This window comes from Phocoena phocoena, chromosome 1 (assembly GCF_963924675.1).
Source record: "Phocoena phocoena chromosome 1, mPhoPho1.1, whole genome shotgun sequence".
In the NCBI taxonomy this organism is placed as follows: domain Eukaryota; kingdom Metazoa; phylum Chordata; class Mammalia; order Artiodactyla; family Phocoenidae; genus Phocoena; species Phocoena phocoena.
The window spans coordinates 108,287,567-108,350,081 of record NC_089219.1 but is presented as its reverse complement, the minus strand read 5'-3'; the positions used below and the strand labels follow the sequence as shown (position 1 = coordinate 108,350,081).

Here is a 62,515-nt window from a genome sequence, read left to right as displayed (position 1 = left end):
CGCGTGACTGGCTTTGCTTTTGAATCTAGGCCGAGTCTTAATCCCTCACTGTGCTGCTTAGTTTTCTTATGAGTCAGTCAGTTCTAAATTAGGATTCTGAGACTGCTCCTTCCCACCCTCTGCTTGTAGACTGTTGTGTCCTGGTGGCTCTGTTAGGTACGTTTCATCGGTGTTCTAAAACGAAGTGAGTGATTTCGGCCATCCTCATTTAAGAAAGGACCCCAGGATGTAAGTAAGCCCGAGTCCTGCGAACACTGCATCACAGCCCTGAAGAATTCTCCCGAGGGTTTGGCAGCTGCTTGGGTGCCCAGTCACCAGTTACGCCCTGCGACGTGACCTCCTGTGGATACCAGTAGTTCAGGGTATTTAGGACGGAACCCGCGCTGCCTGGTCTCAGCCTTTCCGTGATTGGACGACATGAATATTCAAAATCTCGCGCCGCTCCAGAATTCATAGATTCTGGTTTCCACCGCTCACTTTGGTGCTTTGAAATCCCTGTTATTTTTTGGTTTGTGAATCATTTTTGCATTTAATTCTCATCTTGGAACGTTTCGGCCTCAAGAAACTGTAAGGCACTAGTCATTTTAGTCTGGGCTCAAACGTCACCTCTCAGAAACCTTCCCAAGTCATCCACTCAGGAGTTTGCGCCTCTCCTTCCTGCCTGTCCTGGGCCCTCACTCTATTTTATCTTCCTCCTAGCAGCGGTCAGAAATTGTCTTGTTCGTTTATATTCTTGTTTACGGTCTTTCTCCTCAAGCCCTTAACAGAAACTTTGCTGGTCTGGTTTTCCTCTAAATCGTCAGTGCCAACCAGTACTGGGCACACAGTGGACACTTCAGTACTTATTGAATTAATATTTGTTGAATTAATTTTTCTGTCCCACTCCTTTTTTAATCGCTTCCATGGATGGATGGGTGCGGTTCATCTTCATTAGATGTATGTGAAGACGTGATGAAAATGGAAATGTTTTTGGAGCTCCTTCCCCAAGTCTGTCCGTGGTCACCTCAGGGCAACAGCTGGGAGGAGGACTTTGTTAAGATTTTTTTCTTTTTTTTGCTTTAAGGGGGAGGTGGCAGTTTTGTCCCTCCATTATACTTCTCAGTTTGGCCTAATCTCTTGGATTTTCATTAAATTCATAACATTGGTCACTGGAAATCCTTTTCCTTTCTCTATTTATGACATCCTTCCATTCTGATCCTTTGTTCCTCACGGAGATGAGCTTTTAATTTCTGTTCACCATCTCATTTGCTTTTCAGGAGACCCTATACGATAGACAAGATTAATATCCCTTTAAAAATGAGATTGAGAGAAGCGAAGTGATTGGTCCACTGATCATGCAGCTAACCTTGTCCACCTTTGTATCCTCAGATGCGAGGACAATTGTATTTTAGTTTTACTTCATGTAATTACAGAATGTTGAATCTTTCTGTCCAAGCCTTGATTTTTCTGATAAAGACACTGATGGTCTGATGAGTTATTCAACTCTGCTTTTGGATAAGGGATCCTGGAGTTAACTGCAGGGGTTTCATGAATCCAAATGGGCTCCAGACTTTATCAGAGACTGAATAAATCTTATGTTTCTTACATGTGTGTTTTCAGATGTGTGTAGATGCTATTGTTATTAATAAAATTACCAGTTAATTTAAAAGCTTGGCTGGATTATTGTATCTGCAATATAGTTTTTAACTAAATGAAATGAACAGATACAACCACTACTGGGTCTGTGGAAAAGCTGAGTGCCTCTGACTTGGAAGATGAATATTTATAAACCATCAGCCAAACTTACTTCTACTCCAGAAGTGCACGGGGGCTGAAATAGCCTGTTATGAGGACACTGTTAATGCTCAGTAATTGGAAAATACATGACCACAAAACCAAACAAAAATCACCACAAACAAGAAGCACTATAAACAAGATAGAAGAAATAAAGTCCTTAAGAAAGTTTATAACACCTGCAGAGTACTCACTGTTTGCCAGATGATGTTCTAGGTCCTTTACACATATTGACTCATTTAATCCTCACAAGAACCTTATGAAATAGTTACCATTATTATGTCCCATTTTACAGATGAGGAAACTGAGGCACAGAAAGGCTTCTTCTCGGAAACTCTCCAGAGAATAAACTCTTGGTTCAATGTTTAACGGACCTGAGAAAGTAAGATCCCTCTCCGAAAACCTGGATTTTGGGGGAAATATTTATACTTTAAAATTAAAATATAAAGAAATACCGCCTGCTTTTTTTTAGCATGCACCTTGGATATAAGTCTATGGTGGTGGCTGAAAGTCTTGGGTGGGGTGCTCTCATTCTCCATTCCAGAAACCATAGTTCAGCTCAGTTTTATTTATCCCCGTAGTTGTAGGGCTCACCAGCTGAAATACTTTTACTAATGTGAGAGAGCTTTGGTTACTGACCGTGGGCTCCTCCCGTGTTTACTAGGAAGTTACAGAGTGAGAAAGGGGAAGGAGGTGTTAGAGTTTGGTATTTTAACTCTGAAGGGGAGGTGATTAATGATGGTGAGGTTTATCCTCCTAAAGAACCTCTTTGATCTTTCTCCTTCTCAAACATCTGTATACATTTGCTTAAGTTGGAGTTAATAACAATACTTGTTTTAATAATAATTGCTTCTACTTCTTGAGCACATAAATATTTACCTTGTCCTCTGCTAAGTGGTTTACAAGCATTGTCTCATTTAATCTTCACAGCCACCACTTAAGATGGGTTTCATCCTTATTTTATAGGTAAAGGAGATTGAATTTCAGAAAAGTTAAATAACTTGTCCAGGATTGTTTAGGAAGTAAATGGTGGAACTACAACCCAATGCACACTTTTAAAAAGCTTGATATTCAAGGCCCTCCATAATCTGCCTCTTCCTTCTTCCACAGCTCTATCTCCTACTGCTATACAGGATTTCTGCTCTAGTTAACATGGTCTAGTCACCTTCCCCTAAACCCGTTTGCTCTTTCTCAGGGCTAGACTGGACTGCCCCTTCTTTCTGGCTTGGCCAGAGCTTTCTTTCAAGCCAAGGCCATAATCTTCCACCTCAAATGACACCTCTCAACTAATTTCTCTACCACCCTCATCTCTTCTTTGAACAAACAAACGAAAACAAAAAAAACTTTACTGAGGTATAATTGGCATACAATAAACTGTACATATTTAAAGTATACCTTAAGTTTAGACATACATATATACCTATGAGGACATGAGTACAATAAAAATAATGGACATATCCATCCACCCCCCCAAAAAAGGGTTTCCTAGTGTCCCTTTATAATTCTTCCCCCCTGCTCCCTTCACCAATGTCCTCCTTTGGCCCCATCCTTGCCCTCAAGCAACCACTGGTTTGCTTTATGTCATTATAGGTAGTTTGTATCATACAATGTATCATTTGTATCTGGCTTCTTTCACTCAGCAAAATTGTTTTGAGATTCGTATATATTTCGGTGCATGTATCAGTAGTTCATTCCTTTTTATTGCTGAGTAGTATACCATTGTATAGCCGCAACTGGTAATTCAGTTACTTGTTGATCGATAGTTGTGTTGTTCCCAGTCCTTCCTCTAGTTTTTTTTTCTTTTTTTTTTGGCTGCGCCCACATGGCATGAGAGATTTTAGTTCCCCGACCAGGGAGAGATTGAACCCGCACCCCCTGCAGTGGAAGCGTGGTGTCTTAACCACTGGACTGCCAGGGAAGTCCCCTTCCTCCACTTTTTAATGCACTCCAACTTTGTGTCGTGTTGGTTCCACAGATGAGCACAATAAACTTTCTGCCTTCAATTGGGAAGGAGCTCAGATGGTGGATGAGCCATATACACAGATACTTATTCAAGTGGGAGAAAGTATTAGGGTTTCACTTTTGTTCTCCGAGGCTCAGAACGTCTCTAATCCATTATATGTCCTGTGGCCAGAGTAGTCGTCTAAAGCACAGACAGTGGCCTACCTCTCTGACTCAGTTTGGCCTTCAAAAGAAAAACATGAGAGTAAAAAATGTAAAACTATCAGCAGTTCTTATACCATATTTGGTCTCACAGCATGGTCTGGGGAACTCCGCTCCTTTAAAAGGGAGGCTAACATAGCTCACAATATGGCTAATCAGTGGTTGTGGCACAGGGAGGAAGCCTGAGGGGCAGCTCTGTTCAGGTTTCAGACACTGGCCCTTAACTGGAAGACCGTCCCTGTGGCTCGGGAGACTAGGTTTAATCATTCATTTAATATGGGTGATTGAAAATCTGTATCTGCTAATTTAATAAATAATTATTAAGTATCTATTAATATTATTAAGTTCTGTAAGAAAGGCTCTCTAGGACCACTCTGACTCCTGAGCATTGTTAGGTATGATATAATTAAGTCATTCTTTCATTCAGTGATTTATTGAGTATCTGTTAGATAGCAGGCAATCTGGTTTAAGGTTAAACGGAACAGAATGGCTTCTGCCTTCCTGGACTTTTAGTGGCTAGAAGAGAAGATAGATATTATACAAGTGACTATAATAAAATGTGACATGTGTTAAGTTGGGAGAAGTACAGATACAGAGAGTGTAATGGAGGGAGGCCTAACTTAACACTGATGGGGCTAAGGAAGGCGTCTCTGAAGAAGGACTTGAAGGAGAGTGAAAGACAGCAAGCTCAGGGAGGTAGGAGGAATTGCAAGAAATTTAGTATGGGTAGTATTTAGAGGGTGAGGAGGTAGGCAGGTAGAGCCAGACCTTGAGGGATTGGCCCAGACATATGGAAACAGACTTTAAAGAACCCGATTAGCTTCTGGGCCAGCGTGACTGTGGAAACATCTGTACCCGTTCAAGCAACCTCTACTGCGGATGACACCTTGACCCTCGAAAGAGTGTCCATTCATTTCAGTGGCTTCCCTTAATGTGGAAATGGCTTCATCAGGCCATCCAGGCTGATGCCAGCCACCATCATGCTCTGAGGGGACCATGAGGTTCTGAGGGGGACTGTGAGATTCATAATTGGCCAAATGCAAAGGTTTGCCAATACCCAGAGCTGGTTGGGCTAGAGAAATGAGGTATTCTCATACACTAGTAGTGAGAGAAGAATTTGGTGCAAACTTTTTAGTGGGTAATTTCACAATAACTATCAAAATTCTCTTTTCATATATGAATAGAAAACAAAACCCCCTAGAAAATCACTCTATTTGTGCAGGGATTGTAAATAGCAGCTTTTAAAAAAAACGTATTTTTAATTCTTGATAATTGAGAAATTAAAACATACACACAAACAGATGCCAATGTACCCCTTATCCAACTTCAACAATTATCAACTCAAACCAGTTATCAACTCAAGCCCATCTATCCTGTGTCATTTTGAAGCAGATCCCAGGCACCATATTATTTAATCCATAAAAATTTCCTTATGTGTCTCTAAAAGATAAGGACCATAGTACCAAATCATGTCTAAAATAATTAACAATAGTTCCTTAATTTATCAAATCTCCAGTTAGTGCTCAAATTTTTAATTTTAATCTCCCTATCTAATCTAATCTATATGTTTTAAAAGTACTTTATCTGAATCTGAAGCCAAATAAATCTACACATAGTGGTTGGTTGATGCCTTTTAACTCTAATGTATGTTTCCCATCCATCTCTTTATTTCTTGTAATTTCTTTGTTGAAGAAACTGGGTTGTTTTTCCTGTAGAGTTTTCCCAATTCAGATTTTGCCAATTACTTCTTGATGTAGTTTATCATGATCTTCTGTCTCTGTATTTCCTGTAAATTAGTAGTTGGATCAGAGGCTTGATTAGATTTAGGTTCACTTTTCCACTCCCTGGCAAGACTACTTCATAGCTAGTGCCATATATATATACACACACATATATATATATTTTCATATCAGGGGACATAATGGCTAATTGCTTCTCTTTTTGTGATAACAACACCTATTGATGCTTAATACTTAGATCCTTTAAATCACTAGGGGCTGCAAAATAATATTCTAGCACTTCTCCTTTATTAGCTGGAATTAAGAGAAAGCAGTATTATTTTTAATAATAAACACATAGAAACTACTTAGATATCTATTAGCAGGTGAAAAGAAAGTGGTAGGATCCCTTTTGGTATAAGTAAAAAAGGATATGTGTGTATGCATTGGTGTGTCTGCACTGGTAAGTAAGTAAAACATTTTTCTAGAATTTCATATATTAAAGCTAATAATAGTGGCTATTCATCAGGAGAGGAATTTGGTTAGTCCAGAAGGAGGCTTCTACTTTTTCCTTACATCTTTCAATATCATTTGAATTTTTGATCAATGTGCACTTAAAAACACTGTCAGCAGAAGTAAGTTATTTGGGCAGTGTGGGATTATTGGCCATAAAAAAAGCCCGAGTGATATGATAATATTTTTGGTGAAAATAATGTATTTCAGATACCTATCCTAATGCCTGGCACACAGCAGATCCTTAACTTGTTTTAGTTAATTGTGAAAAACAGTTTTTAAAATCTTCAATAATATAACCTAAACAGTAGTAACAACAACAACAAACTCCAAAAGTCCTTGGGATTTATGAGCTGACCTACAGTTCTGGGGCTGGGACTCCACTAGTCCCAGTCCTGTGAAAAAAACAATCACTTTAAATTGTGAACATCCACTTTAAAGAAGGTATTCTCTGAAGTGATTTTCCTGACTGGTCAACTTCACTGATAAGGCTTCGGCTACAGATTTGGTCCTCAGCCAGGCTAGGAGACTGGGTCACGGAGCAAAACAAAATCAGGTGGAGAAGACAATGCGTAGAACGTGCCTGGGAGAGTTGGTGTGGGTTACTGAGTAAGTCAGGAGCAGTATTTTGGGAGGATTATTCTGACCTTTAAATCTTTATTCTTTTTTTTTTTTTTTAACCATCTTTATTGGGGTACAATTGCCTCACAATGGTTTGTCAGCTTCTGCTCTACAACAAAGTGAATCAGCCATACACGCACATACGCTTCCACATGTCTTCCCTCCCGCGTCTCCCTCCCCCCCACTCTCCCCATCCCACCCCTCCAGGCCGTCCCAAAGCCCCGAGCTAATATCCCTGTGCCTTGCAGCTGCTTCCCCCTAGCTATCTACCTTACTACGTTTGTTAGTGTGTATATGTCCATGACTCTCTCTCGCCCTGTCAAAACTCACCCTTCCCCCTCCCCATATCCTCAAGTCCGTTCTCCAGTAGGTCTGCGTCTTTATTCCTGTCTTACCCCTAGGTTCTTCATGACATGTTTTTCCTTAAATTCCATATATATGTGTTAGCATACGGTATTTGTCTTTTTCTTTCTGACTTACTTCACTCTGTATGACAGACTCTAGGTCTATCCATCTCATTACAAATAGCTCAATTTCATTTCTTTTTAAGGCTGAGTAATATTCCATTGTGTATATGTGCCACATCTTCTTTATCCATTCGTCCAATGATGGGCGCTTAGGTTCTTTCCATCTCCGGGCTATTGTAAATAGAGCTGCAATGAACATTTTGGTACATGACTCTTTGAATTTTGGTTTTCTCAGGGTATATGCCCAGTAGTGGGATTGCTGGGTCATATGGTAATTCTATTTGTAGTTTTTTAAGGAACCTCCATACTGTTCTCCATAGTGGCTGAACCAATTCACATTCCCACCAGCAGTGCAAGAGTGTTCCCTTTTCTCCACACCCTCTCCAGCATTTATTGTTTCTAGATTTTTTGATGATGGCCATTCTGACTGGTGTGAGATGATATCTCATTGTAGTTTTGATTTGCATTTCTCTAATGATTAATGATGTTGAGCATTCTTTCATGTGTTTGTTGGCATTCTGTATATCTTCTTTGGAGAAATGTCTGTTTAGGTCTTCTGCCCATTTTTGGATGGGGTTGTTTGTTTTTTTGTTATTGAGCTGCATGAGCTGCTTGTAAATTTTGGAGATTAATCCTTTGTCAGTTGCTTCATTTGCAAATGTTTTCTCCCATTCTGAGGGTTGTCTTTTGGTCTTGATTATGGTTTCCTTTGCTGTGCAAAAGCTTTGAAGTTTCATTAGGTCCCATTTGTTTATTTTTGTTTTTATTTCCATTACTCTAGGAGGTGGGTCAGAAAGGATCTTGCTGTGATTTATGTCATAGAGTGTTCTTCCTATGTTTTCCTCTAAGAGTTTGATAGTTTCTGGCCTTACATTTAGGTCTTTAATCCATTTTGAGCTTATTTTTGTGTATGGTGTTAGGGAGTGATCTAATCTCATACTTTTACATGTACCTGTCCAGTTTTCCCAGCACCATTTATTGAAGAGGCTGTCCTTTCTCCACTGTACATTCCTGCCTCCTTTATCAAAGATAAGGTGTCCATATGTGCGTGGGTTTATCTCTGGGCTTTCTATCCTGTTCCACTGATCTTTCTGTTTATGTACCAGTACCATACTGTCTTGATTACTGTTGCTTTGTAGTATAGTCTGAAGTCAGGGAGCCTGATTCCTCCAGCTCCTTTTTTCATTCTCAAGATTGCTTTGACTATTCGGGGTCTTTTGTGTTTCCATACAAATTGCGAAATTTTTTGTTCTAGTTCTGTGAAAAATGCCAGTGGTAGTTTGATAGGGATTGCATTGAATCTGTAGATTGCTTTGGGTAGTAGAGTCATTTTCACAATGTTGATTCTTCCCATCCAAGAACATGGTATATCTCTCCATCTATTTGTATCATCTTTAATTTCTTTCATCAGTGTCTTATAATTTTCTGCATACAGGTCTTTCGTCTCCTTAGGTAGGTTTATTCCTAGATATTTTTTATTCTTTTTGTTGCAATGGTAAATGGGAGTGTTTTCTTGATTTCACTTTCAGACTTTTCATCATTAGTATATAGGAATGCCAGAGATTTCTGTGCATTAATTTTGTATCCTGCTACTTTACCAAATTCATTGATTAGCTCTAGTAGTTTTCTGGTAGCATCTTTAGGATTCTCTGTGTATAGTATCATGTCATCTGCAAACAGTGACAGCTTTACTTCTTCTTTTCCGATTTGGATTCCTTTTATTTCCTTTTCTTCTCTGATTGCTGTGGCTAAAACTTCCAAAACTATGTTGAATAAGAGTGGTGAGAGTGGGCAACCTTGTCTTGTTCCTGATCTTAGTGGAAATGCTTTCAGTTTTTCACCATTGAGGATGATGTTTGCTGTGGGCTTGTCATATATGGCCTTTATTATGTTGAGGAAAGTTCCCTCTATGCCTACTTTCTGGAGGGTTTTTATCATAAATGGGTGTTGAATTTTGTCGAAAGCTTTCTCTGCATCTATTGAGATGATCATATGGTTTTTCTCCTTCAATTTGTTAATATGGTTTATCACATTGATAGATTTGCGTATATTGAAGAATCCTTGCATTCCTGGAATAAACCCCACTTGATCATGGTGTATGATCCTTTTAATGTGCTGTTGGATTCTGTTTGCTAGTATTTTGTTGAGGATTTTTGCATCTATGTTCATCAGTGATATTGGCCTGTAGTTAAATCTTTATTCTGACTGAGACTTGCAGGATAAATTGATGCTCCTGAATTTTACTCAAATTTTTTTTCTAAAATTTGCAAATCACAAACAATCTGAGGATGTCTTACTATATTTGCTGTATGCATTTAATAGAACCACTTCCCCTGTTCTTATTATTCCTTGTTATGTTCATTATTTGCTCCCTTTCATACAATCATTCTAATTTCGCTTCTTTGTGTTCCTGCAAAAAGTGTATTGCTTTCTATGCATTAAAAATAATTATCCTCGCATACTATATATTCCACTTATGTGGCATTCTCGAAATAGCAAAGCTACTGAGATGAACAGATTAGTGGTTTCCAGGGGGTGGGTGTGAGGTAGGAGGTGGTTGGGAGTAAATTGTGGAGTTCTTTTGAGGTGATTGAACAGGTCTGTATCTTGATTGTGGTGGTGGTTAGAAGAATTTATACATGGAATAAAATAGCACAGGATTAGATGCACACACATATGAATGAAGTTTAAAGAAACTATGAAAAGTAATTCAGGTCTATAGACTAGTTAACGGTAATGTACCAATGTCATTATCCTGGTTTTGATACGGTACTACAACTCTAAACCATGGCACCGTTGGGGGAAGCTGAGTGAAGGGTACATGGGATTCTACCATTTTTGCAACTTCCTGTGGATCTGTTATTATTTCAAAACAAAAATTTTAAAAAGTTGCAGAACATACTTTACTACTAACTAAATAGATGCAAAGTTAAACTAGAATGGCATATGCTTTTTCTGTTCCTATTGTTTATATACTCTTCTTTGGTACCAGACAATGTTCTAAACACTTTACATGTATTAAATCATTTTATCCTCACAATAACCCTATAGGTAGGTAGTATTATTATTTCGATTCTACAGATGTAGACATGGAACCACAGAGAGGTTAAGTAATGTGCCCACAGTCACACAGTCATATCAGCAAGAATCATATCCTATCAGCCAAGTGACCAAGGCAAGATAAAAATTCAGTCTCCTTTTAGTCACTGTACTACACCACTAATGTCAAAGAAGCAAGATGTTGATGCAGCATTTATAGCAGTTAACAATGTTAGAAATAATCAACAATTTAGGAATGCTGAAATAAGTTATATCAACTCTAAGGGAAAAAAAAATAGTAGTTAGACTTAGTCTAACAAGCCCAGTTTATTGACTTGTTTTCAAGGAGGGAGAGCACACACCAAAAAAACTGTGAGGTGTCTCACCAACAAAAGAAAAACATACAATACAATAGTAAGTACAATACAGACAATAGCTTACAATAGTAAGCTGTGGGGAAGGATAAACTATAGAGTTTTGATGGGCTTAAAGCAAAGCAGGGCTGTGTGAAAGGATGGACATCAGAACTAGGCTTTCAAGTGCATTCAGGGTCCTGTTTCCTTGGAAACTACAAAGTATTGATGAAGGTGGAATGTTGTGTTTAGAAATCGCTTGTTTGAAGTTTTGTACCTGGGTTGAAAACCAAGGCTCTTCTCTGTGTCAGAGTGATTTAGGTCCTCTGGGCAGGAGGGGGTATTTCATTCTTACTGATACGATTTCACACAGCCAAAGTTCTGATAATCTACGATTTTTAAGAGAACAAAGTTTCTCAGTGAATAAGAAAGCAGTGGTCCCTCAAAGAAGGGGATTCTGACTCTTTATAGCTACAGCATGTCCTTGGGACTTGTGTTTCCTGTTAATTTTTGACTAATTCTTTGACGTTCATCTCAGCCTGATGAATGGCAGAACAGACTTTTTACTTTCTCAGTCCTAGCAAATGTCTACTTTCTCAGAATGCATGTAAGTGGTATTGTGTTTTATATTTTATTCTATTTTTTACTTTCCCCCTTTCTAACGTATATGTTAAAAATTGGCCTTTCCCTCTCAACTCCCACAAAAACCTGCATCTCTCTTTTGCTCTCCATGTTGTGATGTGAACATGCACTCTGTTGACTGAAAGTGCTGCATTGCACTCCAGGATGTGCAAACACCACATTTTACCCCCCACTCTCCCGCTGACAGACATCCACATTTGCTCCAATTCCCCATCATCGCAAACACGCTGTTATAAAGAAACATCATTGTTCATTTCCCTCATGGACCTATGTAAGAATATCTTTTGGATAAGAACCCTCATTACTAGGGTCCATTTATTCTTTATTGAATGAAGTAGTACCAGGCTCCCCTCCAGAATGGTAGGCTCAGACTTCCAACACCAAGGCATCAGGACTCCCATGAGACCACTTCCAGGTTAATGCTTGGGTCATCCAACTTTCTAAGTTTGGCCAGATTATCTGGTGTAGAGTGATATCTCATCTTTGCTTTCATTTTCATTTCTTTGATTATTAATGAGTTCAAGCATCTCTACATGAGTTTGATAGCTTCTGTGTTTGCTTTTCTGTATATTGCTTACTTATAGACTTTTCCCAACATTGTTCATGGAGTAAAACCTAGCCACTCCATAGTTTGGCATTTGAGGCCCCTAAAACTGGTCCCTGATGTCCCCAGTATGAAAAGCTCATTTCTCATTACTGCCCTTTGTCCAGGCTACCTGTGGTCCAACAACAATTCTTCTTTGTTTTCACTCTCCTTTCTGCCTGGGTTACACCACCTTCCTTAGCTCCCAATCTAAATGTATCTCAGATCCTAGGTATTCCTGAGAACTCACCTCAAATATCACCTCCTACAGGAAGGGTTCCCTTGTTTGTTCAGCTGGAATTGACCTTTCCCTCTCAGCTCCCACAGAGCTCAACCTGCACTCTCTTTATCATCCACTACAATAGGCCTTCCACTTTTGCTATTCATGTGGGTATCACCTCCCCATAAAGACAGGCATCAGGTTATGTGTGCAAGAACAGAAAGATTCAGAAGGCATGTTCTGAGAAATATTGACTTTAAAGAATAAGTACGATGATTTTTACTTTATCCTTTGTAGTTTCCTCTAGCCAGTGTTTTTCTAACTATAGGTTGTAACTCATTAGTGGGTTATGAAATTGGTTTACTTGATAGAGAGCACCTTTTTCTCCCTTTTTTTAAGAAGAAGAGAAGAGAAAATATCACAGTATATCACAAATAGTAAGTATCATTTTGCGAAACTTGTTGCAATTTATAGTCTTTTGTGAATGTGACTAGGAGGCCATGTAAAATGTGTTTCTTACTGGGGGTTGAGGTCAGGAGAGGTCTGTTCTACTGTACTGAAAGGGTCATAGAACATGCCATCCCAGAATATGCCACTTTGGCATATTGATCATTTTGAGCTGTAGGCACTTGAAAAACAGGAAATGCAGGGACAGACTTTCTTTGAATTCCCCTTATCTTCTTAAGGACAGATTCTCCAAAGGAACTCAATTGTCATAAATGCCCTCCCCGGAGAGTTTCACTGACCAGGGAACATTGACACTTCACAGGATAGGAGACCAGAAGTCGAGACCACACTCAGACAAACTTTGTCACAAACTATCATGCCTCCCATCTATTCTTCTAGGGCCTATTCATTTCTCCTCAAAGTCATTTATTCTCCCCTAAGAGGCTTGGATCCCCTGTCCCCTTTCCCTATTAAGAAAGATATTTAAGTCTGAATTCTAAGCCACCTCAGTGTGTTACTCATTTTTATCCTGAGTATCTACCATGTATACATGAGGTATACATTGTTAGTAATCTTGTTTGCTTTTTTCTTGTTAATTTCTCTTTTTATTATGGGGGCCTCACCTAAAAATTCAAAAGGTCAGAGGGAAAATTAGTTTTCCTCCCCTACAGTACATGTATTGATGTTATTTGTATCTATTGTGTATATCACTTTTCCTTGAAACACTGACTCTAATACAAAAAAAAAGAAAAAAGTAAAACACAAAAATTTTTCCCCCCCTGGCTTTAATGGAAGCAAACTCATGAATAATATTCAAAATCTACTTATTTGCTTAGTTCTTTTTTTTTTTTTTTTTTGAATTCTCCCAATTCATCACACCACCACTTCCTCCCCTTTGGTGTCCATAAGTTTGTTCTCTACATCTGTGTCTCTATTTCTGCCCTGCAAACCGGTTCATCTGTACCATTTTTCTAGGTTCCACATATATGTGTTAATATACGATATTTGTTTTTCTCTTTGTGACTTACTTCACTCTGCATGACAGTCTCTAGGTCCATCCACCTCACTACAAATAACTCAATTTCGTTCCTTTTTATGGCTAATATTCCATTGTATATATGTGCCACATCTTCTTTATCCATTCATCTGTTGATGGACACTTAGGTTGCTTCCATGTCCTGGCTATTGTAAATAGAGCCGCAATGAACATTGGGTGCATGTATCTTTTTTTTTTTTTTTTTTTTGCGGTACGCGGGCCTCTCACTGTTGTGGCCTCTCCTGTTGCGGAGCACAGGCTCCGGACGCGCAGGCTTAGCGGCCATGGCACACGGGCCCAGCCGCTCCACAGCATGTGGGATCTTTCCCGGACCGGGGCAGGAACCCGTGTCCCCTGCATCGGCAGGCGGACTCTCAACCACTGCGCCACCAGGGAAGCCCCATGTGTCTTTTTGAATTATGGTTTTCTCAGGGTATGTGCCCAGTAGCGGGATTGCTGGGTCATATGGTAATTCTATTTTTAGTTTTTTAAGGAACCTCCATACTGTTCTCCATAGTGGCTGTATCAATTTACATTTCCACCAACAGTGCAAGAGGGTTCCCTTTTCTCCACACCCTCTCCAGCATTTGTTGTTTGTAGATTTTCTGATGATACCCATTCTAACTGGTGTGAGGTGATACCTCATTGTGGTTTGGATTTGCATTTCTCTAATAATTAGCAGTGTTGAGCAGCTTTTCATGTGCTTCTTGGCCATCTGTATGTCTTCTTTGGAGAAATGTCTATTTAGGTCTTCTGCCCATTTTTGGATTGGGTTGTTTGTTCTTTTAATATTGAGCTGCATGAGCTGTTAATATATTTTGGAGATTAATCCTTTGTCCGTTGATTCATTTGCAAATATTTTCTCCCATTCTGAGGGTTGTCTTTTCGACTTGTTTGTAGTTTCCTTTGCTTTGCAAAAGCTCTTAAGTTTCATTAGGTCCCATTTGTCTATTTTTGTTTTTATTTTCATTACTCTAGGAGGTGGATCAAAAAAGATCTTGCTGTGATTTATGTCATAGTGTGTTCTTCCTATGTTTTCCTCTAAGAGTTTTATAGTGTCCAGTCTTACATTTAGGTCTCTAATCCATTTTGAGTTTATTTTTGTGCATGGTGTTAGGGAGTGTTCTAATGTCATTCTTTCACATGTAGCTGTCCAGTTTTCCCAGTACCACTTATTGAAGAGACTGTCTTTTCTCCATTGTATATCCTTGCCTCCTTTGTCATAGATTAGTTGACCATAGGTGTGTGGGTTTATCTCTGGGCTTTCTATCCTGTTCCATTGATCTATATTTCTGTTTTTGTGCCAGTACCATATTGCCTTGGTTACTGTAGCTTTGTAGTATATATAGTCTGAAGTCAGGAAGTCTGATTCCTCCACCTCTGTTTTTTTCCCTCAAGACTGCTTTGGCTATTCGGGGTCTATTGTGTCTCCATACAAATTTTAAGGTTTTAAAACACAAAACTTAGGCTCAAATTCCATCCTGGCCACTTTTTAGCTGGGTGACCCACATACCCAGGTGTCTCATCTTCACCAGAAATTTTCTTAACTGTAAGACAGGGAAACAAACCTCTTCTTCCTTTCCTGAGTTCTTGTGGAATCAAATGAGAGGACATAAGTGAATGGCTTTTGTGATTCATAAGGCACTCAGGAACCCAAGTATTCTTAATGTCTGGGCCACAGTCTAGCAGAATCTCAAGATGCTAATCATCTAGAGATTAAATAATGTACCCATTGTTTCCTATGTATTAGTCTTTCTTTCCACAACATGATTGTAATGTTCCCAAAGGAAAGATTTAGGACTTATATCAATTAGTGTTTATCATAATGTTAATTAAATTGACTAATAATTATTAATTTATTGCCATGTTGAAACTCTGCTCTACGTCTTTTGCATTACTTGTATTTATCTCATTTTATCCCTATGGTAATCCTATGAGGTGTCTACATTTATTGTCACTATTTTACAGATATTGAAACTGAGACATTGAACTCCTATTCTAGCTCCATATCTTTTCTCTTCCAGCTTTTCCCAGACAAATGAATCCGGGAACATTCTATTGCCCAGACAGTTCAGGCTGTCTCATGATTACCAGAGGCGTCTAACCAAGGGCCAAAGACATTTCCCTGCACTGCCCCTGAAGCCTGGACTTCCCCAAGTGGAGATACAGCCTCTCCTCTAGGCTCCACACTCATGGGCACAGAGAGCATTAGTAAAAATGCAAAGCTATTGCTCTTAGTTTTAATACTCAGGTGCAAGTGACTGACAGCTGGCCTTTTGGAGGTGGAGAGTTCATGGGCACCTAGACAGAGGGAAACCAGGGGAAGTCTGGGCCTGCTTCCAGAGGGCCCTAGGGGCTCAGGGCTCAGCATCCGTAGTGGTTTGAATAGTGTCCTCCCCCCAAATTCATGTCTACCCGGAAGCTCAGAATGTGATTTTATTTGGAAATATGGTCTTTGCAGATGTAACTAAGGGTCTTGAGATGAAATCATCCTGGATTGAGGGTGGGATAAGAGAAAGGAGAGGGAGAGTTGGACACAGAGATTCAGGGAAGATGGTCCTGTGAAGACAAAGGCAGAAATTGGAGTGGTGCTGCCAGAAGCCAAGGAACGCCAGGAGACACTGCAAGCTGAAAGAGGCAAGGAAGAATTCTCCCCTAGAAGCTCTGGAGAGAGCATGGCCCTGCTGATACTTTGATTTCAGACTGCTGATCTCCAGAACTGTGAGAGAATAAATTTCTGTTGTTTTAAGCTAGCAAGTTTGTGGTAATTTGCTATAGCAGCCCTAAGGAAAAGAACACAGCATGCTTGCAGCAGTTTGGGTGTGAGATGCCCTGAAGAGTAAGAAGAGTTTGCCACTGCTGCAGACCAAAACGGAGTCAATCTGGGTTCTTCCTGCCCTGGTATGGCCTCAGGGAGCCCTACAGACCTCCATGGCTGGGAGAGGTCAACCAGTGTCTAGAGGCCCTCAGTGCCACTTGTGAAGATGTAGATGCCCTGAGGAACTCTGGGTTGAGCAGGTCAAGGGGCTCATGAAGGGGCCAGTCTGATAGCTGTGGAGTACCAAGTCTCCCATTCTTGAGGCCATTTCTTCTCTTCTGCCATCTCCCTTCCCTCCCTCCCACCTTTCCTCCAAGTACACTGCATACTCTGCTTCTTATCACACTCAAATCTCCCTTCCCACAAATAAAAAGAAACTAGTGTCTTTCATGAATACAGGATGGTGTATTAGTTTCCCATTCCTGCGTTAACAAATTGCCACAGATTTAGTGGCTTAAAACAACACAAATTTTCCTCCCTCTTTCTGAGGGAGGTCAGAAGCCAAAAATGAATCTTAAGGGGCTAAAATCAAGTGCCAGAAAGACTGATTCCTTCTGGAGGCTCTGTGAGGAGAATCCACTCGTCTCTTCTGGCTTCTAGAGGTTGCTGGCATTTCTTGGCTCCTGGCCTCATCACCCCATCCCTGCTTCTGTCATTACATCACCTTCTCCCCACTGAGCCTCGTGCCTCCCTCTAGTAAGGTCTGTTGTGATTACATTTAGGGCCCACCCAGATAATCCAGGATAATCTCCCTGCCTCAGGGTCCTTAATTTAATCACATTGGCAAAGTCCCTTTTGCCATATAAGGTAACACATTCAGAGATTCCAGGGATTAGGATGCAGGCATGCTAATGGAGGGCTGTTATTCAGTCTACCACAAATATGAACCCCTCCCTAAAGCACCCCACTTCAAGCACTGATCCCATTAAGCAGGTCACTAGTGGTGAACTCTGCCCTCAGCAAAGGTCACCAGAAGCAGGCTAATGGCTGGCTTTAGCCATCTGTGGGCAAGGGTTACAGCCCAGGGAAGCTACCTTCTGCCCTCTTCTGGAGCCAACCTGCAGGAAATTCCTTCCAGACCTGCTGTTGGCCTGCAAATTCTGGAGAGTTCCCTGAGAGCTGGGAGGGGCCTGGATACTGGGTCCTTTTGAGTGAGGATTCAGAAGCCAGGGTTTCTGGGTAAGCAGGAGGAAGAGAGTCCACTGAAGCAATGAGGCCCTCAACCCTGTGTTCAATCAGGCACCTCCTGTCATTTCCCTTCCCAGCTTCCAGTACGTGCCCTTTACTTGGTGTTTTCTGCTTAATATGAACTTTGGAGTCCCAGCACTTTGGTCAGAATCCCTGGCCCTGGCACTCACTAGCTGTGAGAGCTTGGGCAAAATACTCAAAGCTTCCCAGTCTAAAATGAGGATGATAGAACATCTACTTGCCTTGCAGGGTTGTCATGGTGATTAAAAGAGATACAAAATATAAAGCATAGTCAGAAGTGACTGAGCTTAATGCATAAGTCGTTGTTATTTCTGAACTTCAGTGTACAATATGTCCCTATGATGACCACAGTTGCCCCTTGGGACACTTTCTCCTGGTGGCCCTCTTCTCTTTCCAGCTCTCCTTCTGCCTTTTGGTGTTCTCTTCATCTACCAGCCCCATCACTGGTCCTGCTTGCCCAGGATGCCTGCCTCAGTCCTCTTCTCTTCTCCTTGACCCCTGGGTAGATCTCATCTCATTCTTTGCCTTCTGTTACCCTTATCTATCTGCTAAGGGCTTCCCCCAAAGTAACTCCAGCTGAGCGCCTTTGCTGTTTAAATTAATATTCCTAACTCTTAGTGAATGTATCCTAGATGGATGACAGGAATCTCAGCTTCAATGTTGGAAGGGACTTTATGCAGCTTCTTGGTTCCAAAAGCAATTTCTTCTCCCTAAATTCTCCACCTTAGTGAAAACTACCATTATCTCCTAGCTTCTCGAGCCAAGGAGAGGTTCCTTCCTCTCTTGCATTCTCCAAATACGTAAATCTTATCAAATTTACTTTCTACAATTCCCTCAAGTCCATCACTGTATCTCTGTCCACTCCTAGCCACTGCCTTAACTGAGGCCACCAACAGCTCTGATTAAAGGACATAAAGTCCAATAAACAATCCAGTTCCATGGCCAACTTTTTCTGGAAACAGGCTGGACATGATGAAACTTTTAAAAAGAACATGAATTTCTTTTTGCTTGATTTTGTTTTTTGTAATCTGAAAGTGGAAAATTACTTAAGTACCTAAAATAATTAAATTTTGATATTGACATTAAAAAAATTGGGTACTACTTCACCCTGTTTTCAAACCAATGAAGACATTCCAGAAGTTTCCTATTAGGCCTAGGAAGCTTGACCTTCACAGAACAGTGGCAGGAATATCATCTTTGTCCTATTACCCAAAAGGTGTCAAAGCTAAAATGCCTGTGGCAGTTTGGGAAGCCCTGAAGGCACTGGAGAACTCCTCACACCTCCCAGAAGAGGATCACAGTGAGAACCAGATTCTGTTGTCTTGGCCTTGTGGGGCAAATCCCCCAAACAGCTGCTGATTGGTGAGGCAGCAGTGTTTTGCCAAGGCCTGACTCTCCACTGGGTGACAGGGATTGGGTCAGACAGGCCCACTTCCTCAGAAAGTGAGTGTGTATACGCCTGTTTCCACTGCCTGTTGTTTCTTGGCCCCATGTGAGGGCAGGGGGCTGTCAGCTGAGTAGAGAACACTTCCATGGTTGAGGCCCAGAGCCCGGCTGTGTAGCAGCCCTGGAAGAGGGATCAATGATGCAGACAAGGCCCTGCCCTTAAGGGGCTCACCTTTGACAGGAAACCAGGAAAGACCAACCAAGGAGGGCCTCCCCTGTTCCACCAGCAAGAGACCAGTGCTCCTCCCTCTCTGCTTTCTTTCGTCATTATCCTTCCACACCCTGCAAGTGTTAAGTTTGGTGAGTGAGCAATCCACTGCTGTGGTAGGAGGACAGATGTGGGTAGAAAAATGAGGGGGTGAAGGCAGGATATAGACATTCCTGCTAAGCTAGGAACCCCTCACCTGCCTTAGCCATGACAGATGCCTAGGCTGACCCCAAATTTCAGAGCCACAGGGAGATCTTAGATATCTGCTTTTAAATCTGATGTAGTATCCGTTCAGGGAGTATGATCCTGGGGAGGAAGAGCCCTAACACGGAAATCTATGTGCTCAGGGGTCTGCTGAGCCACTAATGGCTCAGACATGCTGGAAAGTCAATCACCATCTGAGAACTTCAGGCTGCCTCTTTGAAAACAAACTTCAGTGGATGAGATGCTGGGTGTAAATGTGCCATCCCTGCACAGCCCTGAGTCACTGCTGCTTCTGCTTATATCTCACAGAGTACATATCCTGAGGATCCCATCTTGCAGTGTTGGTCTGAGCAGGGAATGAAACCCTGGGTCTGTATTAGTTTTCTAGGGCAGCCATAACAAAATACCACAGACTGGGAGGCTTTGTTAAACAACTAATTTTATTTTCTCACCGTTCAAGAGGTTAGAAGTCCAAGATCAAGATGTCGGCAGGTTGGATTTCTTCTGAGACCTGTCTCTTTGGCTTGCAGATGGCTGCCTTCTCATTGTGTCCTCACATGGATATCCTTCTGTGTTGTCTGTGTCCTGATTGCCTCTTCTTATAAGGACACGACTCATTTAGGGTCTATCTTAATGACCCCATTTTAAACTTAATTGCCTATTTAGAGGTCCTATCCCCAAATACAGTTACATTCTGAGGTACAAGGAATTAGGGTTTCAACATGAATTGTTGGGGGGCACAATTCAGCCCATAACAGGGCCTATTCTGAAAATCTCTGTGAGCCTGGGGCTGCAAATTGGGGACCCACTGTCAGGAGAAGCTGCAGTCCACATTGCTCTTTTTTTCCCCACACTCCTTGCAAAGGGCAAAAAAGTTTACAAAAGTATGTCTACTTCAGTTTCTATTCCCCTCTGAATTCTCACCCATCTCTGGTAATGCTTTTATCTATCAACTGTGCTGAGACAACAAAAACACAAATGCTGGCCTCTTCCAGGTGCAAACAAGCGATGATCAAGGTTAAAAAGAGATATCATCTGAGACCCACATAAGTAGCTCCTGAGTCTTGTGTAGTGTGGGCTCTACAAGATACTGTCCCACTCCCTCAGTTGAACAGGTTCATTCCTAAAAGACAGTAAGAGACCTTGGACTTCTGCTCTCATCTGGTGCAGGAATTGCCCCTCTGAGACCACGTAAAATCTCTGCCCTTACAGATCCTGGGACCAGCAAATGGGTGCAAGGGAGAGGAGCAGGGTCTGTTCTGCCTTCCATTGGTTCACTGCCTCCCACAGCTTGAACCCTGAGCTCCTTGACCTGGATAACTTCTCATATAACTACACAGAGCTCACGCCTATGCCTCTCGGGATGTCTTCCAGGAAGAATCAGTCTCCTGCTGTGGAGCCGAGAACAATACCGACAAGACCGAGTTCCCGGGGAGTGGCCTAGGTTATGGCGGCCCTTGAGCGGCCGTCTGTCCCTTTCCCCACAGCTGCTCCTTTGGGCTCAGGCCGGTCAAACCCACCCGACTGCCTGAACTGAATGCCAAGCCGCAGACACCAGATCCTATTTCGTCCTCTGGATTATTCCTGCACACAGCTACCGGTACTTGTCTGAGTGGGGTTGGCATTTGAAAGAAAAGGAGCAAGGCTGAGGAAAGTGAGAATGTCAAGGGCTTAAAATAACAGGAGAAATCTTTGAGGCCCGCGCGGGAGTTTTGAGAGAGGGTGGAGTAAGGGGATAAATGGCCTCCGCTAAATTCGCTGAGGAGTGATGCCCGGGCATTACCGACAACCAACACACAGGCAAGTTACAACAATCCCTCACTTTTCCCGGCAGAAACGGGGCGGGACCGACCGAGATAGCGATTTCCCGCCGGAGCCGGAGAGCCACGCGGGGCGAGGCCCTTTCCGGCGGGGGTGAGGAGGTCAGACCTGCGCGCGGCTCTCTGCTGCCTGAAGGCCAGCCCCCGCGCGCTCAAGCCCGCGAATCCTTGAGCGTCCTCTAGTGACTCCGCCAGGCCTAACACCCCCCCACCCCCACTCCAACCCCCCCCCCACTCCAACCCCCCCCCCACCCGGGACAGATTACAGTTCTGGGCCAACGTCGAGTACGAAGACGCCCTAGAAGAGCCCGACCCTACGGGAGGACCCGTGGCTGCCTCCAAGGAGCGAAACTGGGCGTCCTGGCCGCGCCCAAGAACGCAGCGGCAAGCTCGCCAGGCCAGAGAATCCGACTGACCAAACTCAAAAGATCTTCACACCCCGGAAGGCGGCCAGCAAGCAGGGGACTAGGCCGGATACCTAGGCTTTCTTTAGCCTATCTGTTGGAGCCCAACGCTGTGCCCACTCTAACAGCCTCTTCTCCCGGGGTACGCGAGGGTCCGCCGGGAGAGCACGGACAAGTGGCACAGCTTCTTCCAAGTGCAGTTGTGGGTGGCTCTGAAAAGAGCCTTTGGATATGATGGAACCTCGAGCCGAACACACACTTCTTAAGCCCGCTCCCCGCGGATGCGGCGGGCCAGCTGGATGTCTTTGGGCATGATGGTCACGCGCTTGGCGTGGATAGCACAAAGGTTCGTGTCTTCAAACAGCCCCACCAGGTAGGCCTCGCTCGCCTCCTGCAGCGCCATCACGGCCGAGCTCTGGAAGCGCAGGTCGGTCTTGAAGTCCTGCGCGATCTCGCGCACTAGCCGCTGGAAGGGCAGCTTGCGGATCAGCAGCTCGGTCGACTTCTGGTAGCGCCGGATCTCCCGCAGGGCCACGGTGCCCGGCCGGTAGCGGTGCGGCTTCTTGACGCCGCCGGTGGCCGGCGCGCTCTTGCGGGCCGCCTTGGTGGCCAGCTGCTTCCGCGGGGCCTTGCCACCGGTCGACTTGCGGGCAGTCTGCTTTGTACGGGCCATAGCGAACCGAGACACAAGCTCAGCAGCGCAGCGATACGCAAGGACAGGAACCGGGCTCCAGCCCGCCGCAGCGGTCTTTATAGGCACAGTCTCTTCCCGATTGGGCGGGACAATAATTGAAAGTCCCGCGCTGGCTGTCCATTGGTTGTGACGTCATCGGCCCCAGCGCCACTGATTGGCTTGGGCAGAATCCCCCCCCTACCCCCGTCCACCCGCCTCCCTTTCTACTTTCCAGTTTGCCAACAGTTTTCCCTGCCTTGTTTTTCCTTTCTTTCAGGGTGAGAGTTAGTTTTGAGCGCAACTGTGTCAGAATGTTCCTCCTCAGCCCTTCGCTCCCTTGGAACGCGCTACCCGCGAAACCCTCTTTCTACGCTTTCTAGCTCCCGAATTGAACCTCAACCTTCTGTTTGGCCCCGCCGCCCCCGGAACGCCTTGTTGCCTTCTCAGAGCCCCCTAGCTTAGTTGGCATGACGGATCGTTGGGGGGTTTTTTGTTTTGTTTTGTTTCCGCCTTTCGGTGCTTTTCGGATCGGAAAGTTATGTGCGGCCCCCTCCGGGCGCAAGATTCCGCCTCCGAAACCCGAAGTAGGGACCTGTATCTCCGCCGCGAAGGCGCCTTTTTTTTCCCCCCTTTGACACAGTCGACTCACTTAAGCCAAACCCCAGGTCCGCCACACTCCCGAAAACTGTCCGCTCCCCTAACCGACTGGGGTGAACGGGGCGTGTACGTGTGTGTGAGAGGTAACGTCCTCTTGGTACTAGACCTCAAGTGTTCAGCAGAGGCCTGGGGAACAACTATACTACAGAGTTGCTCACTAGGCATCCGACTCCGAGTTAAGGCATCGCGGGTCGCCTGACGGAGCACTTAAGAACTGAGTCGACCCTGGCGCCCAAGAGGCTTGCTACCTTCACCTGAGTTAACTAACCTCCCGGATTTACAACCCGTCGCCACCCACGCACGCACGCACAACACCAGTAGGGTACTCAAAGATTCCAGAGAATGGGCGAATGGCACTCCCTCCCCCTCTGTACCCCTGGGCCGCACGTCTACTACTGAGAAAGCTGAAATTGAGCAAGTTAGGTGTTGGAACAACTCTTCTTATTTGAAAACGTGGGTGGCTCTGAAAAGAGCCTTTGATTTCACAGGTGCCCCTTCAGGTAGAGGGCTTGGGAGGGCTTCCGGAGACCGGCCTCACTTGCCTTTCGCCTTGTGGTGGCTCTCCGTCTTCTTGGGGAGCAACACGGCCTGAATGTTCGGCAAAACGCCGCCCTGGGCGATGGTAACTTTGCCCAACAGCTTGTTCAGCTCCTCGTCATTACGAATGGCCAACTGCAGGTGACGAGGAATGATGCGCGTCTTCTTGTTGTCTCGGGCCGCGTTGCCCGCCAGCTCCAGGATTTCGGCGGTCAGGTACTCGAGGACTGCCGCCATGTACACCGGCGCACCGGCTCCCACCCGCTCGGCGTAGTTGCCTTTGCGCAGCAGGCGGTGCACTCGCCCCACCGGGAACTGCAGACCTGCGCGGGACGACCGCGACTTGGCCTTGGCACGAGTCTTGCCTCCTTGTTTGCCACGACCAGACATGATCAGCCACTAGCACTACAAAATACTCCCGCTTAACGGCTAACAAATTCGCTCTCAACAGCGGCGCTTCACCCTTTTATAGGCAGAACGGCGATTGTCTACGGAGCAATTTGATTGGCTAAAACACATCTTTGTCCTGATGACCAATAGGATTGCTCAACCAGAATCCGCTCATTTACATAACCTCGTCCCCCTCGCAAGAGAGCCGCTGAAAACTCGCGAATCGCAACGCGGCGTAATCCGAACCTTAATTTGCGTACAGCCTCTATAAGTACCGAGTCGTTTCCGGCAACCTCGGTGCAGCTGCTGTGTTTGCGTTCGTGGTGGTCTCTGCAGCTCGTGCTTGCCGTTATGCCTGAGCCGGCAAAATCCGCCCCGGCGTCCAAGAAGGGCTCGAAGAAAGCTGTCACCAAAGCCCAGAAGAAGGACGGCAGGAAGCGCAAGCGCAGCCGCAAGGAGAGCTATTCCATCTATGTGTACAAGGTACTGAAGCAAGTGCACCCGGACACCGGCATCTCGTCCAAGGCCATGGGCATCATGAACTCGTTCGTCAACGACATCTTCGAGCGCATCGCGGGCGAAGCGTCGCGCCTGGCGCATTACAACAAGCGCTCGACCATCACCTCCCGGGAGATCCAGACGGCCGTGCGCCTGCTGCTGCCCGGCGAGCTGGCCAAGCACGCCGTGTCCGAGGGCACCAAGGCGGTCACCAAGTACACCAGCTCCAAGTGAGTTCCTGCCGGGATGCGGCGCGCGCACGAGTCGCCGGGCCGCTTGACTTTACAAAGGCTCTTTTCAGAGCCACCCACCTACTCAGTGGAAGAAGCTGTCATGTTGTTTTACACGGGTTTTTTGTAGTCCTGCTTTGCTTCTTGGTTTCCTCACCTACTGAACGTTAATAGCATTCACAGTCTTTAAGTACGAACAGAGCCATTTCTTCCAGATAAGTGACGGGGTATTCTTACCTAGTTTGGGAGAACCTAATGGGGTATAGATGTGCTGCGTTTTGTCAGAACTTTTGAAACTGGCTGTTTCAATGATGTTGTTTTTTATGAACTTAGGTATGCAAGGTGAAGTTCGAATATCAAACGTGCGACCATCTGGTGTTCCCAAGTGGTAAAACAGTGGTTGTAATTAATTTTTTGTACTGTGTGCTCGGTGTTTATAAAAAAGGGATAACTCAACTTTCACTTGGTACTAACAAATTCCTTGCGTTTGTGTATCTTGCATTCACAAGCACCTGAGTACCCAGTTTATGTGTAGATTCCCCAATAGGGAAATTGGAGCTTGGTCTTGATACCTAGGAATTAACCATTCTTCTGGTAGGTTCTGTATGCCTCATCTTAGATCAAATCACATAAAACTTGCCTAATACTACTCGGTGATAGTGTTCTCCCCAGAGAATTACCTCTTAGAAAAGGTTGCCCAATTTAAAAGACATGTCCATACAATGGAAATAAGATATGCATAATTTCCAAAGCAGGAAAATATTTGAAATGTTCGAGGAGCTGGAAGCCCCAATATAGCTGGGAATGCAGAGGAGACTGGCTTCAGAGGTTAGTGTCGGTGCTTTGGGAACCCTTGGATTGCTTTCTGTAGGGACTTGAATAACAGGACCTCATTAACCTTAAATTAGATCCCTCTGGTTGCTACGGTGAATCAAAGATCCTAGACTGTCCATAGTAGAAGCAAGGGAACCAATTAGGAGGTCTATTACAGTGTTGCAGACAAGAGCAGTGACTCAATTAAAGTCTCTTTTCCAGACCAGCAGTATTAGAATTACCTGAGAATTTATTAAAGGTGGAATCTTCAGACCCTAATAATTTGTGTTAACGAGCCCTCTGGGTGATTCTGATGCATGCTAAAGTGTAAGAACCACTGGGTAGTCTAGACATGCGGGATTGGAGAACAGTGATAATAATGGAGATGGTGAGAAATGTTGCGATTAGGATTATATTTTGGAGGTAGTACTGTGGATAGGAGCAAAACCCCTAGGTTCTTAGCCTGAGCAACTGCATAAACAGTGGTGCTGTTGATTAGGATTGAATACTGGGAGGAGGGATAGGTTGGGGCATTGAAGGGAGATCCAGAATTCTGATTTAAGATTGAGAACCTTCAATATATGGAGTTGACATTCAACATTCAACTCGATAAATGGAGTTGGCAGTGTGAGAGATGCATCTAGGGCTCAGCGAAGATAACATGAACCTGCTTTTAAAAAAAGTGCACAACCTAAAAATTGAGAAGTATGTTTTATTCGGTGGACTTAGCTGAGGACTTAAGCCTGGGATACAGCCTCTCAGATCCAAGGGACTGTTCCAAAGAGGTAAGGGAGGAGCCAGGATATATAGGAGCTTTTGATGAAAAAAATAACCAAACATGTAGTCGAACATCAAAAGATTACTGGTAATCACAAAAACAGACATCTCAAGTTAATGATTTCAGTGCTTTCCTAGGTATGGGAAGATACAAGAGTTTGGGCTTATTGAAACCATTTCTTTGATATGCACCTTAACTATGTAGGGCCATTATCTTGTTTTTCTCCATCCTGAATCTCCTCAGGGTGCACCGTCAGGGGCGGCTGCAGTGGCTGAGGGCTTTTTGGCCACAACATCTTTTGCTTACTGAAATGGCAAGCGACATTCTTTGTCCACACTGTAAACACAGCACTGGGGATGAAGGCTATCACCTTATTCTTCTAGACTTTATTTCTCCTTATATGTTTCCTTAACGTATTCTTTGAGATTTGATTTCGTATGTGTTTATGTAGTATAACTTAGTAGTTGATAGCCCTATAATGTATGTTATTGACTATGTAGCATTTTTCTTATTCTGTTTTTCTGATTTTATGCTGATTTTCATTAAGGAGCTCACCTAATCCCTTATGTAGGTGGAGCTCAAACTTGACTACCCATAGGTACCTGGAGAACTTTTAGAAATACAGATGTCTGGGTGCCATCCCCAGAAATTCTGACTTAAGTGATTTGGGACACAGTCATCACTTGGAATTTTAAAAAAAGTTCCCCAGGTGACTCTAATGAGCAGTCAAGTTTGAGAACCATTGCCACCTGTGTTTCCCAGAAAACAGATCTTATCTACAGTTCTTAGCGTTGGCATGATTGGTTTAAATGTAGTCCTAACCACTTCCCACACTGATTAGCTCAGGAATCTAGACCAATCTAATCAGCACAAACATTTCAGAAATTGAACTACTGGGAATGTAGATTGCTCTTATCTTTTGGTAAAGAATCTTCTTTGCTTTCAAGAGGCTGCAGCAGAATGCAGTGTTAATGTGGGTGTGAAGGCAAGAATGATTGTAGGCCACAGGAGGGCAACTGCTGAGAGGAAGAATTGGAAAGCTGAGCCACTCATGGAGTTCAGCCAGCCTCAGAGCCTACTTGGACCTTGAAATATTTGAGAAATAATAATTTCCCAGAATAAAAGGAAAGATGATAGACCTTTTATCTTGGAAGATCTCAAAGAGGCCAAATAGGGTAGATAAGGAAAAATAGAGGTGCTCCAACTACACATTTGGACTAAATGTCCACGTTTTAAAATCAATATTTGACCAGGCCCAAAGATTAATATTGCCATTAAAATGAAGGTCAGTCTAGGATTTTTTAAAATCTGAAATTTTATTTAAAAATTAAATAATTCTATTATTAAAAATGTTAGCTTGCATTAGTTTCTTAGGGCTGCCATAACAAATTCCCACAAACTGAATGGCTTAAAACAACGGAAATTTATTCTGTCATCATTTCTGGAGGCTAGAAGTCTAAAGTCAATGTGTTGGCAGGCCCCTGTCCCTCTGAAGGCTCTTGGCCAGGATCCTTCCTTGTCTTTCAGCTTCTGGTAGCCCCAGGTATTATTTGGTTTACGACAAACCCTGACATTTGTCTCAGTTTTCTTCCTGTGCATTTCTACATTTTATTATAAGGACACCTGTCATACTGGATTAGAGCCCACCCTAATGACCTTATTTTAACTTGATTACATCTACAAAGACCCTATTTTCAAATAAGGCCACATTCTAAGGCACTGGGGAGTTAGACTTCAACATATCTTTTGAGGGGACACAATTCAACCTATAACAGTAGTCAACAGCTGGGGTAGGCTGAATAGGGCTCCTAAATATGTCCACATCTAAACCCTAGAATCTGTGAACATTACCTTAAATGTCAAAGGGGACTTTCCTGGTGTGATTTTGAGATAGGGAGATTATGCTGGATTATTTGGGTGGACCCAAATGTAATCACCAGTGTCCGCATGAGAGGCAAAAAAAAGCCAAGGGAGGAAAAAGGTGATGGAAGCAGAGAAATTTGAAGATAGTACGATGCTGGCTTTGAGAATGGAGGCAGGAACCATGAGCCAAGAAATGCTCCTCTAGAACCTGGAAAATGCATGGAAAAGGATTCTCCCCTAGAACCTTTGGAGAGAGCAGTTTTGAGACCTGCCTGGTGAAACTGATTTTTGTGCTTCTGATCTCCAGAACTTTAAGAGAATAAATTTGTTTTAAGCCACCAGTTTATAGTTATTTGTTACAACAGCCGTAGGAAATTAATGCCACACCTTTATAGCAGGGGTCCCCAACCCCCGGGCAGCGGACCGGTGGGGGTCCACGGCTTGTTGGGAACCGGGCCGCACTGCACGAGGTGAGCGGCAGGCAAGCGAGGGAACTTCAACTGCTGCTCCCATTGCTCGCGTTACTGCCTGAAACCGCCCCCCACGCCCGTCTGTGTAAAATTGTCTTCCACAAAACCGGTCCCTGGTGCCAAAAAGGTTGGGGACCGCTGCTTTAAAGGATAATTTTTTGACAATTGGAGAAATTTGAATATGGATTGCATATTGGTTAATATTACTGAATCAATATTAAATTTTTGGCGTGTAATAATGGTACTGTAGTTATATGGGAGAATGTCCTTATTTTTAAGAGAGACATGTAAATAAAGTATTTAGGGAAAAGAATGAAATTTTGCCATTTGCAGGAACATGGATGGACTTGGAGGGCATTATGCTAAGTGAAATAGATCAGAGAAAGATACTGTATAATATTTATATGTGGAATCTAAAAATTACAACAAACTAGTAAATATAACATAAAAGAAGCAGACTCACAGATACAGAGAACAAACTAGTGGTTACCAGTGGAGAGGAGCAATTTAGGGGTGGGGGAGTGGGAAGTACAAACTACTGGGTGTAAGATAGGCTCAAGGATGTATTGTACAACACGGCGAATATAGCCAACATTTTGTAATAACTGTAAATGGAAAGTAACCTTCAAAAATTATATAGGGCTTCCCTGGTGGCGCAGTGGTTGAGAGTCCGCCTGCCGATGCAGGGGACACAGGTTCGTGCCCCAGTCCAGGAAGATCCCACATGCTACGGAGCGGCTAGGCCCGTGAGTCATGGCCGCTGAGCCTGCGCATCCGGAGCCTGTGCTCCGCAAAGGGAGAGGCCACAACAGTGAGAGGCCCGCGTACCGCAAAAAAAAAAAAAAAATTATATAAAAACTTTAAAAAATGTTAAGTAAGGAAAAATGTCAATATGTTTACAACTGATTTTCAAATGGTTCAGAAAATGCAAATGCAGCAAATAGTAACAATTGGTAAAACTAGATGAAGATAATGCTGGTCATTGTACAGTTTCTTTCAACTTTTCTAAAGTTTTAAATTTTACAAAACAAAAAATTGAGAAAATTTTAAAAACTTGTAATCAGGTTTAAAAAACTAGTACAGAAAACTTTCATAGACGTTAATTATTCCATTTTATTTTTACAGTATAATGTTAACTGATAGAATTTCAACATATAAGATTTTTTTACTACATTATATTTAAAAGTCTTATGTATGTTTGAGAGTGAGCATCTATATATTAACTAGAACTCTTAATGATATCCTTTGTTCATATTTTGCTACACTTATTAGAGATAACAGTGATTTATGTGGTTGCAATAGCCAAGGGATGCCCAATTAACATTGATTTAGACATTTCATCATTCTGCCTTCTAAGGTTGGAGGTTGAAACTGAAGTTGGATAGGGGATTTTAGTGAAACACTGAGACCAAAGCTAGATATGGAAAAAACCATATCTAGACACGTTATAACGATTCTAAAAGCATCCAGAAAAAAAACGATACATCACCTATAAATGAGCAAGAATCGGGGTTTTAGAATCTACCCGTTTGTCCTTTCTCTACCTTGAACTCCAGTTCTCATATTTCATATTCCCAACTTGGGAATTTGGTATTTCCTATTTGATATTTCCACCTGGATAGCTACCAGTAGTCTCAAAATTTTGTCCAAGACATTACCCTAGGCTTTCCTCCTCCAAACCTACTTGCCTCTCGTATCAGTAAATTGCAGCTCTTTCCAAGTGCTCAGTCCAAGAACCTGCAGTTAATCCTTGATTCCTCTCTTTCTGTCATAACCTATTTACAATTCATCAGTTTCATTTAAAATATATCTTGACTACTTTTCATCATGTCCACGGCTACCACCCATCTCTCTCCTGAGCTATTACTGTAGCCCTTTTGATATTCTCCCTGCCTCTATTCTTGCTCATCTATAGTCTATTTTTCAACATAGCATCCTGGGTGAGCTTTAGCGTAAGTCGAATAATGTCATTACTCTTATCAAACTCTCCAAAGGCACTCTAACCTACTTAGAATTAAAGACAAAATCTTTGCAGTGGCCTAGAGGCCCTTCAATGGCATACATAATGACTCTCAACTACCTTTCTGATCACATCTCCCTGCAGATCTTTCCTTTGCTCACTGTGCTTTAGCCACAGTGGCCTTGCTTATTCCTTGAACTCCTCAAACTTGTGCCTGCCTCAGGGCCTTTGCACTTGCTGTTTTTGTTCTTAGAGTACTCTTCTCCAAGATATCCTATGGCTCACTTTCTTCATTCAGGCCTCTGTTCACATATTAACCGAAAGGAATAGCAAAGTGAGACACGACGTGTGTCTAGACTAAAAATTGTCTAGATGAAATGTGGATGAAAAATGTCACCTGCCATATCAGTAATCAAAGGATGTTGTGGCCATCAAGCCATCAGCCGCTGCAGCTACCCCAACTGTGCACCCTGAGGGGATTCGGGATGGAGAAAAACAGAATAATGGACCTAGACAGTTAAGGTGCATATCGAATGAATGATTTAAATCATCCCACTTTTTCACCTTCCCATAGAGAAGTGCTAAATTCATTAACTTGAGATCTTTTTTTTAATTTTCATTAATTAGAATTCTTTTGACGTTCAACTACCTGGTTTGTTTTTGCAAAACTGGTATATATTCTGGTTCCTTCCATACCGCCTTGGAATAGTCCCTCAGAGCTATCTGAAAGGCTGTCTCGGGCTTAGTCCTCAGCAAGTCACCGAATAAAATTTGATTCTTAACGCAGATTGTTTTTTTTTAGTCGACGTATAGATTTTCTATACGTGCTGGGGCGTGGTCTCAAAGTATTGCGTTTTTTTTTTTTAACGGTGTTACATTTGGTTTTCAGAGCTCAAGAAAAATGAATTTACAATCTAATTGCTGCAGAGCAACCACTGTTTAACTTTTTACCCCATCCTGAGTAGATTTACACTGATCATCACCCATCGCTAACCGTTTCACTGGAAAAGGCGTTACTTGCATGAGAATGAACAATTACTCTAGCTAGTTCTTGATCGATAGACAAAATCTGGTCCTACCTTGGGTTTTTCCCTTCATCCTAAGGAAAATAGCAAGCTTACACTACGAAAGGAGTAAGTGGTACAGAAAAGAACCATAACGGAAAACGAAAATAAATTGGATAACAGCTTCTTCCACTGAGAAGGTGGGTGGCTCTGAAAAGAGCCTTTGTAAAGTCAAGCGGCCCGGCGACTCGTGCGCGCGCCGCATCCCGGCAGGAACTCACTTGGAGCTGGTGTACTTGGTGACCGCCTTGGTGCCCTCGGACACGGCGTGCTTGGCCAGCTCGCCGGGCAGCAGCAGGCGCACGGCCGTCTGGATCTCCCGGGAGGTGATGGTCGAGCGCTTGTTGTAATGCGCCAGGCGCGACGCTTCGCCCGCGATGCGCTCGAAGATGTCGTTGACGAACGAGTTCATGATGCCCATGGCCTTGGACGAGATGCCGGTGTCCGGGTGCACTTGCTTCAGTACCTTGTACACATAGATGGAATAGCTCTCCTTGCGGCTGCGCTTGCGCTTCCTGCCGTCCTTCTTCTGGGCTTTGGTGACAGCTTTCTTCGAGCCCTTCTTGGACGCCGGGGCGGATTTTGCCGGCTCAGGCATAACGGCAAGCACGAGCTGCAGAGACCACCACGAACGCAAACACAGCAGCTGCACCGAGGTTGCCGGAAACGACTCGGTACTTATAGAGGCTGTACGCAAATTAAGGTTCGGATTACGCCGCGTTGCGATTCGCGAGTTTTCAGCGGCTCTCTTGCGAGGGGGACGAGGTTATGTAAATGAGCGGATTCTGGTTGAGCAATCCTATTGGTCATCAGGACAAAGATGTGTTTTAGCCAATCAAATTGCTCCGTAGACAATCGCCGTTCTGCCTATAAAAGGGTGAAGCGCCGCTGTTGAGAGCGAATTTGTTAGCCGTTAAGCGGGAGTATTTTGTAGTGCTAGTGGCTGATCATGTCTGGTCGTGGCAAACAAGGAGGCAAGACTCGTGCCAAGGCCAAGTCGCGGTCGTCCCGCGCAGGTCTGCAGTTCCCGGTGGGGCGAGTGCACCGCCTGCTGCGCAAAGGCAACTACGCCGAGCGGGTGGGAGCCGGTGCGCCGGTGTACATGGCGGCAGTCCTCGAGTACCTGACCGCCGAAATCCTGGAGCTGGCGGGCAACGCGGCCCGAGACAACAAGAAGACGCGCATCATTCCTCGTCACCTGCAGTTGGCCATTCGTAATGACGAGGAGCTGAACAAGCTGTTGGGCAAAGTTACCATCGCCCAGGGCGGCGTTTTGCCGAACATTCAGGCCGTGTTGCTCCCCAAGAAGACGGAGAGCCACCACAAGGCGAAAGGCAAGTGAGGCCGGTCTCCGGAAGCCCTCCCAAGCCCTCTACCTGAAGGGGCACCTGTGAAATCAAAGGCTCTTTTCAGAGCCACCCACGTTTTCAAATAAGAAGAGTTGTTCCAACACCTAACTTGCTCAATTTCAGCTTTCTCAGTAGTAGACGTGCGGCCCAGGGGTACAGAGGGGGAGGGAGTGCCATTCGCCCATTCTCTGGAATCTTTGAGTACCCTACTGGTGTTGTGCGTGCGTGCGTGGGTGGCGACGGGTTGTAAATCCGGGAGGTTAGTTAACTCAGGTGAAGGTAGCAAGCCTCTTGGGCGCCAGGGTCGACTCAGTTCTTAAGTGCTCCGTCAGGCGACCCGCGATGCCTTAACTCGGAGTCGGATGCCTAGTGAGCAACTCTGTAGTATAGTTGTTCCCCAGGCCTCTGCTGAACACTTGAGGTCTAGTACCAAGAGGACGTTACCTCTCACACACACGTACACGCCCCGTTCACCCCAGTCGGTTAGGGGAGCGGACAGTTTTCGGGAGTGTGGCGGACCTGGGGTTTGGCTTAAGTGAGTCGACTGTGTCAAAGGGGGGAAAAAAAAGGCGCCTTCGCGGCGGAGATACAGGTCCCTACTTCGGGTTTCGGAGGCGGAATCTTGCGCCCGGAGGGGGCCGCACATAACTTTCCGATCCGAAAAGCACCGAAAGGCGGAAACAAAACAAAACAAAAAACCCCCCAACGATCCGTCATGCCAACTAAGCTAGGGGGCTCTGAGAAGGCAACAAGGCGTTCCGGGGGCGGCGGGGCCAAACAGAAGGTTGAGGTTCAATTCGGGAGCTAGAAAGCGTAGAAAGAGGGTTTCGCGGGTAGCGCGTTCCAAGGGAGCGAAGGGCTGAGGAGGAACATTCTGACACAGTTGCGCTCAAAACTAACTCTCACCCTGAAAGAAAGGAAAAACAAGGCAGGGAAAACTGTTGGCAAACTGGAAAGTAGAAAGGGAGGCGGGTGGACGGGGGTAGGGGGGGGATTCTGCCCAAGCCAATCAGTGGCGCTGGGGCCGATGACGTCACAACCAATGGACAGCCAGCGCGGGACTTTCAATTATTGTCCCGCCCAATCGGGAAGAGACTGTGCCTATAAAGACCGCTGCGGCGGGCTGGAGCCCGGTTCCTGTCCTTGCGTATCGCTGCGCTGCTGAGCTTGTGTCTCGGTTCGCTATGGCCCGTACAAAGCAGACCGCCCGCAAGTCGACCGGTGGCAAGGCCCCGCGGAAGCAGCTGGCCACCAAGGCGGCCCGCAAGAGCGCGCCGGCCACCGGCGGCGTCAAGAAGCCGCACCGCTACCGGCCGGGCACCGTGGCCCTGCGGGAGATCCGGCGCTACCAGAAGTCGACCGAGCTGCTGATCCGCAAGCTGCCCTTCCAGCGGCTAGTGCGCGAGATCGCGCAGGACTTCAAGACCGACCTGCGCTTCCAGAGCTCGGCCGTGATGGCGCTGCAGGAGGCGAGCGAGGCCTACCTGGTGGGGCTGTTTGAAGACACGAACCTTTGTGCTATCCACGCCAAGCGCGTGACCATCATGCCCAAAGACATCCAGCTGGCCCGCCGCATCCGCGGGGAGCGGGCTTAAGAAGTGTGTGTTCGGCTCGAGGTTCCATCATATCCAAAGGCTCTTTTCAGAGCCACCCACAACTGCACTTGGAAGAAGCTGTGCCACTTGTCCGTGCTCTCCCGGCGGACCCTCGCGTACCCCGGGAGAAGAGGCTGTTAGAGTGGGCACAGCGTTGGGCTCCAACAGATAGGCTAAAGAAAGCCTAGGTATCCGGCCTAGTCCCCTGCTTGCTGGCCGCCTTCCGGGGTGTGAAGATCTTTTGAGTTTGGTCAGTCGGATTCTCTGGCCTGGCGAGCTTGCCGCTGCGTTCTTGGGCGCGGCCAGGACGCCCAGTTTCGCTCCTTGGAGGCAGCCACGGGTCCTCCCGTAGGGTCGGGCTCTTCTAGGGCGTCTTCGTACTCGACGTTGGCCCAGAACTGTAATCTGTCCCGGGTGGGGGGGGGGTTGGAGTGGGGGTGGGGGGGTGTTAGGCCTGGCGGAGTCACTAGAGGACGCTCAAGGATTCGCGGGCTTGAGCGCGCGGGGGCTGGCCTTCAGGCAGCAGAGAGCCGCGCGCAGGTCTGACCTCCTCACCCCCGCCGGAAAGGGCCCCGCCCCGCGTGGCTCCCCGGCACCGGAGGGAAATCGCCATCTCGGTCGGTCACGCCCCGTTTCTGCTGGGGAAAGTGTGGTATTTCTGGGGTTCAAGTGTCGGTAATTTGGGGCCTCACTCCCACCCTCTGCTTCTAATCAAAACCCGGGGGTTGGATGGAAGCGTGTTTGTACAGGTCCTAAGCCCACTTTCGTGAGCTGGGCGTTAAACATATTGCTCCTTTTCTGCCGAGTTCACAGTGAGACTCACTCTACTTTGCGAAGTAATCTCTAAAAGCTTCAACCTGTGTTTGGATTCTCTTCCCAGACTTGGTAGTGTCTCTACATGTTTTATTCAGACATGTGGGGAGTCGGTCCCCAGGTTTTGGATTACTCAGCAAAAGAACAGAAGTGGGGCTCAGAGTTCAAGTTTGGGGAAGAGATCAAACAGGCAGAACATGGTCCTCCTTTGGAGAGAGGAAGTTACCCACTGTTAGGAAATAGTGAGAATGGAGGCCTTAGAGATGATTCTTGTACCATTTGGGAGGTGGAAGTGCAAGGCCTCTAGTGGGCAGTGGCGTGGGGCAAGGTCTTGTAGAGCCCATCTCCACAGAGCTCAGATACAAAGGCTGTACAGGTCTTAGGTGACACCTCTTAACCTTCTCAGTCACTTATCTGAACTTGGAAAAGGCCAAGACTTATGTTTTCTGCTTTGTCTTAGCACAGTGCCAGGTTAAAAGCATTCATTATAGAGATCAGTGAGAATTCACAGAAGGGAGAGGGAAAAGGAAGGATATTTACTTTTTGTTTGTTTGTTTTTTAAGCTTTAGTTATGTCTTTTGAGATGTGTCAGAAAAGGGGGGAGCAGTGTAGGGACTGCGGCCCCTCCTGCTACAGGTTGCAGTGTGTTTCTGCTCCAGGGTCACAACAATTTCCAGAGCATGCCTCTGGGTCTCTGCCTAGACCCTTATTATCTGCTTAGGCCCCCAATGCAGGGTGGATCCAGGGCCTGGATCTGTACTCTGAGTTAAGAAGTAGTGAATTCAAGGGGTGTGTGGGGCACCAACTTTGCACCCGTCATCTCATCCATCCTCATGGTAAAACTTTCAGGGACATACAGACATAGGGCTCTCTGAGGTACAGCTTGAGGTTCTCTGGTGAGTGACTTGTATAGCATCTCAGGTTCAGGAGCAGCTGAGCAGACCCCGGAAAACTGCAATTTCGTGTCAAGTGTCGGTGCTCCACATCCTCTGCCTGCCTCTGAGATCACATTGCTTTATTTTACCAGTCTGGGCACCCTTAACATCCAGGAAGTCCTTCTGTATGAATCTCAAGGGAAGTTTAGTGGCATTTCTTTTTTTTTTTTCAGTATGCGGGCCTCTCACTGTTGTGGCCTCTCCCGTTGCAGAGCACAGGCTCCGGACGCGCAGCCTCAGTGGCCATGGCTCACGGGTCCAGCCGCTCCGCGGCATGTGTGATCTTCCCGGACCAGGGCACGAACCTGTGTCCCCTGCATCGGCAGGCGGACTCTCAACCACTGCGCCACCAGCCCTGGCATTTTTGACATCCAGTCAGGAATAGCATAAAATTTTGTGTTCCTGTCACTGTAGAGGCCTACCCTCACAGCAATCTTTCAAATCTATTTGTTTGGGAGACCAGCATAAAAGAAGTTCATCAATGCAAGAGAACAATTTAAAATGTAAGTTTTAACATTTAATCATTTCTGTACTTAAATCATTCTCTACTCTCAGATTGAGAGTTAAAGGAAAATTAAGGGCAAGGTAAATAAATGCTTTTCCTTTAGTGATTAGGTTCTATGTGGTTAGATTGGTTTCAGGGAAAGTCTGCCCCAAACCTGGGATTTTTAGGAATAGAAAAACAGTATTTGTTCAGGTCTAATTCTGCCTTAGTGAGGGTAGTGGGGGACAGGTGCATGGGTGTGTGCAGAGAGAAACTACATGCCCTGTTGATTCTACCTTTGCTTCCTTGGAAGAGGACTTGGCCTTCGGGTTCACACCATCTCCTGATCATCCTTCTCCTTCTCCAGGTCCTCATCTCAGCCTTCTCATGTTCTCTTTCTCTTCCAGGCCGCATCAATATTTCTGGTTGTTTCACCCATGCTGACCTTGGCTGTTTTTTTTTTTTCTTCTCTCCTTGGAACTAAAGTGAGATCACGGCTTCCCTACTTTCCATATCTCTGCTTTCTGTCAAGTGCTCCCAAATTGGTATCTTCTGAGACCCCTGTCCTGAGCTCTACACCAATATTTCTAACTGCCTGATGGCCAGGTCCTTCTGGATAGATAATAGGCACTTCAAACTCAGCTTCTTTCCAAAACTGCATCATCTTGCTTCCCAAAGCGATTTTTTCCCTCCTATATTCCCCATCTTAACTGAAAGGCACCTTCACTCCCTCTCCCCCATCTGTACAGGTCAGCAGTTCCTTTTTTTTCTCATTCGTCCAAACTTCATGGGTCAGCCAGTATTATCAAATTCTCTACCTGACTTTCAAGTCTATTACCCTCTCTCCATCCATCTATGGTCCCTGTCTTAACTGACAGCCTCACCAGCTCTGTTCTAGAGGATTAAATATTCAGACTTGACTCTGCTTTGCTACTAAGCATACACTCTGTGTGAGAGCTGTCTTTTTTAAAATGCATTTTTTTTGAGCCTGTCACTTTCATTCTTAAAAATTTTCTGCCTCCCTCTCTATTCCCTTCAGAATAAAGTTCACCTTCCTTTGCATGGCAGTCAGAGCAGTACAGGTTAATAACTGGTAGGGACTCTGGAGTTAGACAAACCTGAGTTTGAATCCTGGTCTCGCCCATATAACAGGTATCTGACTTCAGCAAGTAAATCTCTGTAGGCCTCATTTTCCCATTTGTAAAATGGGGACAACAGTATCTTGCTAATAATGTTGTTGGAAATATTAAAAGTGACAGTTCCTATAAAGTAGCTAGCACAGTGTCTGATCCAGAATAAGTATTCAATTACTTTTAGTTACTCTATTAATAGTTATTAAATTTAAAAATCTCAATAAAAATTATTTTAATACACATCTAGTTCCTGGTATTTCCCAGAGCCTCCCCAGATTTCAGGTGCACTGCCAACTGAACAGAAGGTTCTAGCCCCTCAGAACAACTGCAATCCCCAAGTATACAATGTCTTCACACACTCCATTTCTTCTCTCCAGAATGTCCTCCCCTTTTTAGGTAACCCTGAGAATCCCTGCTCATCCTTTCTTCCCTTTCTCCTCTTTGCTTTTATCTCTTTAGGCCCTCCTCCTTGCTTCTCCCTCATCCTATCCTAACACCCCTTCCTATTCCCTACTCTTGGCATTAGGCTGGCATCATTCCTCAGGGTGAGGACTGGTCCTTGTTCATCTCTGTGGCACCAGCACCCAAGCAGTGCCTGGAACACCATAGGTGGTCAAGAAATGCTTGATGAGGGACCAATTCTCCTGGTCTTCAACTCTTTGTCTTATATGAGGGAGCTGAGCAGAAGATGCTCCCAGTTCTTGGAGTACTTGAAGTTACAGATCAAGAGCTGGCCTGGACTGGATATCTGGGAAGAGCTTCCAAAGTCCTTGGGGGGGTCCCAGAACATGGGAGCAGGAAACTGTCTGTGGGCAGGGTACCTGGAAAGCCCAGGTACCCCTTGCCTATGAATGGCCACAGTCCCAGACAGCCTGCTCCTGGTGACAGGAACTGAGAGAAGAGTTCACTGAGCTACATTCCCGCCAGTGCCCCCAGTCTGTTCCTGAATGCAGAGCATCTGGGGAGGAGAGTCTGTTTCTATACCCACAAAGACATCAGATTCAGCCCTCCTGACAGGATTTTTGGGGATATGGTATGGGATTGGGATGTGGTCAGGAGCAGAGAGTGAAGTATGTATAAAGAGCAGTAAGAAGGGGAGGAAGGATAGTAGAGGAGAGAAAGCGGTTGGGAAGCAGAAGTCTAGGGTCCTCACTGCAATGAACTGGGGCTGATACCTGAGACCCCTTACAGCGTAGGGCCAGGGCTCCTGACCCTTAACCAGGAAAAGGCTGCAAAGAGAAAAGACTGCGATCTCCATTTCCTCATATGTAAAGCAGGATCCAATTGCACCCACTTCAGGATTGCTGTGAGGATGAAAAGAGATAATACAGCCCATACAAAGTGCTTAGAACAGAACCTTACATATGGTCATAAATCAATATTAGTAGCATCATTAATATCAGTGATGTAAATATTAGTGACATTAACGTGAATTGATGTAAGTCACAGTTATAATCATGTCATAGAAAAAAGAATGACAGGCACACACACATACAAATTGGTGAATACTTTTCAACACACAGCCAGCTTCTAGACTGTGCGCCTCAGGAAGTAAGAATACCCAGGTCCCTAGATGGCTTATGGCTCATCTTTCACTCTCATTCAATTTCACAGTATCCCAGGATGGGAAGAAGGGCGTTTAAAATTTCTGTTGAATAGCTGAAGAAACTAAAGCTGCTGAGGGAGAGACACCTGGGAACGTGGGTCATACAGCTGGAAGACAGCAGATGTGGAACTTGAGCCTGGGTGTGTTTTCTTTTTGTATTAGATTCATTGTGTCAGAAGAAAAACACACACAATAATTACATGTAGAGATACACTATCACTATATATGTATAGTAGCTCTGATTTCTGCTGACTCCAAACTATAGAAAGATATAATTTTATATTACTACCTGCTGCACATTCACACATATCTAAAAAATTGAAACAAGTTATACAAAAGGATATTTTTTTGGTTTGGGATGCACCTTGATATTTTCAACCCTATTCTATTTCATTAATAAAAGATACTGGTTCCCATTCTCTAAATTGATTTTATCACCTGCTCATGGGTTACAACCTGCAACTGAAAACCACTGCAATAGAGAAAATTACAAAGAATAAAGTAAAATCATCACTCAAATTAAAAAATTCTTACTGTTTTGTTCAACAAGAAGCCTGGCTGGGACTTCCCTGGTGGCCCAGTGGGTAAAACTCCATGCTCCCAATGCAAGGGGTCTGGGTTAGATTCCTGGTTGGGGAAATAGATCCCACATGCATGCTGCAACTAAGAGTCCCCATGCTGCAACTAAAAAGGTCCTGAATGCCACAACTAAGACTCGGTGCGGCCTAAATAAATAAATAAATAAACAAGAAGCCTGGCAACTGTTTATAGCTGGAGGCATTTATATGAGTTTGCAGAAATGGGAACCAGGTCCTTAGGCTCTGTGAGAAGACATGCACTATAATGAAGGCGAGCCGTGGTAGGCAGTGGAGAAAGGTGCAGGTGAATTATCTGGAAGGTCAGACGGAAAGGTCAGTTTTAACCGAGGGATCCACGGAGCTCTTCTTGTAGGACAACTTGAGGTGGGGTTCAAGAGAAAGACAAGGAGAATTGTGAGTGGTGGCTGGTCCACAAGGTCCAAGGCCAGAAATGGGAAATGACTTTTCAGGGGTGGGATTTTGAGGCCGGCTTATTGGGGGTCTTGAATGCCAAACTGGGGAGGGGGTAAATTTTACTCTGTAAACAGTGTAGGGGGAGGGATTATAGAAGAGGAAACAACAAAATTAACATACGTATGTAGAGATGCTCATAAATACTAGTAATCAGAGAAAGGCAAATTAAAGCAATAATGAGATAATCACTTTATACTCGATACTCTGGCCAGTCATGGAAAGTTGAATAATGCTAAGGGTTGGCCAGGACAGAGGGCTTAGGTGGTTGGTGCTCAGCTGGTGGGGTGTGACCTGGGGCAGCAATTCTGGAGAGCAGCCTGGTACTTCTTAGGCCAATTAAGGTTACACATCATGGGAACCAGCAGCTCTGTTTGTAGGTATTCATCCAGAAGAAATTCTCACACAGGTCTATCAGAGACCATGACAAGAATGGTGGAACATCAGAAACAATGTGGGCATTCATCACTGGAAGAGTTGATAGAGAAAATGTGGTAGACACACTCCATGGAACGCTCTGCAGCAGTAAGAGACAGTGGATTATATGGACACATAACAATAAGGACAGATCTTAAAAACATAGTTCTGAGAGAAATAAGGAAATGAGATCTAATAGAATATTATTTATGAAAATTTAAAAAATTAATAGATTTTGCAATCACACATAGAAATTAAAAGATACTTTAAACATAGTAGAATGGTTTTCTGTGGGGGGGTGATGGGGAAAAGATAGGGAAATTGGGACAAGAGAGTAAGAAAAGTGGGGAACGCCCAAACGGGGCAATGCCTTAAGCAGGTGGGTAACGTAATCAGGGCTGTGTACACTAAGGGTTAATCCGTAGTGGGGGTGCAAAAGGAGTCAGAAGTGAGCAGCAGCCAAGTCCCAGACCTCAGGGGTGTAGCAGATGAGAGGTGCTGAGCATGAGGAGAACAAGGCAAGCAGCCACAGCAATGGACTGGAGGGAAAGTTTTGATGTTATTGCAGGTAGAAGATCGCCTGAACCTGGATGGGGATAGAAGGAGGTGGTTATGGCAAAAAGTAATCAAAGGTGTCTCGAGACCTTCCTGCCTGAGCGACTGGGAGGATGAGGCCACCATCACAGGAATAGGCAGGCTGGGATGGGTAGCTGCTGAAGCATTCAGGCCACACTGGGTCAGAGCTGGCACCAGGCAGAAGCAAGTGGCCATGTCCTTCCGGCAGCTGGGATTGTGGATCGGGAGGCGGAGCTAGAGACCAGCTGGATTTTCCTATCTGCCCAGAGGAGCTAGAGGAACCAGTGGGAGTGCCTGGGAAGAGCTTATAGGGAGATCAAAGAAGGGGCCTCTCAGGAATCTATACCACTTAGGGATCTGGTGGGGAAGGGAAGATGAGTAGAGTTTTGTCCTAAAAGCAGAGGAAAAATATCATGAGGACATTGGATCAGATGATTTCTTGGGTCTTTTCCAGAATCAATATTATATGGTTCTATTAAATGTAGCAAATGTATTAAAGATCCTCAGATTATTTGGGGTTTTCAAATTTTAGGCAAATATTTTAGTAAGATTCAGGAGCATCGTAATGTATCAGAGAATGCCAAGTTATTTAAACGGCATGAACATCAGTTTCTTGCTTTGAAAATGGGGATAGCTACCTTTTGGGGTTGTTCTGAAGGTTTGTAAACTATGCAAACAATATAAATGGTACATACTAGGTATTCAATAAATGGGAGCTATTACTCATTATTCTCTTGTTTAAAAGTTAATTCAGGGACTTCCCTGGTGGCACAGTGGTTTGAGAATCCACCTGCCAATGCAGGGGACACGGGTTCGAGCCCTGGTCCGGGAAGATCCCACATGCCGCGGAGCAACTAAGCCCGTGCGCCACAGCTACTGAGCCTGCGCTCTAGAGCCTGCGAGCCACATCCACTGAACCCTCGTGCCACAACTACTGAAGACCATGCCCAGAGCCCATGCTCCGCAAAGAGAGAAGCCACCGCAATGAGAAGCACGTCCACTGCAACGAAGAGTAGCCCCCGCTTGCCGCAACCAGAGGAAGCCCGCGCGCAGCAACGAAGACCCAACGCAGACATAAATTAATTAATTAAAAGTAACTAAATTAAAAAAAATAAAAATTAATTCAAATCAAAGAGTGGTACCTAAATTCAACGCCAATGGCCACTTCATGGTTAGAGAAACCAGAGGTTACTGTGCCTCCTTCCATCTCCATCTATTTTTCTCCTTCAATCCTGCTGCCACTATTCTTGTCCAGGGCCCTGTAAGGCTTGCAACAGCCTCCTAACTCATTTCAATTTCTAATTCTCTGTCCCCTTCAGTCCACCTTGCACACCTCAGCCAGACTAACCTTCCCAAAATATCACTCTCAACTTGCTCAAGAATCAACAGAGATCTCCAGGCTCTATTCTACTGTGTCTAATCTCCTCTGACTGATTTCAAGGTTCTCCAAGATTCATCTCTTTAGGGTGTGGTGAGCCCAGCTGAGAAGCAGACCTATCATCAGGCCTCATTAACAAAAAAACCCAAAAGACTGGTATGGAAAATCACCCAGAGGATTGCCTGCTGAAAAATAGACATATGTGTAGTGAATTCTTTTCCTTTTCAATTTATAAAATTGAATTCTTTTTAGCGAATTCTTTTCCTTTTCAATTCATAAAACTCTATTTTTTAAGATTTAACTAATATTTATTGTCTGCCATGTGCCAGGCACTATGCTAGCCATTTTGAGATGGTTTATCCCCCTTCCTATATTTTGAAAACATTGAGTGTTTTTTATAATAAAGACTTACAAAGGAAAAACAAAGTGGCTCATAATCCTACTCTCTAGATTACTTCTGTTGACACACACACACACACACACACACACACACTAAAAGTGATACTTTCCTTGAGAGAGAATCCAACAGTACAGAAAGGAATAAAATGAAAAGTAAAATCCTCCTCTTCCCAGTCTCCTACTTTATTTCCTCTTCATAATGGTAATAACTGTTAGAGATTTCTAATATGTACTTCCAGAAAAATGTTCTATTTATTTACCAATAGAGTTCTATTTATTTACCAATATTCCTTTAAGACAATTTACACAGAAGACACACTATCCTGCCCTTTGTTTTCTTTTTCCTTAAAAATATATTTTATCTATAAGTGAAATATATAAGTGAAAAAAGTATATATATATATATATATAAATACAAAAGTGAAAAAAGCAAAGGACATGACCTTGAGATACATATATGAAGTCCTTCTATCTCAACCCTTACAGATATAAAAGTGCCTCTGAATCAATCTGCTTTATTCTTTTTAAAGGATGCACAGCTTTCACATAATGGATATTTCTTAATTTATTTACTCAGACTCATATTAATTAATATTTAAGTATTTTCCAGATTTTTGCCACTAAAAACACTCTTACAGCTTATTATCCTTGTGCATATAATTGGGGTACATTTTCAGTATATCTGAAGGGTTTTTTTTTGATAGGTATTGCTAAACTGTAAGCTTCCAATCCAAAAGTTTTGGTACAACTGACTCTGGACATTAGCAATTAAATTTGGTCAGTTTGTTATTTAGTTCTGAATCTCACGGTCCCTCTTAGATGGGATGAGCAAAATGTTAAGTGTTTCCTGATCTTGCAAAGTTTCTTTCTTAAGGCCGTGGGCCCTCTCCAACCAATCAGAATCCCTGCTCAGGGCTAAACTTTGTGAACTCACGATTGAATTTTCCTCAGTCAGGTTTTGATTTTGGATTTGTGTTTCTTTGATTGATTTCCCCCCCCTCTTCTCTTCCTTTGCTACTTGGATTTTGTGTTTATGGTTGGGAAGTTATTGCATTCAGTCTTATTGCGTTGTGAGGTGGTAGAAAGGAAATGAAGGGCTGGTGGCCACTCGTATGAGAAAATTGAACTTTGGCAAAGTTAAGATTTGCCATGATTCATATAGCCTAGACTATCTTCCTATCTATCTATGTATCATCTATCTATGTATCATCTATCTAACTATCTATCTATCTATCTATCTATCTATCAATCTATCTATATCTTCTGATTGTCTGGGGTGGGGGGAATTGTACATTCTTATTTTAAGACAACCAAACAATTCAAAATGTTCAACGAATATAACAAAAACCAACATCCATAAATCACTCAAATTTTTGTGAACATTCTTCCTGATAAATCTCTATACATCCATACATATTTATATATACTAGTAATATTCTGCATTAAGGATAATTCTATCCTTTTGGCTCAAGTAGAGAAATAACATGTTCATCAATAGATAGAATATAAAGTTCAGAGTAAAAGGTTTCAAAGGAAGCAAATAAGAATGTTGTGAAAGATGACAGGAGCATCCAGTCTTCTAGAGCATAATGCTGTTATTCAGAGAAACAGGGAGCCTGGAAAGGAAAGGAAAGACTTCAAACTGGTCCATTGTGAAGTCTGATTAGCCAGTGGGACACTTAAGTGCCTCTATGACCATGGTAATGGAAGTAGACATGCAGACTGGGCAAGAATCATTTATATATATATATCCTAGTGGAAGTCTTGAATTCACCCAGGGAAGGAAAGACTTGGCAGCCAGGGCTGGCTTACAGAGAGTATTTGAGCCACTCAGGGGTAGAAATGGGAAGGAAATTATTTTGTTAGCAAATCAGAGCATTGGGACTTCCCTGGCGGTCCAGTGGTTAAGACTCTGTGTTCCCAATGCAGGGGACACGGGTTCAATCCCTGGTAGGGGAATTGAGATCCCACATGCCACGCAGCACGGCCAAATAAGATAAAATTAAAAAACAAACAAGCAAAACAAAAAAGCAAATCAGAGCATTAATTCCTCACTGTTACAGATAGTTAAGAACAACAACAAAAAAGCCATTTATTAACACAAAAACATGCATAATGCATATACTGTAATTTGGCAATATTCACAGGCTGGATATGGCTAACAGAGGATTCGGTCATGTCCTATTATAATAGTATTTAGTGGAGTAGACAAGGTGGGAACAGGGATCACTATTAAAATCACTGTAAAGAAGATGCATAATTAATGGTTAAAGGACAAGATCTTGGAGAAATTTAGGAATAAATAAAAGAAACATATCCACTGATTACAAAATTCAATACTGTCAAAAACACAAACCAGTAGAGAGCAAACATATGGACAGCCAGGGGGGAAAGCGGCTGGGGTGGGGTGGTGGTGTGATGAACTGGGAGATTGGGATTGACATGTATACACTAATATGTATAAAATGGATAACTAATAAGAACCTGCTGTATAAAAGAATAAATAAAATAATATTCAAAAAAAACCCCACAAACCAATAATATTTAGTAAAACAAGCTAAATACATTTTTTATTCATACTTCTTTTTTGCCCCAAATGCTTTTAGGAAATAAGCTATTTTAACTTTTTCCTCCTGAAATATTTTGTCCTACAAAATTTTATTAGGATCATTCACCTAATGTTTTTCTTTTCCATCAAAGAAAGCAAAATTTAACATTATGGTAAAAAATTAGGGTAATATATACTCAGATTTTAAATATTTTTTTTGATTTAAAGAAAAACTGTTACCTAGATCAGTCATTCTCAAACTTTAATGTGTTTCAGAATCAACTGAAAGGTTTCTTAAAATACAAATTGCAGGTCTCACCTCCCAGAGTTTCTCATGCAATAGGTCTGGAGTTAGTCCAAGATTTTGCATTTCTAACAAGTCCCAGCTGATCTGATGTTCCTAGACTAGAGACCACACTTTGAGAACCACTAGTTTAGATAATGGACATGTTCCCCCACCCCCTTCCTTTATTCTTTGGTTTCTTTTCAAACTTTTGATATCTCCTTCTCCAGAGTATCTCAGTGAGGATCAGATATATTCAATCTGCATTGTCTTTAAAGTTAAAAAAAAAAAAATCACAGTGATATTTGAAATACAAATGCCATCAGTTGCAGTTGAGATTTTAATTTAAAGGGAAGCTGAAACATCTTGACCATTGAATCCTCTTATTTATTTCTCACTTGGACATCGTCACAAATGTTATTCTTGCCTCTCACCCCCTATCCTCCCCCTCCCCTTTACTGTATCTCTTAATAGGATACCAGGCATTTAGTTCCTTCTTCTTTTTTTTTTTTTTTTTTAATATTTATTTATTTATTTGGCTGTGCCAGGTCTTAGTTGCAACATGTGGGATCTAGTTCCCTGACCAGGGATCGAACCCAAACCCTCTGCATTGGAGCGCCGAGTCTTAACCATTGGACCACCAGGGAAGTCCGTCAGTTCCTTCTTAACAGTCTGACACAAGCCCCACCTCCACAGCCAAGCTTGCTCATTTTCCATCAGCCAGTGACTTCTGTAGTGTTAAGACTCCTACAGTAATCATCGGCTACATTTCTCATCATACCGAATATGTGCCACCATGTACTTTTGGGCTGTGTATGTTAGTATGTATGTATGTATATGTATGTATTTATGTATTATTTTTATCCCCTATTCTGATAATAAGCAATTACAGGCAAGTCTCACATGCTTTGACTTTCTGGCATCTCCATTGCTAAGCACCATGTTTTAAACCTAGCTCACCAAGTGTTAGATGCTAATGAGAGCTGCCAAGTGTGGAGACCAATAATGCAATAGCTGGCTCATCTTTTGGGAGCTGACATTTCTTCTGTAGAATTTTTTCTTGGCTACATACAAGCCAAATTTAGCTGTAAAATCATAAGCCTAGATAGAACACTAAAAAAAATCTTTTACTTGCAAATGTAATAGCTGCAAAACTATAATTAGGTTTAAGGACCAGAGGAGTGGACCTACATTTCAATTCAAATCAAGGCAATTTAGAAGTGATAGTATAGAGAATGGCTTCATATATATATATATATATATATATATATATATATATATATAAAGGAGAATTTACTTTTGCCTTGTCAAAAATTAAATTGTGCTTTCTGTATTGACGGTGGGTACGTTTCTGCCGGTCTCTTACTCTAGGCTACAACAGGCCCTAACGGAAAAGTCACATACCCGAACTGTTTCTTGAAGACTTGCTTTCACATTAAGGTTATATAGTTCGCTCAGATTTTATATAAGGTTCACACTTAGTTGCTTCTGCATTTGTCTCTTTGTAATGTTATCACTGAAAGACAAACCTCATAAACTAAATTCTCCCTTAAATGTAGCGTACGCGTGCACGCACAGGCCCTACTCTCAGCAGATAATTGTGAGGTGCCTTTAACACCAAAAACACAGGAAACCAAAAACACTTTCCATACACTAGCCAGATAATTTCCAGATGTACTTAAGTATTGTATTAATGAGCTCATCTCTGGTCTAACAACCTATATTTGTTTCAGTTTTGAATGGTTGGTGACTGGATTTGGTTTTGCTAGTGCTTTTGCACCTTTCCAATTGAGCAGACTAATGACACAATTACCCAATGTGCGCACAGCGTTAAGCCGCCCAGCCCACTCCCTCACTGTAGACCTGCTAAGTGAAACCCACACACACCACTTTCCAGTCTGGTCCAACGATTACAAATGATACACGCTCAAAAGCAAACTGAAAAATGCTTTAAATCTGGAGCACGTATAGTCTTTCAGGCTAGCAAAAATTGACGCAGACAAGTGAAAGGCACTTTGGTAAGTGACTCGGATTTTCAGGGCTGTTAGCACTTTTGGGCATCGGTACCTGCTAGACTCCTGATCCCACTACTAACCAACCCCCGAATTCAAAGTTACCTATACTTCAGGCAAGTGTCTAGCTCTTCTGATGACTGGGTGGTTGGCCCTAAAAAGGGCCTTTGAGATTGTCACGTAGCACAGAAGCTGCAGCTTAACCTCCGAAGCCATACAGGGTGCGTCCCTGCCTTTTGAGCGCGTACACCACGTCCATGGCAGTGACCGTCTTGCGCTTGGCGTGCTCCGTGTAGGTGACCGCGTCCCGAATGACATTCTCCAGGAACACCTTCAACACACCTCGAGTCTCTTCGTAAATGAGGCCAGAGATGCGCTTGACCCCCCCGCGCCGAGCAAGACGCCGGATGGCGGGCTTGGTGATGCCTTGGATGTTATCTCTCAAAACCTTGCGGTGGCGCTTAGCGCCACCCTTGCCCAAGCCTTTGCCGCCCTTCCCTCTTCCAGACATAGCGGACGAGGTCTGAAGACACCTTTGAGACAAGCAAGGTCGGCTTTTCCCCTGATATACAAGAGTAGCGGACCAGATTGAAAACCGAAAGCGCGCGGGCGGGAAGCTGTCTAAATGGGCCCAACCCCCTCGACAGTTCGTCATTTCTTTTCTGCTGTTTCCCTATCCCTCCTTCACCCTCCACAGCTCCCTTCAACGGACTCTCACCGTTTATTTTTATTTATTTATTTAACTTGTTTATTTTTGAAGTATAGTTGATTTACAATTTTATATCAGTTTCAAGTGTATCGACAGCGATTCAATATTTTTATAAGTTAGACTCCGTTTAGGTATTATAAAATACCAGTTACATTCTCTGTGCGGTACGATATATTCTTCTAGCTTATTTATTTTATATATAGTAGTTTGTATCTCTTAATCCCCTAACTCTTATATTGCCCCTCCCCTCTCGGACTCCAATCTTTTAAAAGATCTATTTGCCAGAGTCCCCGGGAGAATTCGGATCCCAGCTTCCGGATCCCGTCGCTGTTTTCGCCTCTGTCTCTCTCCCTGTGTGCCCCCAGAAGGCATTAAATTTAGGCTAGGAAGAAAGGAATAGTGGAGATGACCAGAGGACGAGCAAATGGAATCCAGAAACGGAAAGGAGAACAGAGCACCAGCGCCGTGTACAACACCGACAGAAGGATCCCAGGCTTCGGAACCACGGTTACATAAAACTGCAGCAAAGGCGGTTCCCACAGTGAGACTGACAGACCCAGTAGGCGATCTCAAGAGCAGCGGCACCTTGGATGTGCGTGGAGGCGGAAGCAGGGAGAGCGCCATAATTCCCGAGTCTCGCCTCTGTTTTGTTGATATGAGGCATGGAATTTCACCTCATCTAGGAGAAATCAGATCCTAGGAAAATTGGTCTGTATACTGCAAGATTTCTAACATGGAGGTCAGTGAATCCAACTCACTGTCATGCAAAGCTCTGCTGAAAGAAGCAATATATATAGAAAGAAGACTGAAGAGCCTCTGTACCTCCGTTTCTACAGATCCTCTAAATCCGACCCTTGTTTTCAGCCAGAATTCAGTGCCCAAATTGAGGCCCTACATGGAGCTAGCAAAGTTTGCTGGATTGGGTTTCACAAGAGGACATCTGCTCCATATTGAGAGTCATTACCAGAAACTTCCTTATGAAATCGGGATTCTACTGATAACACGTTCATTACCAGGGCCTTCTGTAGAATACAGGAGGAGATATGGTTTCTGTGTCACAAATAATTATGTTTTTTTCTGAGACATTATTATTTTTTTGATGTTTAAAAAAAATAACGACAACAAAAACCAACTTATGTTCCTTCTTTCAGCTCTCCTTTAGCTCAACCTTCTATATGCTAATGAATCTTAAATCTATATCTTTATCCAAACTTCTAGGCTCCAGACATGTAGATTCTCCTGGGTGTTCTTTAGTCATTTTAAACTCAAAATCTCCCCAAATCAAAATGTTTAAACTTAAAATCTCCAAGGTATGACTCTCGTGGGGGCTGAGGGAATATATTCTCCTCACCCCACCCCATAAGAATGTGGTTCTCTCTCCGCTCTTTGGATGGTGCCACCATGCATCACATGCCTAAATCAACACCCTGGAATTCACAATAGATGTTGAAGGGTAGTAGCATATGCCACCCCAAAACATGACTGTAGGAATTCAGGACATGCTACCTCAAAATATGCTGCTTTGGTGTATTGATTATTTTGAGCAGTAATACTTTGAAAAACAGCAAATGCAGGGACAGAGTTTCTTTGAACTCCCCTTATCTGCCTAAAGACAGATCCTTGGAAAGGAACCCAATTGACAGAAATCCCGTCCCCAGGTGGTTTCATCAACCAGGGAAGATTGACTCTTGTCACAGGAGAGGAGACTAGAAGTCAACACCAAACTCAAACTTTACAAACTATCATACCTCCCATCTATTCTACGGGTCCATTCATCTTTCCTAAAAATCATTTACTCTCCCTAAGAGGCCTACCTGACCCCTCTTTCCTGTTAATCTGTCTTTGTTAATTTTCAGACCCAGCCAGGGACCCTAAGGGGGTCAAGGAAAAATTTTCCTCCCCTACACAACCCCTCACTGTACAGTACAGGCAGTAGTGTTAAGGACTGGTAGAAAAGAGGAAGTGTTTATCAATGAGTAGGATGATGGGGGAATGAGTTTAGTTCAGAATGGAGTAAGAAAAGAAGCTCAAAATCATGGCTTCTCAATTTGGTCTAGGGCTGCAAGCTACTCAAAATGAAAGGGAAGCAGGCATATGGCCTGACTAACCCACAAACCAAAGATTCAGTCTCAAAATGGGATAATTGAAGCCCTGGCAGTGCTTGAAGTCAAAAACTAAACACAAACTGCCTTCCTGAAACATATATTTTAATTTAGTTCATTACTTTTGTATTAAAAAGAAACACATGCGCATACAAAACATTATATGCCTAATAATTCACTTACTAACATTTTCTCTTGCCTGTTTATTCCCTATGGTAAAATTTAAGCTTCTCATCCCTGTTTTCTTCCCCTCGTCAGTACTAAATAGTGAAATTTCAGTGCTGTCTCAAAACTGCAGATTCTTATTATTTCTAATGAAAGAAACTTCAGTAATATTAAAGGGGAGAAATATTCCCTCTTCCTCACAGCTGCAGCAAAGCAGAGGTTCTTCTTTATTATAAACTTGCTTCTGATAAAGTGGTGTATTGAGAATGCTCACAGGAGTATCACTCTATTGTCCAATGTGGAGAATAGGTGAAGTTGAACTAACATGAATCAGAATTCTGTTAAAGGTGACTTCTAAGGCAACCATATATCAGATTGTTATATTCAGAGAAATGTTACCTATGACCCATAATGATATACTATTCTGATTACCTTATTTGATTTGTTGCCCGGAGTTAATATTTAAATTGGCATCACTGTTCTTGAGTAGAAATTCTTACTCAATTTCTTTATTAAGCCAGAGGAAGACTCTTGGAATTTTCTTATTCTCTACATTATAAAGGTAATATAAGTCCCATTACTGTTAGATTCTATATAAATAGCTTGAGAATCTTTTTCTTGTTTAAATGAACACATCCATATAGCTTGGCCAAGAGTGCATACATTAAAGGAAAAAAAAAAAAGAACATTTCAAAGAAATGTGTCGTTTGGTTGGGCAGATTTGGGCTGTCATCGACACCTGCCCTGGGGTAGTTTCCTCTTCTGATGGGAATAGTTCAGTTGAGTAATTCGATCGTATGTTGTGAAGATTCTTCAGTGCTTTAAAATAACCCCAAGCCTGATGAAACTGGAAATCCATTATAATTTCATTCTTTTGCTTTAGAATATTACACAGGCCTTGTTGCTTATCCAGGATGAGCCATAACTTCTCTGAGACTCAGTTTATTTATCTGTAAAATGAGGAAAATAACATCTATTTCACAGAGTTGGGATTAAATGAGATAGTGTATGTAGAGTTTTACAATACTGAGTAGTGCTCTGTATATGTAAGACATTATTACAAAACCACCACAGGAGGAGGTAACAGTTGTTCACATCAGCTACACTTTTGCGCTGACAGTTTAGCTCTTCTCCCTAGAGCACGAGATTGCTGCTGCCTAAGGAGACTTCTAATATGAATCAGAATTCTCTTATTAAAGGTGACTTCTAAGGCAGCCATACATCACAGATTGTTATAAAGATAAGTTTCTACCTTGTGTTTAACGTTCAGGAAATCCTTTCAAAATCACTTTTATTTTATTTTGACTTCAGGAAGATGGTCATTCATCCTGACACCATAGAGATAAGTTTTGAGCCTCTTGGGGCTGCTTTTGTTCTCAGGCTTGAGTTTTTATAAGATTTGGATGCAATAATTTTTTTTAATCAAATAAGCATACGAGTAAAAGTTTTTATGTCAGTTATTACAATTTAAAGCATTGGTAACTGCTGTTTTATTACATGTAATTTTCCGAGAAATTCTTCAAAGCATATGAAATAAAAGGCAAAGGATCTTCAATTTCCTTACCGAGAATAGAAAAGATATGAAACTTTAAGCGTTAGAAAACACTTTATTGAAGAAAATATGCTAGCAACTCAGTAATCAACGAAAAATTTATTTGCTTTGACACTTTAAATTTAAATCTGACTGATAAGCAACTTTATTTAAAACTCTTCACCATTGTAAAGGAGAAATTAATATTTCTGGTCTTATCGTCCGTTACTTAAAGCGTTCCATCTATAGGACCAAATTAGCCATTGATGGATTGAGGAGGAGGAAACCGCATTCCAAGGGGAAAAGGCTGAAGGCTCTACTCTGTAAATTGGTACCAGTCAGCACACAGCTTTGGCGGAGATCCGAATCAGGTAAACATTTAGTTTTTGGTTCCTTCAACCACATATTTTGCTGAACCTCAGTCATAATGTAACTCTGACTTGCTTAGCTCGGTGTCAGAAGCTAAATAAATGTTGGCTATGGGAGAGGAGTTACAGTAACTAGTAAGTGGAAATGCAGGCTGAAACCTAGGGCATGCTTGCATTTCGAAAGAACCTGCTAATATATAAATCCCAAGAGTGTAAAAACACTTTATAAATTGCTCTTACAAACGTTACAGCAGTTTAAAGAAAAGGTCTGAAAAGAAAAATCTGTGATCGATAAGATTATAGAAAAGTACTGGAAAGGGGAGGTTATAAAAGATTAGCATAACAATCTTCTGCCCGATAGATAGGATTGATTTCTAGCCAATGAGATTACATTTTCGGAAATTCCTAGTTTTTCTGGCCCAATCAAGACGAGGCTATGTCTATAAATAAGACTGCCTACGGGCTGTTGAGTAAAACCAGTGAGATATCATGGCGCGTACGAAGCAGACTGCCCGGAAGTCGACCGGTGGCAAGGCCCCGCGGAAGCAGCTGGCCACCAAGGCGGCCCGCAAGAGCGCGCCGGCCACCGGCGGCGTCAAGAAGCCGCACCGCTACCGGCCGGGCACCGTGGCCCTGCGGGAGATCCGGCGCTACCAGAAGTCGACCGAGCTGCTGATCCGCAAGCTGCCCTTCCAGCGGCTAGTACGCGAGATCGCGCAGGACTTCAAGACTGACCTGCGCTTCCAGAGCTCGGCCGTGATGGCGCTGCAGGAGGCGAGCGAGGCCTATCTGGTGGGGCTGTTTGAAGACACGAACTTGTGCGCCATCCACGCCAAGCGCGTGACCATCATGCCCAAAGACATCCAGCTGGCCCGCCGCATCCGCGGGGAGCGGGCTTAAGGCACACGTTTTAAACTAGACGATTTAAAGGCTCTTTTCAGAGCCACCCACGTTTTCATAAAGAGCAGCTGTTTTCATAAAGAGCACCCACGTTTTCATAAAGAGCAACAGGAACTCACCAGCTTTAAGCTTGGTGAGTTCCTAATGCACAAGTGTTAAGGGTAAAGTGGGTCTGGGAGTCTCGCACGTGTTGGGTGGTGAGGTTATGGAATTAAGGCAGACAGACGCTAGAGGGACCGCCAGAGGCAAGGTCTGGGTCGTGTCGGTCGGTCAAGTACTGCTTTTATTTGCTGGCTTGATTTCTTAGTCCAGAGCGCTAACCTTGCTAAACTTTGCAAGAGGATAGAATATGTTCTACCAGTCGTTTGTAACGCGTTCCAAAGTGCTAGTACAAAACGTTAGCACAAATCTGAATACTGAAATTAAGTGACACTTTAGAAGGCCGTCAGTATAACTGTTGGGATGGCAATCTGGGTTTTCAGCCCGATTGTACAGTTACTAGAACTAGGCCGGATGTTAGATAAAATCCTCGGTCCCCAAGTAGTTACTCGGGATTTCAACTAAATGGGGTCAAGAGTCCCGGGATGTGTAAGAACCCATCTTCCTCGTTGCATAAGACAGGAGGCGCAAACCGCGAAAAAAAAAAAAAGAAAATGTGGGCTGAGGTATTGTTGCAAAAACCGTAATCAAACAAACTTCCACAAAGTAGTACAGGAGTAAAATGATGCAAAAATGAGAAAGTTAACTTGTCTTTAGCTGGCACTTCAGATCTCCAAGTAAAAGTGAAAACCAGTTAACATCAAAAGACCACAAACAGGTGAAACTACTTTTTACATAATTTAGTGGTTAGTGTGAAATGGAACATTTTGATTGGTTAACAAGACATTTGTTCTAAGGGCCATTGAGGGAGCGCAAGCAGAACCTTATTTACATGGACTCCGCCCCTCTATGACGACACTGTTGGATATTAACCAATAAAAACGTAATACTGTGCTAGTCTTCATTTGCATACAGGCTCTATAAGTAGCGCGTAACCAACCTGCTTCGGTGTAGTCGGGATCACTTCTACTGGCGTGTGGGGATTCTCCTGTGTGAAGATGCCGGATCCAGCAAAATCTGCTCCTGCTCCTAAGAAAGGTTCCAAAAAGGCTGTCACGAAAGTGCAGAAGAAAGACGGTAAGAAGCGCAAGCGCAGCCGGAAGGAGAGCTATTCTGTTTATGTGTATAAAGTGCTGAAGCAGGTTCATCCAGACACCGGCATTTCTTCGAAGGCTATGGGCATCATGAACTCCTTCGTGAACGACATCTTCGAGCGTATCGCGGGCGAAGCGTCACGCCTGGCGCATTATAACAAGCGCTCGACTATCACGTCCCGGGAGATCCAGACGGCTGTGCGCCTGCTGTTGCCCGGCGAGCTAGCCAAGCACGCCGTGTCGGAAGGCACCAAGGCGGTCACCAAGTACACCAGTTCGAAGTAAGCGTGCAAGAGACGAACTAGAACATCAATTTTACCCCAAAGGCTCTTTTCAGAGCCACTTAAATTATCGGGGAAAGTGGCTGTAAACACTTGATAAAAGGTGGGTTTAGTTGTTGGTTGGGTGGGGTGGGCCCATGATCACGAGTGCTTTTGGACGTGGGGCTAGATTGGGACAGTGATTGAATAGTTGCCTTGTTAAAATCTAGGACCTCCCATGATCCAGTGGTGCCACCTGGTGGTATGGGTCATGTTGCTGGTAACAAGTGATTGGTCCTTAAGGTGGTTCCTACCTAGTCTGAGTCCTCAGTGGGAGCTTAGGTACTGGAGGAGCGGGGCAGGGCTGTCTCTTATTAAACTATTAAACTAGTAAGCGAGTTGGGTTTTATTTTATTCTGGCGTACAGATAGCCCTATAGTTTCCCCAGTTGCCGCTTTTTCTTAATGTTTTAATCTGTTTTTAACATAAATCTCTAGGTGTCTGTCACAAACTTTCAACATCGCCAGATGCTTAATACGTTGGCCTACCTAGCCCCGTGACCCTTAACCAGATAGATTTCCCACCCCACCCCCTCCACCACACTCCCCATGGGATATTGGCAGTATCTGGAGACATTTTTGATTGTCATCACTTGGGGAGAGGGGCGCTACTGGCATCTAGTGGGTAGATGCCAGGGATGCTGCTAAACATCCTATAATGCCTAGGAGAGCCCCCACTACCAAGAATTATTTGGTGACTGATGTTGACTCTTGCGCCAAAGTTGAGAGACCCAGTGCCCAAAGACTTCCCTTCCTTCAGGATATTTTCCCTTCTGGGTTTAATCCTCATTTAGGTCAAACCTTTCCCCACTCCTACCCTGCTTTTGGTGAAAACTGAGCAGCACTTAACTTACTGTGCTTGTTTACACTCCTCCACAGGAAAATTATCTTCTCCAGGGCAAGGACCTTGTCTTGGTTCTGTAACTCCTGGTTATAAGGCCCACCTCCAAGCTTGCTAAACATACTTCCAGGTGCCTCTCCTGAAGTTCCCTGATAAGGTCCCGTTGGAGGTGGGGGACTGATGAGGTGGTTTTTAGTGTTCTCAGGTGTATATTTTTAGAATAGATTTTGGGGGCATGGTGTACAAAAGGGCAGTTAACATGTGGGATGAATTTCTAAGGCCCTCTCAGTTCAAACCTTGCATAACTCAAGACCAATCCCGAAAAAGGCTGGATATTCTACCAAATAAAATATACCCTTGAGGCAAAAGGAAATGTCTTAGCTTCCAATTCACTTGACAGTCGAGTTTTGAAATTAAGCCATTCCTGGTTAAACTTGGGGGAATTTAAAATGAATTTTTAAAATGCTTAAAATGAATTTTATTCATTTGTAATGTAGGAGTTCGAATTTACATCTAATTAAAAGTTGCATAAAGTGGGCTGTATGTGATTTCTTTCTTTCACTGGGAAACTAAGATTCTCAGTGAGTCATCTTTCCCTAGAGACTATCAGACAAGAGACCAGGGAAAGATGACTCAAATGAGAATCTAAAATTTCTAGTTGAAAGAAAAGAAATCATTATACAACACATTTTATGGTAGGAAAAATCACTCTATAAGTGAGAATTTACATGTGCCAGACCCTGTGCTAGGTGATGGGGATATACAGGTGCTCTCCTTCCCAAGTCCATGAAGTGCACCTGGACTTTTATTTGCGACCAATATATCAAGTATCCTCTGGGAAGTTTTTTTTTAAGTTTTAGTTTTACCCAATTTTCACTGTAACATCTTTCAACTTTTTAATCATCTGATTTTTGTAAAATGGAATTCTTCATCGTTCCCTTTAAATTCTGTGACTAGGTGTCATTATTTCTGTACTCCTCATCCAGGTTGTAACATTTTCTTTTCACTTTAATATGTCTCTTTAAACTTAAAATTTTCACATAGACTATTTTTTAGGGTTTTTCATTATATTGGAAAGTTCTGGCTGTCCCACCCTCTTGCCCACAAAGCAATTTAAGTCACATTGTACTTGGCTCCCAGCATCTCAAACCTGCTGAAGCTTTCTTTGTTCACCATGATCCTAGCTTGAGAGAAATTTTATTTTCTTGTTCCCTGTGAGATTCATTTTCTTTTGCAGGGGGTATGACTATAGTAAAGCATGCGAATAAGCCTTTTCTCAGTCATCCCAAGTAAAATTTATCAGAAAATATTGTTGGCTTAACATGTCCCATATCCAACCGTACTTGACACTTCCACTGCTGTCTTCCCACTCCAAGCCACCATCACACCTCCCAGGTATTTGCAATGACTTTCTGACTGGTCTCTTTGCTTCCGCCTCTACCCTCACTCTATTTTCCACAAACCAGCTAGAGTAAACTTTCTGAAACCTCTAAGTCAGATCATGTCACTCCCACACCATCCTGCCCAACTGAAAATCCCCATATGGCTTCAGAGAGAAGGTCCACACTGATACAATGGCCCACATCCACCTCCTCTCTTACCACTCTCCCTTTTGTTTGTTCTGTTTCATCACACTTGTCTCCCTGCTCTACCTCGAATACACCAAGGCCCTCCTATCTCAGGGTCTTTGTGCTTGCCATTTCTCCTGGAAAAGCTTTTCCCCCAGATATTTATATGACTGGCTTCCTCATTTCTGAGGCTTCTGCTCAAAACTTCCATTACTCTTCAGTTCTTCCTTGACTTATGTAAGATAGCAAGCCCACCTCCCTCTCTCCCCCCATTTCTTGGTACTCCTTGTCCCCATACCTTGCTAAATTTTCTTCCGTGTATCATCTGAATACTAATGTATTTATTTACTTATTTGTTTATTACTGAATCAGAGACTGCTACTCGTAAAAGCTGTTCTTTTTCCTTACTTTAACCCCCTGCTTTATGGGTGCATGGCTTCTCAGTTAAAGGCTAATTTACCAGATTTTCTTGCATCTGGGTTTGTTCATAAGACAAAGTTCTGAGCCAATGAGATATGAATGGAAGTGATACATATTATTTCTAGTTTGTGTCCTGAAAAGGAATAGATATGTACTGCCCTTGCCTTTTTACACTCTCCTCTGGCTGGGTTACAGATACAATGGCAGGAACTATGGCCGCCACTCTGGGCCCAGAAACAGAAGCCATGTGATGAGAATAGCAGAACTGTTCTACTAACCCTGGACGTGAGAGATGAATAAACTTGTATTTTGTTTAAGCCAATTTTTTTTTTAATATTTGGCACAATAATTTAGACTGTTCTCCAACCAATACGTTGTCTGACTCTCCTCCTACCTTCTCAGAGTAAGTCCTATGAAGGTAGGTACTTTGTTTTGTTCACTGCACTTTGCCCATCATCTTGAGCTGTACCTGGAATAGAGTGGGCACTCAGTAAATACTGATGGGATGAATAGATTGATGAGGGAAGGAGTGGTTGAGAGGGAGGGCAGTGGGATTGGATTTATGAGATGCAGAACTCTAAGAGTCGGCTTTAACAAAAAATGATTTTAAAAATCTTTTGCCCTCTGAATGGGGAACAGCACAATATGGAGTGAAGGTCTAGGTGAAGTTGCAGACACCATGGTCCACAAATCAGTTTAGAAGCTTCATAGTGTAAGTTGTTGGGTATTTAAGGATACTTACCTACACTAACTCAGAAGCAGTAAGAGAGTAAAGGAAAACTTTTGTTTCCTCTACTATTCTCAGTACTTCTGGCCACCAAGTATGTGGGTTTTCCACACCAAGCAATCCTGACATTAACTATGTGAAGTTAGTGCAGACCCCACAGGTTAAGGGCTCAGTCCAAAAAGATTGCCCCTCCACCCCCTATACCAACTTCAGACGCCAATCACAAGTAGTGGGTCCCTAGGTTACACACACCTCTGTCAGTCTTGGCTACAGATCAGGAGTTCCCACAACCCCCTCCTCAGACTCAATAATTTGCTATAACAGCTTACAGAACTCAGGGAAACACTTACATTTACCAGTCTATTATAAAGGATATAGTAAAGGATACAGATGACCAGCCAGATGAAGATGTACATAGGGCAAGTGTCCTGAGTGCAGGAGCTTCTGTCCCCGTGTAACTGGGGTGTCCATGTGGCTTCCTGGCATGTGGATATGTTCACTGACCCAGAAGCTTTCTGAATCTCATAGTTTAGGGGTTTTTATGGAGGCTTCATCAAGTAGGCATGATGGATTATTAACTCAACTTCCAGTTCCTCTCTCTTCCCTGGAGGATGGGGGGTGTGGGTTAACAGCTTCAATCTTCTAATCATAGCCTGGCCTTTCTGGTGACCAGCCCCTGTCCTGAAGCTACCCAGGAGTCCACCAAGAGTCGTCTCATTAGAACAAAATATGCTTCTATTACCCTGGAAATTCCAAGGGATTTAGGAGCTCTATGTCAGGAATTGGGGTCAAAGACCAAATATTAGAACAAATGATGTTCTTAGCACCCCTATCACTCAGGGAATTACAAGAGTTTTAGGAGCTCTGTGTTAGAAACTGGGAGAAGAGATCAAACATACATTTATCATGTCACAGTCCAGCCCCTGGTCTCTGGCCATGGACCTCTTATAGCAAACCAATTATAAAAGTCAAAAGATACTGGCTGAAAGGCAGTGTACTATAGTAGTGATGGGCATTAGCTTTGAGTCCCAGCTAACCCACCTAAGAGCTATATGACCTTGGGAAAGTTTCTTTACTCTTCTGAACCTCAATTTCCTCATCTGTAAAATGAGAAAAATAATGGAACCTACCCTCAAGACTTGTGAAGATTAAATGAGATAATGTACTTAATGCACTTAGTACAGCAGCTGGAACGTGGCAAATACTCGATCAGTGTTTCTCCCATTATTGTGGCTGGGAAGGCACTTGCATGAGCACCCTTGTACCTCCAGAGCACATTTCCTTCCCAACAAGTTGTGCTTTAAGAGATTTCTAGTGATTTGAGAGTCAACTCCCTAAGCATCTTGCAGTAGAGCAGTAAGACCTTCTTTATCTTAAAAACATCCAAGAAGGCAATGCCACAATTTACTTGTTGGGCCTCTGACACTGTAGAATCTTTAAGTATCTGCTATGTGTCCCAAAAGGGAAAAAAATGAATTAAATAATAAAAGACCTTATTTCTAGTGTCTGTTACTAGTGCTCTGTAAAGACCAATATAATTTTTGGTAAATACCTTTAAAAAAATATATCAGATGATGTTTGCAATACCTCCCATCAATGTTTTCAGAAAAAATTGAAATACTTTCATCTCAATACTTCTTTCTGATTTCTGAGTTGAAAGCTCTGAATTTTGAGGATTTAACACAAGAGCAAGCCAAATGAATAGAAATGATGTAGGCATACTATCAGGTAGCACAGAGAAGGACACACCTTATAACCAAAAGGAGAATGTGCAGATATTTGGGAAATGTTTAATTAGAAATTCAAAAATGGGCTCGGTGGAGTCAGGTTGATGACTTCTGAGTTCTTCATTTCTGCTTGTTAATGTACTTCATGTTTTTCCTCTCAGTATTTTCAAGATGAAGCTCCTGTTCCTGTCACTATTCAGGGATGAAAGTTTCCCCAAGAATATAAGACTTTCTTACTCAAACTACAGTCCAAGGAGTGGTAAACAAGTAAGATGGCAGTCCCAAGACCTCAATATTTCTTTTCTTTGACCAAGAACTCATTACACAATAGATGAGATATTTCAGATGGTTCTGCTAAAAAGAAGCATAAGAATCTAGAGAGCATCACTATCAACCAATCCAAGGAACTTTGCTTTAGATGGCCAAAACCAGAAACAGAGAGCAAAGTAAGAGAACTCATAGAGCTTGTGCGGTTCTTTAGCATTTTGCCTTGAAGGATCCAAACCTGGATGCTGACGTATTGTCCCAAGGATGGTAAAGAGAAATTGGCTTGGGACTGGCTGAGTATTTTGAGAGAGAGAGAGATCGACAGATCAAGATCTCAGTTGATCTTGGGACTGAGGCAGCACAAGGCACCCAGAAGAAGGAATTCTTGTGGCAAAAAATGGAGGATGCATATTTGTGAAATGAAATAAGGAACAATTTATCTCTGTTGTTTTACATGATCAAAGGCAATAATTTTAAATTATCAGAAGGTGGGGGAAATCCATATCACTCTTTTGATATCAGTGTTTTTAACATTCAGGGGAACAGAAAATACCTAAAGATATCGGCTTTATTTTTTGTTGTTGTTGGCAATGATGTTTGAGCTTTGTGCAGGTCTTAGTTTCCAGTTAGTGGGATTATCATTTTGAAATGCATTGAAGGAAAACTCCTTAGGCCAAGAGGGAATGTGAAACAGAGTTCAGACACACCACAGATATAACCCTGGACAAAGGCTGTTCAGTATTCTTAATAAAATTCCCAATCCTAGGGATGGGCCTTAAACTACTTGAATTTCTCTCTGGAGATGTATATTTCCTATAGTTTGGCATGTCTACTTACTCAAGACCCCTATTATAACATGTAGAATAAGCAGGAGAAAGGCATACTGATTAACTTGTATATGCATCAACCATAAGATTACTTCCAGTGAGGGAGCATATCCTTGTTTTCGTAGGCTTCTTCCTTCTCCTCCCTGCTGCAATATGAAAATCGAATAAGAATGATTTTGCTTATATGAGCTTCTTTGTAGGCAACTTTTCCTGTGATGTCTTTTTAAGTATTTGAATTTTGATTTTCACAATTTTTTCACATTAATATCAAGGAACTGGGCAACAGAAATTATTATTAAATTTTATTTATTTATTTATTTTGGCTGTGCCAGGTCTTAGTTGCAACATAGGGGATCTTGTTTTTTTTCAGTTGCCACATGCAGGCTTCTTAGTTGCAGTATGCGGACTTCTTAGTTGTGGCATGCATGCGGGATCTAGTTCCCCAACCAGGGATCGAACCCGGGCCGCCTGCTTTGGGAGCGTGGAGTCTTACCCACTGGACCACCAGGGAAGTCCCCAGAAATTATTCTTAAGCGAATTTTTTTTCAGAAACAGCAAGTATGCATAGAGAACACAATTTTAGGATTAGCAGGAAAGTTAACCAAGGTAGAATTGGAATTTCAATTCCTAGCCTAGGGGGAAAAAAAGGAAGGAATC

The 62,515-nt window shown here is 43.3% G+C and overlaps 9 protein-coding genes across 9 annotated transcripts; 5 read left to right on the top strand and 4 right to left on the bottom strand.

Annotated features, from left to right (window-relative positions):
* Nucleotides 1-21,893: 21,893 nt before the first annotated feature.
* LOC136121546 (histone H3) lies at nucleotides 21,894-22,357 on the bottom strand. Its single transcript, XM_065875445.1, has one exon. The coding sequence runs from the start codon at nucleotides 22,355-22,357 to the stop codon at nucleotides 21,947-21,949; it is 411 nt and encodes a 136-aa protein (XP_065731517.1). The 3' UTR covers nucleotides 21,894-21,946.
* Nucleotides 22,358-23,548: 1,191 nt separating this feature from the next.
* Nucleotides 23,549-23,941, bottom strand: LOC136133045 (histone H2A type 2-A). Its single transcript, XM_065890149.1, has one exon. It carries the CDS (start codon nucleotides 23,939-23,941, stop codon nucleotides 23,549-23,551), a length of 393 nt encoding a protein of 130 aa, XP_065746221.1.
* A 257-nt stretch (nucleotides 23,942-24,198) lies between these two features.
* LOC136133052 (histone H2B type 2-E-like) lies at nucleotides 24,199-24,828 on the top strand. The gene has a single exon (XM_065890161.1). The coding sequence runs from the start codon at nucleotides 24,293-24,295 to the stop codon at nucleotides 24,671-24,673; it is 381 nt and encodes a 126-aa protein (XP_065746233.1). The 5' UTR covers nucleotides 24,199-24,292; the 3' UTR covers nucleotides 24,674-24,828.
* Nucleotides 24,829-31,720: 6,892 nt separating this feature from the next.
* On the bottom strand, nucleotides 31,721-32,264 carry LOC136134439 (histone H2B type 2-E-like). Its single transcript, XM_065892006.1, has one exon. It carries the CDS (start codon nucleotides 32,213-32,215, stop codon nucleotides 31,835-31,837), a length of 381 nt encoding a protein of 126 aa, XP_065748078.1. The 5' UTR covers nucleotides 32,216-32,264; the 3' UTR covers nucleotides 31,721-31,834.
* Nucleotides 32,265-32,566: 302 nt separating this feature from the next.
* Nucleotides 32,567-32,959, top strand: H2AC18 (H2A clustered histone 18). The gene has a single exon (XM_065891993.1). It carries the CDS (start codon nucleotides 32,567-32,569, stop codon nucleotides 32,957-32,959), a length of 393 nt encoding a protein of 130 aa, XP_065748065.1.
* Nucleotides 32,960-34,148: 1,189 nt separating this feature from the next.
* LOC136121926 (histone H3) lies at nucleotides 34,149-34,562 on the top strand. The gene has a single exon (XM_065875796.1). It carries the CDS (start codon nucleotides 34,151-34,153, stop codon nucleotides 34,559-34,561), a length of 411 nt encoding a protein of 136 aa, XP_065731868.1. The 5' UTR covers nucleotides 34,149-34,150; the 3' UTR covers nucleotide 34,562.
* A 13,815-nt stretch (nucleotides 34,563-48,377) lies between these two features.
* On the bottom strand, nucleotides 48,378-48,715 carry H4C14 (H4 clustered histone 14). The gene has a single exon (XM_065883692.1). The coding sequence runs from the start codon at nucleotides 48,703-48,705 to the stop codon at nucleotides 48,394-48,396; it is 312 nt and encodes a 103-aa protein (XP_065739764.1). The 5' UTR covers nucleotides 48,706-48,715; the 3' UTR covers nucleotides 48,378-48,393.
* Nucleotides 48,716-53,551: 4,836 nt separating this feature from the next.
* Nucleotides 53,552-54,035, top strand: LOC136125339 (histone H3). Its single transcript, XM_065880119.1, has one exon. The coding sequence runs from the start codon at nucleotides 53,559-53,561 to the stop codon at nucleotides 53,967-53,969; it is 411 nt and encodes a 136-aa protein (XP_065736191.1). The 5' UTR covers nucleotides 53,552-53,558; the 3' UTR covers nucleotides 53,970-54,035.
* Nucleotides 54,036-55,027: 992 nt separating this feature from the next.
* On the top strand, nucleotides 55,028-55,505 carry LOC136122000 (histone H2B type 2-F). Its single transcript, XM_065875840.1, has one exon. It carries the CDS (start codon nucleotides 55,067-55,069, stop codon nucleotides 55,445-55,447), a length of 381 nt encoding a protein of 126 aa, XP_065731912.1. The 5' UTR covers nucleotides 55,028-55,066; the 3' UTR covers nucleotides 55,448-55,505.
* Nucleotides 55,506-62,515: the final 7,010 nt, after the last annotated feature.

Coding starts and splice junctions, on each gene's coding strand:
- LOC136121546 (XM_065875445.1), bottom strand. CDS start 22,357: ATGGCCCGTACAAAGCAGACTGCCCGCAAGTCGACCGGTGGCAAGGCC.
- LOC136133045 (XM_065890149.1), bottom strand. CDS start 23,941: ATGTCTGGTCGTGGCAAACAAGGAGGCAAGACTCGTGCCAAGGCCAAG.
- LOC136133052 (XM_065890161.1), top strand. CDS start 24,293: ATGCCTGAGCCGGCAAAATCCGCCCCGGCGTCCAAGAAGGGCTCGAAG.
- LOC136134439 (XM_065892006.1), bottom strand. CDS start 32,215: ATGCCTGAGCCGGCAAAATCCGCCCCGGCGTCCAAGAAGGGCTCGAAG.
- H2AC18 (XM_065891993.1), top strand. CDS start 32,567: ATGTCTGGTCGTGGCAAACAAGGAGGCAAGACTCGTGCCAAGGCCAAG.
- LOC136121926 (XM_065875796.1), top strand. CDS start 34,151: ATGGCCCGTACAAAGCAGACCGCCCGCAAGTCGACCGGTGGCAAGGCC.
- H4C14 (XM_065883692.1), bottom strand. CDS start 48,705: ATGTCTGGAAGAGGGAAGGGCGGCAAAGGCTTGGGCAAGGGTGGCGCT.
- LOC136125339 (XM_065880119.1), top strand. CDS start 53,559: ATGGCGCGTACGAAGCAGACTGCCCGGAAGTCGACCGGTGGCAAGGCC.
- LOC136122000 (XM_065875840.1), top strand. CDS start 55,067: ATGCCGGATCCAGCAAAATCTGCTCCTGCTCCTAAGAAAGGTTCCAAA.